This window comes from Quercus lobata, chromosome 11, assembly GCF_001633185.2.
Source record: "Quercus lobata isolate SW786 chromosome 11, ValleyOak3.0 Primary Assembly, whole genome shotgun sequence".
NCBI lineage: Eukaryota > Viridiplantae > Streptophyta > Magnoliopsida > Fagales > Fagaceae > Quercus > Quercus lobata.
The window spans coordinates 55,554,341-55,625,930 of record NC_044914.1 but is presented as its reverse complement, the minus strand read 5'-3'; the positions used below and the strand labels follow the sequence as shown (position 1 = coordinate 55,625,930).

The window sequence follows — 71,590 nt, the reverse complement described above, 5'->3', positions numbered from 1 at the left end:
CTAAAGTGACAAAATCTAGGTATATGAATATGTTACATTGAAAAAAAAATAAAGGTCCAGAGCATTTATGGGGTCCGAAGCTAGTATATAAACATGTCTATAGGCATCAAAATTTTGTACCCTTTAGTTGGATCTATTCAATTAAGATTCTGTTTAATATTATAATCACTAAAAGATTATTCCGATTATCAACCAAGAATTGAATTCTTGCTACCAACCAATTAAAAGATTATTCTTGTTCGATCTTATTGCTTTTAAATGTCATTAAAAAAACCTAAGAGTATTAGTCTGCAAATTAATATTTTTATACAATCACAAAGATGGAGGAATACCAAACAGGCCATAAGCGTGCTTTTGGAGACATCTTGGTTAAGAAAGAGAAAAAAGAGTTGTTACAACTGCTTGACTAAATTCGAATTTCCTAATCAAGTGTTGAGATTAGGAAAGTGAGTAATTTATGAAAAGTGGAAAAAACTACTGCCCCTCACTAAATGGGTAATTATTGGGTACTCCCAGAGTACCATAAATACGTACGCCCTCCTCTCACATAACTATGGGTCCCACTAATTAAATTTATGATAGAACCCACAATTCATATAAGAGGGAGAAGTACGCATTTATAATACTCCGGAGTATTCAATAATTTTCCTCACTAAACCTCTAAAATGTTGGTTTGGTAAAGGACTTTTGTTTTAACTTTGAAATACTTGTACCGAACAAAAGACCATATAAAACTTCACTTTTTCTTGGGATTGGATTCGGAAGGAGGTGTCAAAACCACGACATGGGAATTAGGGATAGGGAGTAGGTGCCAATCACACTACAAACTTGTTGGCGTTGATTGATAAAATGTAGATGACAATGAATGTACTATGTAATTGATGTCATATCATCAACATATTAAATAAATATCTTAATTACTTTTTTTGTTTTGTATTTTAAAAGTTAACACATAATTTATATAGTTTATGCACAAGAATTTGTAATACTCATAACATCACTCATGTTCATTTCACCATCTCAAACAAACAAGTAATTTACACCCATTTCCTAAACATATCCACTTTTAGATGGAAATATGTATCCCTCGAATGTTGTCAAAGGTAACTAAGGCAAAAGTAACTAGTTTTTTATTTTATTTTATTTATTTATTTTTTTTCAATCAAATAATACTATTGAACTATAAGACTCTTAATAAGTCATAATTTAAGCACAGTCCAAGTCCAAGAAAACATCTAACTAAGCTTGAACATCATTCTTTTTGTTTAGTTTCTTATCAAACAGGGACCAGAAATAGAGGTACATTAGATGAATGATTATGTACAATGACACATTAATAATATATAATACTGGATTACTTTTATAAATTATTACCATATTATATAAAGGGTAAATTACATATTTGATCCCTATCTTTTACATCATATTTCAATTTGGTCCCTAACTTTTCAATCTCGTGTTAATTTAGTCCCTACTGTTATATCTTGGATGAAAATTGATGACATGAAAAACGGCCAAAATAAAATTTTAGTTTATTCTCACATCAATGGAAGCTAATTTTTTATTTTGGCCATTAGACATGTCATCAATTTTTATTCAAAAGATAACAATAAGGACTAAATTGACACGGTACTAAAAGGTTAAGGACCAAATTGACACAATTGAAGGATTAGGGATCAAATTGAAATATAGTGTATAAGATAGGGACCAAAAACGTAGTTTACCCTTATATAAATTACATGGTCAAGGGTGAGGTCTGCATAACCCAACAGAATAGATGTATACAAGATACCATGCGGATTCATTAGCTAGATTCATGCAAACTTAATTTTATATTTGCAGTGAGATCCTTCAACTTATATATCTTACTAACAAATAAGTTATTAATGGAGTTTAATTATCTTAGTTTGGTTGGGAACAAGCAGATAAACTATAAAACTAGATTTGATCTGATGTGGATTCAATATTTCTTTTCCTTTCAAGTTGCAGGGTTTTTAGCTCGATAGACTTCACTAGGATGAGCCACGTGGTGGCAAATGTGTACTCCTTATAGACTTATAGTTAGTTAGATGGTCGCATTTTAAAATGAATGAACAAATTTTTAATTTTGGGTTAGGAATTCTCTTACCCTTACAGCAAATAGGAGGATTAGAAAATAAAAATTAAATCTTTTGTTCCATCCTTAATGATAGGCTTCATACTCCAACAATTGTAATATGTAATGTGTTTGAAAATTTATCATTAAAAATCTTGGTCAATTTATAAGAGGGGTGAAGAAAGTCGTGTGGTAAATTGTGATTGTTAAAGCATAAAGCGGAACACTTAAAGTAGACAAATGATTTTTATTTAGGGTAAACTACATATTTGGTCCCTAATCTTTACATCATATTTCAATTTAGTCACTAACCTTTCAATTGTGTCAATTTGATCCCTAACCTTTCAATGTCGTGTCAATTTAGTTCATGATGTTATATCTTAGTTGAAATATAGTGTATAAGATAGGGACCAATTATGTGGTTTACTCTTTTATTTATTATATCTAAAGGAGAGAGACCAAACTATGGAAGTTTGCTCTTGAATTAGATGCTTTGTAAGATGCTTTGTAACTAATTATTTCATCTACATGAAAGAAATGTACCAATGAACATAGTCTAACAAACATATTTCAATAGGCTAACCAACAAGTCAAGGTTCCTCTAAATTAATTGAAATGTTTACTCCTTACCTAGCAAGGTATGATGGATGGGTGCATTTAAATGTCCCAAGAAAAAAGGTTCCCATATGTTGCACATAGCATTCATAGACATAAATTAAATCATTGTCAGAGAAAGAGCTTGGAAGCTAAATATATGACTAAGAACAGTATAAATTTATTGGAATGATGATTACAAATCAGTGAAACATCCAAAGTCTAGATCTCAATTATTTTGGACCAATTGTTATTAAATATATATATATATATATATATATATATATATATATAAATGTCGGAAGCAAATGGATATGCCTCAAGACCAGATTCTTTTCAAGAAGATCACATGGACTAATTAAATCTAGGATAAAAACCAGGAAAAGTCTGATTGCAGTAAACTTGATATAAAATATGCAAATGGAGAAGATCCTTTGACTTTCTTTCCAAACAAGATCTGATTTAGAACTTTCATGTCAGAATCAGATCAGAATGACCTCCAATCCTGTTGTTCTGTCCCCTAAAGCGTACTCTAAGAAGTTATGTACTAAAGAAGAGCTAAAATTAAAGCATGTTCATCACAATATGTCTCTACTGTATGGTCAATGAGGCCATTATATTAAGCTTGTGAACCTCATATATATGAGTTGTTAAGATGGAAGCTTCTGACGCATGTTGGTCTGTTGGTGCTTCATAAACCAGGCAAGATTTCTATGATACAGGATGCTATTGGCAATTTGATTGGAAATACTTTTTGTCAATTCAACAGCTACCATTCAAGTTGCCTGTGATATCAAGGGATTTATTTTTTTTCATACAACAGGTGGGGAAAAGGGTGATTAGAACCCAGGTTCTCCCCATTGAAGAATCGGAAAATGCTAATGAACTACAAGTCTACAAGGCTCTTGGCCTATGATATCAAGGGATGCTATAGAGTAATGATGGAATTTTAGTTGGAAAACCAGTTTACATGAAGAAAAGTATAAGATACAAAGCATCATTTTTACTTGGGGATCATCTCTTTAGCTAAAGTAAATTGAAATCAGTTTCAGAATTCAATTTCTAGTTAGAGAGAACTGTTGGAAATAGGCTTTCAGTCCCTTAGTGATGCAGGATTAAGTCTTAAATATAGGTAGTGCTATTTTAGGATAATTAGCATCATATAAACATCTTATGTATTAAATGTCACAGTTGGTTCAACTAATACCATAAGTGCATGCTTATGTGCACAGCAGCTTACCCAAGATTAGAGATATATTAGAGGGATGATCCTCTCAAAGCATGCAATGCCTTTGAACAGATCAACTGTAATTGTTAACTATATTTAAGGATATTAGAAAGTTCTAAAGATACTTTTGAAGCTTAAAGAAATTAAACTAATATAAATGATCCACCTAATTGGTACAGATACAAGTAACAAATATTAAGCCTGCTCTTTAAAGGAGGATAGTTGGTATAAATTAGAGACAACTTGTGGAAACAGACTATCAACATTCTCTGAACCAAAGAGAATGATGGGTTTAATGATTAGAGAAGGAAGAAAAGAATTTATTTTATATCAAGAGAGAAACTAAAAGTTGAATGAATGACATTCCTTGCCAATATCAGCGTTATAACTTTCTTTTTTCCTTTTTTACTGAACACACTGAGGATCTGACCAAAACTTCCCACACAATGGCTATTAAGAATCAAATTATGAATTTATGAGATAGATTCTTTCAAAGCATAGACTAATTAAAGTAGTTTGTAAAATAGTAGTGCTAGTGCAAAACGTATGACCTGATGATGGGTGACTTGACTTCTTCACCACATTTGATTCGGTTTTTGATGGGAAAAATTCATATAAAGTAGACAAGGCACTATAAAAGTCATGTTGCTGAGTTCATTGAAAATGATTTACTTAGATCGTCAAGGTCATCCTGATTTTCTCTTTAATATAAAACTCTATAATAAGTTCATAACTGTTTCTTGAATTCTAAAGTTATGTATGGTGGGGAAAGTCAGTTGAATATATGGGGGTACCACTAAAGTGTTAAAAGTAGCACATAATCCTATGTTCTTAATAGCTCATTATAACACTCATAAGAGATTTGTGGAACGGTTCAGTGTTTTCTACACAAGTGGCATAGAAAAAAAATATAATCAGTGAGGAGGGCATAAAGGATTTGGTCTTAGCCATGTATTTATAATTTGTAATATTAAATTGGAACAGAAGTTGCATAAAATGAAACAGACCTATCCTCACCTGGACACCATTTTATGCCAATATTATTCTCTACCCTTATCCCTTTATCTGAATAAAAAATCTTTTGTGGGTCTGAGGTCGTTGCCTTTTGAAGTGGTTTACTTACATATAGCTGATGTGACATTTCGTTACTTACTAAGATAAGATCAATGTTGATTTACCAGTGTCTGCTAAAACTTGTTTTAAATAGAAAATTTTCAAATTCACTTTTGTTCTGGGATAAGTATTCACTGAAGAGATCCAAAGAGTGTGTTATTCACAAATATGCAGTGCGTGGTAACTCTGCCCCTGCCATGTGGATAACAAAATTGAAAGATTTATTGACAAATTTTGTCACTTCAATGTCACTTGTTCATCCATTGTTAGTTAGGTCAATCTGTAGGTAAATTAAATTACACTAGTGTAACCCACCATCTCTTGATTTTAATTGTACTGAGATGGTTGACAAAGAATTGCTAAAAATATTTTGCAGTTGCAACAAGAACCGCTGAAAAATATGAACAGCCTATTTTAACAGATGATGCTTGCAAGTTCCATTCCCAAGGCTATAAAACCTCAGAGGTTCTCCTTAATTGTGACAAATAACTCTACCTCAAAGTTCTCTAGTTATGATGGTGGCCAAATACTCTTCAATAAAGATTTAATGTGTATTCATCAAAAAAAAAAATTGTGTGTAAAGGGACTAGGAAGTAAAGAAAGCACTGATTCTGTTTTTCAAAAACAAAAAGACAATGCTAGATTCTGATTTTCTGTTTTATTGTTGTTATCTAAATTTTAGTTTGAACCAGTAAACAATTCGGTTGGATTAATCAAGCAGCATTGGTTCAACATTTTAGTATCACAAATCTATACCTGATGTTTCAAATTGCAGTCTAATCAGCAACTCTCACTACAAAACATTTGCTTCTATTTTCCCCCCATGAAGTTAAGGCCTCGCTTCTAAACTCATCAAACAGTTGCACTACATTCACATGGCTTTTTGCTCAATATCCAGGAGATGGGCCTGATAGTATCATGACAATATCAGACATAAGGGACCTAACTAGTGATCAAATCCATTTACATGACTGACTCAAGATCCATGAGATGGATCATATATATAGCTGCTTATTACTGTTACAGTGTTACGCTACTGGACCTGACAACTAAACCAAACAAATGTTAGACTACATTACATATAGCTTGTAACTCAAAATCCATGAGATGGATACCACAATCCAATGTCAATAGGGACCCACTAGTCACTACTTAGTGGACTAGATCTGTAAAGTTATAGCTCTAATTCCAAAAGATGGATCCAAAAGTAGTAGTTGGAACTCAAAATACAACAAATGAACTGAGAGCCAAGTATCATATTCAATCAGGCCTTGACTGCTGAACCATTCAAATGCTAAACCACTTTCCAATAGTTGCAAATCCAAAATCCACACCAAATGGAACATTCACATAATGGTGTTAGTTAAGATGAATAAGGACCATGTTGATCAGAGTAATAATATGTTGTGTAGTTCTGAACAATCCCCATGAGAAAGGGCACCAAAACCTATTTCTAAATAATGACAAATCATTGCCATTTCAGTACGTGATAATAAGACCTGTCAAGCCATTTTGCAAAAAAAAAAAAAAAGGAAAGATACATCCGTCCGTACACACAAGAATGTATGAATTAATACATCAAACACCATTGGTCTCTGCATACCCAATCAAAGCACATGAAAAACAAAGAAACCTCGATTTAACAACCTTTGTAAATTTATTACTAATGAGAAGTAAGTGTTTTTCCATGTTGTCTATCAAACACAAACTGTTTGTCTCCTAATTGTGGAGACAACAAAGTACAACTTTTCCATCAAAGTCACATATCAATTGTTACAAAATATACCACGATAGAATATACTAAAAAAAAAAAAAACTAAACCTAGTAAAATATACCATCAGTTAAGCAGAAAGAGAAACCCAATTGCTAAAAGAAAAAAGAATCTAGCTTTATATTTATCTAAAACTTCTTTCATAGTCCCAACCTTAAATCCAAAGTCAATCCTGAAGTAGCAGTATAAGAAGATGAAGACCCATCTTCCATCGGTGCAGGCATATTCAAGTCCAAACCACAAGTAGTAACCCCTTCTTCACCTTTCTCCCAATGACACCTCTTATGTCCACCCAAAGCTTGACCACTTGAAAAAACCCTCAAACAAATGCTACACTTGTGCCCACCCAAAACCATTAACATCTTCTCCTCCTCCAAAGCAGCCCCAATGTCCCTTTCATTATCACCATGCCCAACAACACTCTGGTCTTGAATATTATCAAACTCATCACCATCACTAGCACTACTCCTCGTTATTGCAAAACAACCCTTCACATTCTTATGACTAGCCCTGTGGCCTCCTAATGCCTGGTGCGACCCAAACACTTTCTTGCAACTCGAACACTCGAACCGGCACCCCATCCCCGGCGGGCCCACCATCTCCACCGCCGCCACAGATTCCCTAAAAAACCCATCAAACTCCGCTTCAATTATACTTCTCTCACTAGCCCTATCAACCCCACTGGCCAGCATTAACAAACACGCAGCAATCTCATGATCCTCTTCACTCACCGCGGGTGCCATAACCGCCACCGGCTGCCCCGAAGGCGAGCCGGGTCGCCGGAGATTTGGCGGGGGGTTAATACCCCGCCATTGCCGTTCCGGGTGGCAACGCATGTGTCCGAACAACGCCTTCCACGACCAGAACTTCTTCCCGCACTCGCTACACGGCCGAGTGATCTTCGGCGCACCCGGGTCCGGCTTCTTGCTGTACTTCGGCTTCCCCACACCAGTGCTCGAACCCGTCGACGTGTCATCAATTCTGATCAGCTTTGTACGCTTCTTTCTGGGTTTCTGCCGGGGCTTCTCGGGGACCACAGCAACGTCGAGAGACGGAGGAGAAGGCGAGAACCGGAGACCGGAGTCAGTAGTAGTAGTAATGGTGGTCATCATATCAGAGCAGTTTCTGAGAAGAAAAGGAGAAGAGAAAAAAAAGTGAGAAATTGGAGGTGGGTTTGTATTTGTAAGATCGACAGTTACTAGGGTTTGTGAGAGACAGAGACAGAGAGAGAGTTTTGAGTATGGGCGGTTATTTTCAGTTGGGAAGTGACGAGGGGTGGTTATATATTGTGTGAGTGTGAAATTACTAGGATATCCCTGTTGTTTAAGGTTTGTGAGGGGTGAAATGGTAATTTTGTGAATGGATATACTTGGGGCCGAAGGAATATATGTACGGAAGAGTTGAAGAGTTGAAACGTGGTCACTACTCTCACTACTACAACTACTGGTGTGTACTACTACTAATCACAGTGGTTTTCGGGGATTAACTAACTGTTTTCCCTTTGTTTATGCTTAATTGCCTTAATTATAAACACTTTCAGCTTAATGAGGCCCTAGTTGGGTGGCTAAGATGAAGTAATTTCACTGAATTTGTGATACCCACTAGAGTCATGAACTACTAGCTTTGTGCATCCACTAATTAGCTCTCTTGTTTGTTACTCTTTATTTTTTGTTTTGGGAAAGAAGAAAGATAGCTAGATTTCTTGTTTATTACTTGAGCAACATTTTAATTGAACCAAAAAAAAAAAAAAAAAAACCCATTTAGGTGTTAAACATTTCACTTGTAACTAGCTTGCGCATCCACTAATTAGCTCTCTTGTATATTACTCGTTTTTTTTTTTTTTTTTTTTTGGTTGGGAAATAAGAAAGATAGCTAGGTCTCTTGTTTATTACTTGAGCAACATTTTAATTGCAAAAAAAAATACCCATTTAGGTGTTAAACATGACATTTGGTGAGAGCATTCACATCAAATGTGCTAAAATATAACTAAAATGTTATTTTAACACTCCAAAACACTAAAACTAAAACTCTACCATGCCAAAAATGTCAAACTAATAATTTTTTAACACTTAGTTACAGTAAACTACTAGTTAGATGGTAAACACAAAAAAGTTATTTAAATGATAGTTAGAGAGAGAGACTGGTTGTAAAATAAAAAATAAAAAAGAATATTTAAATAAAGTGGTAAAAGAATAGAGTATTTGATATTAAGTGTATTGTAAAATGATATGTTAAAATAGATAAAGTAACTTTTTTGTCTTACTAAAAGTTAATGTGAATGTTTTAGTTAAGCTTTTGAGCACAAAATATTATTATATGAATTATAAGCAGAATGTAAATGATTTAATATGATTGGTAGCATTAGAATTGGGGGATGTAAAAAAAAAAAAAACCTATTTTGTATTTTTAAACACTACTTTATCTATTTTACCAACTTATTTTACAACTCACCCTACATCACAGTTTTTATTTTTACATATAACTCAATAAAATAATATAAATTACCTAATAAAATAATATAAAGTACTATTCTTTTTTTTTTTTTTCCTCTCACTCACTTTTTCTCTTCACACACAATCACAAGATTAAACTAATATATGCAACCTTACCATTCATAGGTTGCAAATTTTTTTAAGTTTACAAATCCGAATAAAGTTGGTTCTGGGTGGCTTGAGTTATAAAATAGCAACTGAGGGTGTTTACACTATATTAGAGTCACAACACAACTTGCAAATTACAATCTAGTGCATCCACTATATTATACTATTTATTAATTATTACTTAATTATTACTAGTGTACTACTACTAGTCATTAGTTTTCGGGGATTAACTAACTGCTCCCTTTTTTTACGCTTAATTGCCTTAATTATATTTAGTGTGTTGGTATTAAACACTTTCAGCTTGGTGAGGCCCTAGTTAGGTGGCTAAGATGAAGTAATTTCACTGAATTTGTGATACCCACTAGAGTCACAAACTACTAGCTTTGTGCTTCCACTAATTAGCTCTCTTGTTTGTTACTCCTTTTTTTTTTTTTTTTTTTTTTTTTTGGGAAAGAAAAAAGATAGCTTGGTCTCTTGTGTTATATACTTATATTACTTGACCAAAAAAAGAAAAATCCATTTAGGTGTTAAACATGATATTTTGGTGAGAGTATTCATATCAAAAGTGCTAAAATGCTATTTCAGCATCCACAGCACTAAAATTTCACTATATCAAATGTGTCAAACCTATAATTTTTAACACCTAGTTATAGTAAACTGTCATCTAACAATTGACAATTTATTGTGAAGTGTTAAAATAAATAAAGTAACTTTTTGAGTAGTTAAATTTTTTAGCACATTTGATGTGAATGTTTTTGTTATGCTTTTGAGCACAAAATATTATTATATGTGTAAGGACACGATTCGTAACGAACCGTAGCAGTGTTGGGTTCGCACGTAGAAAGGTCCAAACAACATCATTTGTAGAGCGTGGGTTTGGAAGGTTAGGCCTTAGTCACCAGGTGGTGGGTTTTTCGTGGTGTTCATACATGGTTAAGTTTTCTTCACCTCTGGAATCTTTCTCCTGGAGGTGGGCTGGGAGGCTCTGGTTTTTGGCCATTTTTCCCAGCCTCCTCCTTGGTGCACCTACCTTTTTATTATATAGTCCGTCTTGGTTGATCTTGGCCCTCCACTTGTAGGTCAGGCAGGAGCTTATTTCTGTATCCATCCCATCTACCGTCCCGTCTTACTTTCTATTAGTTGCATGGATCGAAGTTTACACCGCCCAAACGTCTTTTCTCATTAATCAGCTCTGAGTACTGGCAGGTGCATTTACTGAAGAGGGGACGCATTTTTCTTGGTCCAATTTCACACCCTGCTTCCCTATGGGCCCCATTCAGTTCACATCCCCTTGAGGGGGCTGTTTAGGGATTGCCTCCACCATGATGTTGGTCTTCTCATTGAAGCTCTGGAGTGCCGAGGACAGGGTAGTTTCTCAGCCGTTCCCCTTGCTACCCCGGCCATTGATCATTCGTCCTCGGCAAAATACCTCCTCGGCACGGGCCCTGGGCCCAAATAGAGTTTGGGCCGGATTGCAGACCTCCCGGACCCACAATAGCCCCTCAAAATCCTGCTATCCATCTCCTCGGACGGATAGGAGGGTTTTGATGACATCAGAGATCTGCCACTGCCTATCAATCCTTGTCATCTATCGATTCCCGAGGTTTTTCACCTGCCCAAGGCACGTTCCTAGAGCCGTTGGAAGGCGAAACGTGGCCTCATTAAATAGGGGCGGCTTTATGCTTCCCACGTTCTACGGTATGATAGAAATCGAATGGTGGTGATCTTTTGGTCTTTTTGGGTGGGAAAAGGCGTGCAGTTACCCTAGAAAGTATAAAAGATTTTTTGGAGATGGATCCGTCTCTTCAATTCTGTACTTAAGAGTTTTTGTGCGTGTATCCTGGGTTCATCTGAACTTCCACCCAAATTCAAGTCTATCTCCAGCACATAAAGCCTATCCGAAGTGTAATTCTTCTTTTATGTAAGTTCCCTACCTCCATTAACTCGTGCTTTTTCTTTTCTGAGTTTATTTCTCTTTGGCTCCCTTTCTTTCCCGTCGCGGGTTAGGTTTGTTTTAGCAAATGACAAAGATGACTAAATTGAGATTGAGGAAGTTAGTCGATACTGAAGAGGCAATGAATAAGTTCATCATTGATTATAGGATTCCCCCCAACGTAAGTCTGGAGCACTGTAAGATGAGGGAATGGCACTATAAGAGGGGAACGGGCGCGGTAGTAATTCCCGTCCTCGCCTTTGTTGAGGGAGGCATGAGAATCCCTATGGGGCCAGTGACGAGGGGTTATCTCAGACATTTCCGTCTAGCCCCCACCCAATGTGCCGGCAACGTTTTTAGGATTCTGGGGTGCGTGGACGCCTTGAATGAGAAAATGGGGTTAAGACTGACCCATCATGAAGTGAACTGGTGCTATAACCTCCAAAAATTGAAAGGGAAAACCTACTACATGAGGTCGAGGGACGAAAGGGTTCGGTTGATCCAGTGCCTCCCTGACTCCAACAAGGGACTGAACAAGGATTTCCTTATCGTCTCTGGGGAATGGCACGATGGCGATCCGTGCCCCGTAGTAGGAGGAGAACCAGGTAGGGTACTGGGAATGGAAGGGGGATAACCCTTTACGCCATTCTAATCTAACGTTGTTCGATAGCTAACCATGCATATATGTTTGTTGTTTTCTTTTTTTTTTTGTAGATGAACACGCTTACACACGGCATTTTCACTTAGTCAATCGGGCGGACTTGGAGACCGTTTTACAAGCGGCGGTTTTTGTGAATGACAGAGATGGCCAAGTCCGAGCAGCTCACAAAATACTAGGGTACCCTCCTGTTCAGAAGTCATTTGGGGACGCAAGGTACGTGATCAGTGTCTGCCGTCCTTGGCTTCCAAAAATTGCCGTAGTTGAGACGGGATTTTTAATCTCCCAAGAGCCAACTATCCCCGAGAACATCCCACAGGTGGGCCCCTCCTCGTCTCACCCAGCAGCAGAGGACGAAGACGAGCCAGATCAGCCTGAGGAAGGTTTTGGGGTATTTGACCTAGTCTGTCAATCTGAGGACCCTCCTGGTGACATAGGTGACCCAGCCTTGTCCGAGGCGGAATTGTCGTCAATAGGCACCTCTTCTCAAGCCGAGATGGGAGTTAAGAGAGTACCCTTAACCCCTCTTCTCCAACTCCTCGAGGGCCTACCAGGGAAGGATACACAGGAAACACTACAACCCGATGCTCCTCCTCCACCACCTCGGCACCTTACAATCCAGACCAGGTCATCCTCCACCAAGTCCCAGCCACAATCCACCCGCCTCGAACTTCCCACTTCCTCCCAACCAGCTCGGCCTCCTCGACCTGAAGGTGCTGATTCCAAGAGAAAGAGGAGCCCCAAGGGCAAGGACGTTGTGGACGAGGGAAAATCCCAACTTCCCAAGGAGAAGGATGAGACTCCACGCACGAAACAACTGAAGATCGGACACCAAGATAAGGGCAAAGGAACCGAAGTCCAAACTTCTCAAGGCAAGGGAAAGGGAATTGATTCCCAGTCCCTACCGAGTGCCTGGCTTCCTGCCCCAATGCTTCACGGGGGTCCACTATTGGAGACGGCCTCTCTGAGGGACCTTGGGGACGGCGAGGGTGGCTACGTGGCGGATGCATTAGGGAGAACCATGTTACTCCCTAATGACATGGATGAGCTGAGGAGAATGAGGATGCAGGAGGTTTTTCTTAGTACCAAGAGATACTTGGGCATGGTAAGACTTCTTGAAACCTAACACTTTATTAACTCTTGTCACCGGTTTGTCACTCACTACACGCTCATCTTTCTTGACAGGCTCTCCAGGCAACCTATAGGGTGGAGGAAGAAGTGCATGACAGGAGTAAGGCGGCCGAGAACGAACGCAAGAAGCGCATAACGGCCTCAAAGACTCTCGAAACTTCTGAAAATGAACTTGCCAAAGTCAAGGATGACTTAACAATAACTACCCGCGAGAGGGATAACGTCTCGGCGGGCCTTGCCAGTGCCCAAAAATAGGCCAAGGACCAAAAAAAGCGTGCACTTGAAGCCGAGGACCAGTTACGAATAGCCAAAGACCTGATCGAGGATTTAAACAAATAGCTGGCCGCGGCTGTGCATGAAAAGGGAGTGGCAGAATATGCCCGAGATGAGGCCCAAAGGGTAAAGCAGGAGGCCGAGTTTGCCAGGAATGAGGCAGAGGCTGCCAAGAATACGGCCGAAGATGACGGTTACAACATGGGAGTAGTTGAGACCCAGGCCACCCTTAAGGCGCAGATTCCTGGAGTGTGTAGGTTTTATTGCTCCCAGGTTTGGGAAGAAGCATTGAAGCAAGTTGGGGTGGATGCTTCGTCTGATTTGTGGAAGGCGGAGAGCATATTCTACCCGGCGGCCATCAGTGAGGCCACTTCTACCAGTTCCGCGGCTACGTGTGATCAACCCGAGGAAGAGATCACCCCATCGGAAGACTTACAGGCCAGCGGCTCCTCTAGCAAGGCGCCCAAAGATGGAGAACTCCAGGATGTGATAATGACATCCCAGCATACGGGTCATGAGGCACCTAAAGAGGTTACTGAGCCCGTGGTTGGCATTCAGGTGTCTAGTACAGAGGAGCCAGCCACACTTGCACAGCCGCCACAGGCCATTCCCCTTGCTGTGGCCCCTCGGAGTACCAGTGCTGGCCCTGCTCAACCTTCCCCAGAAGGGACCATCCTCCCGGGCATTGAAGCTGATCCTGTTCCTTCCTCCCAGGACGTGACCGACAAAAATGCAGAAAAGTAGAGATCTGGGCTAGGCTTTTGTATTCATTTCTATTTCAACGATTAACTTGTTTCCTTTTATTTCAAAAACTTCCTAATTTATTGATGATTTGCAAGCACTTGTACATGTATATATGAAATCTTGTTTATCTTTTTTCCTTCTGGTTACATCGTTAACTGCCCTCGCTGATACGCAATATTTGTTTATGAATTATGCGCTGTTTCATTTTATCATGTACGAATATCTATGCATGCAATACATTTATCATCATGTTCCCCAAACCCTAACTTATTTGCACCTGCAGAGGCTTTAGACTCATTTCTAACCCTCGTTTAACGAAGATATATGCACCATTTTAGACATCACGCATAGTAGCTAAGTCTTGCTTGGTGCCCAATCTTCTTATCCAAGTAGTTGGTTTTCCTTTGGCGCTGGACCTTGGCTTTAGGGGAGTTAGCTCCCCGGCCAAGCCCCTAGAATTATCCGTGCGATTAACGCTACCAAGCGTAGCCCCTAGTCAAGAAGCATAGCCCCTAGCGGAACTTTACTCTAAAACTCTACAACCAGTTTTCAGAGATGACAAGGGAACTCTCTCGACCCACCGCCTATGCCAACACACAAGCCTTTCCCACAGACGGTGCCAATTGTAAGGACACAATTCGTAACGAACCGTAGCAGTGTTGGGTTCGCACGTAGAAAGGCCCAAACAACATCATTTGTAGAGCGTGGGCTTGGAAGGCTAGGCCTTAGTCACCAGGTGGTGGGTTTTTCGTGGTGTTCATACATGGTTAAGTTTTCTTCAGCTCTGAAATCTTTCTCCTGGAGGTGGGCTGGGAGGCTCTGGTTTTTGGCCATTTTTCCCAGCCTCCTCCTTGGTGCACCTACCTTTTTATTATATAGTCCGTCTTGGTTGATCCTGGCCCTCCACTTGTAGGTCAGGCAGGAGCTTATTTCTGTATCCATCCCATCTACCGTCCCGTCTTACTTTCTATTAGTTGCATGGATCGAAGTTTACACCGCCCAAACGTCTTTTCTCATTAATCAGCTCTGGGTACTAGCAGGTGCATTTACTGAAGAGGGGACGCATTTTCCTTGGTCCAATTTCACACCCTGCTTCCCTGTGGGCCCCATTCCGTTCACATCCCCTTGAGGGGGCTGTTTAGGGATTGCCTCCACCATGATGTTGGTCTTCCCATTGAAGCTCTGGAGTGCCGAGGACAGGGTAGTTTCTTAGCCGTTCCCCTTGCTACCCCGGCCATTGATCATTCGTCCTCGGCAAGATACCTCCTCGGCACGGGCCCTAGGCCCAGATAGAGTTTGGGCCGAATTGCAGACCTCCCGGACCCACAATATGAATTATAAGTAGAATGTATATAAACTAATATGACTGGCATCCATTAGAATCAAAACAACCACTTGCAAATCACAATCTAGCGTATCCACTATTAATCTATTTGTTTATTACTTAGTACTCTTTTGAGAGAGTTTATTTAAATAAATTTATTGAGCTTAATAAATAAATCCGAAAAAGTGTTGTATAACAATATTTAAGAAAAATGAAATTTCAAGAAGTTATACATAAATCAAATAAGTTAAATAAATGGGGAAAAAAAGATGTAACAAACAAGACCTTCGAGCAAGGTTTTATTTCATAGGATTTCATTGATGTAAATATGAATCATGACTTTTGAGTAGAATTTGTAGTGTTTTTGTGTTAGAAGCTAGAACCTCATTCTCTCTCACTTTTGAGTGTGTATTTGGTTTTTTTTTTTTTTTTTATAAATATGGGTTAGAATAAAAAATTTATTTGGATCTTTTCTTTCAACCCCACAAATTTTAGTATGTATTTGACGCTAAGGGTTGAAGTGAACTATCTGAAAAGAAAATGAATTATGGGTGTGTGTTAACCTCAAAAAATAAATAATAAAGTTTAGGTGCTAAACATGACAGCAGTATCAGTTAAGCTTTTGAGCACAAAATTATACCGTATGAAGTATAAAATCAGAAAGTAAATGAATTCATGATTTCATTTCTGAGATGGGCTTTGGAAGATTCAAAGACCAATAAAAGGTGACAGAGTTGTTTGTGACAAGGAAGCTGACCGGCTAATTGGATTGTAATTTTAGAACTCACTGGGCACGAATTCTTCAGCCCAAACAAGTCCAATATATTTTGCGTGGACATAATAGTGAGGAAAAAACATACAACTAGCGTTTGCTATTTCTGGTACTAGAGGAATTATCCAAGACATCGGTCTATAAGAACCACACATCTGCAGACCCTAAATGTTATGACACATTGGTTGCACACAATTAGTGCATCTTGCAAAGAACTTTGTAATTCAATTGACCCTTTCCAATATTTCCAACACAGAAAAAGTTCAAATCTCCTCCCATGAAATTATATATATATATATATATATAAAATCTTGATACCCACAATAAATGTTTTCCCCCTCTTGAGACACCCAAAAAAAAAAAAAAAAGGTGATCTTTCCACCTACCTGTTTTTGCAGCCATAACACGTGCTGGCTAGAGCATCCACAACCGGTTTTTATATCTCATCTTATTTTACCATTCTAAAAAGTTACTTTATCAATTATACCATATCATTTTACAACACACCCAGCATCCCAACTTTTATTTTCCTATTCTACTCATCAAAATAATATTTCTACATAATAAAATACACTTTATCATTAAAATAATATTTTCCTATTCTCCTCTATCATTAAAATACATTTTTTTTGGATGGCATATCGCTACAATGCAATCTCACATATGAGATCGCACTGTAGTGCTATGCCAAAAAAATTTGGCCGGTCCCAGGTATAGCCATCCAATTGCTGGAGCAATTTGGGCCCAAATGCCAAATGAAATTTACAATTTGGCATTTGAGAAGCCCACTGCTGATGCTCTAACTCTCAAATTGCTTCTACATTGCCCTATTACCAAATGCAGATCACCTTGCAAACCTATCGTCCCAAGTTTGACCCCTCAATGTTTGATTAAAGCCTTAAATGACTTCATTTAGAAAATACAAAAAAAATGACATGCAAATTAGGGAAATAACAGAGAGTATGACTTCGAATAAAATAAAATAGAGGAAAAGAACTCACATGGCCGACCCAATCTAATCTGTCGAGGATCCATAGCCTATCCCAAATTTCGGAACTATAGCTTTGTTGTTGTTGTTCTAAGATAATACAAAAATACCAAAGAATAAGTGATATGGATAACTAGATACCACCCACACTCACATCAAAGAGGCAATGCATCACAATTAAAAGTATTTCCTTTTCATTTTTTGCTGCTGTCAATAGTTGATACAGAAACAATGTGATATTGCCAACAGCATTTCACTACTAGATATGGAAAATTACAATGGCAATATTACAGTGGATAATATTGAAACAAGCAGGTGAATGACTACTGCAGAAAAGCCAGAAAAATAATAAAAGTTGGGACAGTTGTGTACAAGCTATCTTTTTGCCCAACACAACAATGAAATAAAGTAATAAACACTACTGAAGTTCATCCCATCCTGTCACTTCTCTAACCGGTCTTGAAATGTTGAGGGTGCTTTAAAATTCTTCATAGATTTTCCCAGGACATTCAAAGCAGCTACCCGCTGCAACTCTTTCGCTGTAATGATGTGGAAAACTAGTGAGAATAGAATATAAGGAACTCCTGTCATCTCAGAATATTCATAGATCATTGACTTTCTTAGGGCACAATAGGTGAAATTAAATTGCCAGCTAATGGATGCTATATTGACATTAATATCTGCAACCACAACAATTGTATCTTCTGTTTCCACTTATAGAGGCATGACTAAACAGTATGATACATTGAATGCGCCTTGTTATGTGCATGAAGTCATAGGAATCTTAAATAAATGACTGCTTTCTCACCCTTTTTCAAGTTAGACACTTCATACCTTGTTAGACAGCGGCTCGTGTCCATGTTATTAGATTTCTAAAAACTGCATTTCTAGAAACATTTTGTCCATGTTTACCACTGAGAATTATAGGTCAGTAGCAGAAACATGATGATGTTTAAATAACTCGAGTAGATTCTAAAATATCAGTGGTTATAAAAGAAGTCAGACGATAATTCTGCAAATCAATAACTTTGGTAGCACCCTAAATGCCTTCATTTAACAAATCATCAGTATTGATTGAGGAAGCAGCAGGAGAATTTTCAAGGTATTTAAATGGGAATCAAAGCATGTCAAAGCTCACAAGTGTGAATCGTAAAGTTTCAAAATGAGAAGTTTTGTGAACAACTTACTAGAAGTGAAACAAGAGATCAGATACGAATCCAAAACAATAATCGGATTATCTATCCAAAAATAAAATTTGAATGCAAGACAATAAATCATCCAAAGATACCTTTTCCAATTTAGGAAGATTCTATTTAAGCTGTGTAAAGTAAAAGGCAGGAAAAGCCACAATTCATATTACCTTCCTCTAGTGAAAGCTGAATCGATCTCTTTTCCAAATCAACAGCATGTCTGCTGAGACTTTCGGCAGAGAGCATGCGAAGAGCTAACAGAATCACATAAATCAAACACCAAAAGGTTACCGTTAGAATTTTAAGTAGTGGCAAAATAATGCATGTTAAGTTTACTTATTTGACATAGAAGGGCTTACACTGGAGATAATTCTCTTGATCTGCTTCGTCCAATTTTCTTAATAACATCTGCAGTATATGAAATCGGTCTTCCCACTGTAGATTCTTCGATCCCTTTGGATTACTCAACAAAGGGCCAGCAGAAGCTACAGGATGATAATTGGATTCTGCTGGTGCTGGCCTTATACCAGGCTTTCCAAGAAGTTGAGGAACCGAAGGTTTTCCAGATGAGCTTATAGAAGTCTCCATTGGAAAAGGTGCAAATGCCGGAAAGCAAGAATCTTTTGGCTCCTTCACCTGGGAGTTGGGTTGGGTGGTCTCATCCTGGTGACCAAGTTGCCTTGACTGTGGGCAATCAGTAGTAACGCTTGTGCTATCACAAGTGCTACTCTTGCCTAATTCTGCTTCAGATTTTCTACGGACATAAACAAGATGCCCATTACTGCTTTGAGAATGGGGGTGAGGGGGACTCACAGGGTGTTCTGGTGAGGCTCTCTTGGCACCAGAAGCTTTAGTGGCATCACTAACTGGACTTTTATCCTTCAAAAGCGGAGAGTTTCCAATAGAGTTGGGCACCATAATTCTGTTATCATTCTGCAAATCTCTCAACACTGTCTTCTTTACAGAAACCGGCAGTTGCTTATCACGAGTAGGCAAATCATTTTCACTGTTTCCCATCCCATATTCACTGAATTTAGACTCTATTGTTTGTTGAACCATCTGAGTCAACTTAACTTCCAATGAAAAAAAATTAGGAATTCAGAATTACAGAATCAGACATTTACAAAACAACAGAAGATAACTTATATGAAATATAAGCCGCATAGCTTGGAAACCCGTACATCTCCTTGATATCGGTCCCAGTGTAAAATGAGTACCATTTAAAACAAATGCTACTATGACAAGGTTCGGCAGATAAAGATCTCACAACGTTGACAAGATAAAGTGTATATTCTTGCATTCTATTTAGGATCACAGATGACAGAACATTGACAAGATTCCATGTGCAAGAAACAAACATATGAATAGCCTCTAACAAAAGCTCAAATAAGAAGACACACTGACTGCATTAATGAAACCAACAAAAATGAAACACGCACGTATTTCCAAATAAATTGAAAACGAAAACAGGATATGCAAATAAGACACTAAATACTAAACAGCAAGTTACTGTCTTTGACATGAAATGTTTTGGGATAATTATTTTTTATTTTTTGGTAAATATGTTTAGAATAATTGTAAGAAATTGTACAATTAGATATACATAAGAAGATCATGTTTTTATTAAGAAAGCAAAAGAAAAAAAAAGAAAGATGAGAACACATGAAATGTACACCTCACACTCTAAATGTATAAGATGGTGGATTTTCACAAACCACAACTTAATGGATTCAGTCAACGTTGATAACCGACAAAAGTAGATAATGGCTGAATCAAGTTCAACCACCTACACTCACTAGGATAAACCATAGACCAATTAAGATTCTACATCATTTTGAGTTATTTGCACCATGAAAAAACTGGAAGAATAAACGGTAACTAAAAGAAGCAACCAGCAAATAACTTAATCAAACACTAATGGAAGCATATTAGTTGGTGAAAATTGAAGAATTGACACTGGTTATGGAGGATAAAAACTGGTAATCTAGTCAAAATTCAACGAAGATTAATTGGAGTTTCTTTTTAAAGTTATGAAAAATAACTAAATTCCATTTAGATTCAGCTTAGTATTGTTCCAAGATATTTCCTCAAGATTCTGACTACATCTAAGCAAACCCGCTCAAAGATAGGGGTACAAGTAGCCCTTATTTGTGAAAAAATGAGAGAGAGTCGCTTGAGATGGTTTGGTCATTTTCAAAGGAGAGCGATTAATGCACTAGTAAGAAAGAGTGACATGATCCAAGTTCAAGGAGTGAATTAAGGTAGATCAAGACCCAAATAAAATTAGTAGAAGTAATAAAAAAGGACTTATCAATTAAGGAAATAACAGATAATATGATTCCAAATAGAATAAAATGGAGGAAAAGAACACATGGCTGACCCTAACTAATTCGTTGAGGAACCATAGCCCTGTTGTTGTTGTTGTTGTTGTTGTTGTTTTGAGTACATCTAGTGCCATTAAGACAGTGTTATCATTTTGGCAGGGCTTATGAGCTAGTTATCATCACAAATTAAATCTTATGTTAAATTGGCATTGTGTACCTATTTTTAGAATACACAACATATATTAAAATCACTGTGCAAATTGTTTTCAAATAAAATAAAGGACAGAAAATAAATTATAAGCAATATTTAATTTCACAAAACTCATCTCTTATTAAATATAGGAATAGGAACAAGACAAACATGGCTTTTAAAACGAATGGGTTTAAGCATTTATTTCAGTTATTTGCACTCATAACACTGATAGAGATAAACCCTACACAATTACAGATTAAAATAAAGGTGGGTATTTCATCATTAGGAACTATTCAAAATAACCACAACATGACTTCATCCTAAAACCTTCTAGTCCTTTGCCATCATTCTGTCCTCTTTCTCTTCACATCATAACCCCACACCACCCCCCCCCCCCCCCAAAAAAAAAAAAAAAAAAACCTACGCTTATTTTCTTACCAAATTAAGATTTGTTTATGACATATAGTGGCAGCTGTGGTCATTCACTTGCAAGGACAGCTATTTAAGAACGTTTGCATGGTAACAGCTCAAAGCTGTGCTGTATAATAGTATAGAAGTCTTATTTTGATAATACTCAAAAGAATTCCTCAAGACGCTTCTTTCCTATGTGGGCAATGTAACATTTTGGAGTTTTAATTTAAACACGATACGAATTTCTCCAATACATATCCACAAGAAAATCCAGTTATGGCAATACTACCAATATACTTCTAGTTCTCAATTAACCAGTGCATCAACTTGATTTCACAAAGAATAGTCAAATAACTTTCCCTCTTCACACATCTATGACTTTCTTCAAAAAAAAAAAAAAAAATAGAAAGGACTGAATAAATCTTTGACCCTGAGTTATTCCTCACAGTCAGCTCAAGATAATTGCACCTATAAATAATTAAGAATTTCTACACAAAATTAAGGTATTGGTAATTACAATTAAGGAAACACATTAACTGGCATAGGCTAAGCATGCACTGACCAATATTGTATCGTTATTTTTTATTTTTCCCGGTGTGAACGTTATGTTCTACATAATAGTGAAAATGCAACACAAACATTTTATTACTCATATCCACAAAATCAATAGCATGAAAGTACTGTAGCACCTACCAATTGAAACCGTTAAACCCTCCAGTCCACCAATGCATACAATTTTCAAGGAAGCACCAATTGAATGACCAATAAATAAGCCCTATAATTTGCTTCATTCATGCATAATTCAGTTTCTTCTTCATCTTTCAGCAAACTCAAGACAACAATGCAGAAACACTTTTCAACACTTGATTAACCACAAAATTTCCAATTTTGCAACATGGGTTCTACCAAAACCACAAAATAAACAATACCCATTAAAGTAAATTTGAAAAACAAAGTTTCCCACATAGAGATTCACAAGCAATCAAGATTTGAAACCTTTCTCCACCAAAAGCACCCAAATATGCATACAACAAAATGAAACAAACAATTCAACGAAGTGAACCTTTAGCAAGAAACAAAGACTAAGGTTCAACTAGTTCACGAATCAAAGCAGAGAGGGAATAGCATTGTTACCTTAGCTCATTGCAAGCGCTGTGTGTGAGAGAGAGAGAGAGAAACGGGTTTCAAAGCTAAAAGCTTTCGCTCTAATTATATGGGAATTTATAATTTTGCCCCTGGTTTTATACATTTAGCAAATTTGTGATGATCCTAAATTTCTTTAATATTATAAATTGGCCCCCAATTTTTAGGTTACATACATTTTAGTCCTGAACTTCTACAAGCATGACAAACTTGGCCCATGAAAATTTTATACTAGTCATGACCGGTTGAGGAGATGTTATTATACTAAATTTGGGTAAATTATACCTTTTGTCCTTGATTTTGGTCTCTCAAATTTAAAATTCAAAAATGAAATAATTTAGTTCTTCTATTTATTTTTCTATTTACATGAATTAATAGGATGCTAAGACTACCCAGTTTTTAGATACCAAATTTGGACCAATTACAATTTTTTAGGGAACGAAATCGACCAATTCCATATTTAAGATACCAAAATTGTAAATAGCCCCACAAATGAAGGGATAATTTTTTTTTTCTTTTGAAATTTCAAGGTGCAAATGTGATTTTTTTTTAATTTGAATACTAAAATTAAACTTATCCCAAATTTCAAGAGTCAGCACTAGAAGTTATCCTACAAAATTCTTAAGCATTATGTGATTTAAGTTCTAAGTGCAAATCTTCTAATCAATAAATAAAGTGTTTATAGAAATTTAATCTAGTATGTATAAGATAAAAGATGGAAACCACGTGTATTATACTAAAACTTGAAAGGTATGATCATTAACTGCCATATAATATTTGTAGTGATTAGATGTTTTTAATTTGTGTTTGAACTCTCTACTTCTTCAATTGGAATTCCCTCAATATTCTCCCATGCATACAATTACAATTAAAATAATAGAATTTAAAAAATAAAAAATAAAAAGCAACACATTTTGTTGTTTTGTTCGAATCTATGCAGGTCTTTCAACTTCAAATATGGCAGTATGAAATGCCAAATATGGAAAGATGAGTTTGGACTCTCTCTCTCTCTCTCTCTCTCTCTCTCTCTCTATCCATAATTTTCAATTGTAGTGGATGAAATCCTAAACTCACCTTTGAAAGTTGTGGACTAGAAAATTTGATATCCATCCATGTTTATTATTATTATTTGTATTACTTTCCAAATTCCTCCATTGCTAATTTGTCACGGGAGAGTCCCAAATTCATAAAGTTCTAAAAAAAAAAAAAATATATATATATATATATATATATAGCATTAGGAAGATCCTCAAACAAAACAAAATAAAGTCATTCATTTGAGAACACCCTCTCTTGGCAAAAGCATTAGCACACTTGTTGGATTCTCTAATCTCTAAAGATATTGACTTGGCAGCTATGGAAAGCTGGTTGATATTCCTGCAATATGTATATTACTCTAAATCAGTATATTAGGTGAGTGCTTTTTTTTTTTTAAGCAAAACAAGCTCTTGTGCATCCAATTTCACCAAAAAGATGGGGTAATTGCTAGTTCTCTAGCTTGTCCAAGGCCATCTCTTAAGGCCCAAATTTAGGCAAGCATGCTAGTTGCTCTGCCAATGGACCTTGAAAAACCCTTTACACAATTGTCATTGTTATCACGAATAATCCCCCCACTACTGGCAAGGCCTTGGTTTTCCACAGAAGATCCCTCAGTATTTAATTTGAACCAACCCGTTAGGTGACTTATGCCACTTAACATGGATTGTTGATCTTAGCAAGAGGGGCAAGAGAGGTTGATAAAATGACAGACATTTCCACATTCTTACTTGAACAATGCTAATGGAGCCGAGGGTTTAGTGTGTTTCGTTGCTGAATACAATTTAATTGTAAGATCTGATACCCTGAGGCCTTAGCCTAGGTGGCATAGACCCGTCTTGATCCCTCATTAGGCTTAACACTAGTAAGGAAAATTTCATCTTGCTATCACCTATATATAAGTGATTAGGAATTGACAATTTAGAAGCACTAATTGAATTAGACCAAGACAATTTGAGTCCCTTAACACCTTCGGAAAGACAAGTACTGACTTTGCATGCCAGACTAATCTTGGGTTGAAATCAAGACACATAGAAGGACAAGGTTTCATAAAATTAGGAAAATCATAAGGATCCTGTCATCCTGACCAGGAAGATTTGACCTAATACACCATATCCATGAAGAAAACATCCTTATTTCTTGGAAATATCTACTTATAAGTAGAGCCAATTATGGTCTCATTAGGGCAAAACATTCCAAATTGGCAAAAATGTGCTAAGCACAACAGGATAAGGCCAATCAAATGAGACTAACTAAATTTTAGTTCACCTATTCTTAGACAAGTGTCATTTTGAAATTGGTGTTCCAATCAAGCTAGAATCTGTCTCCTGCCTCAATTATCATGCTTCACTCATCTGTTTTAACCTAATATTCTCAGTCATTCCGCACAATCCTCTTACCCTCCTCAACAAACACTTTTCTCGTGATAATCGTAAATTTACACCAAAGCAAGACATAAGGTAGACTTAAAATTCCATTGATTGGATTAATAATGATTTCCTATTAGGAGCTAAAATTCTCCATCGGTGTTTTCCACTAAATACCCCCCATCATCTCTTATCTTTTTCCCCTCCCCCTTGTTTCCAAGTGAAATTTTCAACATATTTAAACAGAAAACCTATGCAGAACCGATTGATTGATGGATTTCTATGAGATAATTGACCCTTTATGGGACATCAAGCAGAGAAAAAATTTAACCTTTATGGGACATAGAAAGAGACAGCAATCTCTTTGCAACAACTGTTTCCTTTTTCCTAGTTCAATCATCAATGTAAACACAGGTGGGTTTTGTGATCATTACACAAATAAAATCCAAAAGATTTCAGATATGATAAGAATAGTATCATTAAAAAAAAAAAAAAATTGAAAATATGTATGTACATGAGAGAAAGGGCACCAAAATAATCGGGTAATGCTCGTGATTATACCCACAAGCTGAAAGCTCTATCACAGCGTGTCCTTGCTTATTAACACGCCCAAAATGAAATGTTCGTCTGTGCACATTGTATGCCTTTAAAAGACACTGGTACAAATTTAACTATTCTTACATGTCCAAATGAGAATTCCCCGAGTAAATATAAAAATGTAAACCCTAAGGAAGTTATTGCCCAGGATTCCCCAGAAGTCGCTCTACTGCAGCATGGACATTCCCAGACGTAGCACGCAGTGCCCTGATATTCTCTTGAGTATCAAAGAAACCCATTTCTTGAAGCTGTGAAAGCTGAGTTGCATACAGTTCTTCCGGAGGTACTACAAAAACAAATGACATATTTAGTGGCAACCTAACAGCTAGATTAAGTGAAAATGATATCAATTAAGAATTCTAACCATCGGGGTTATTTGGAACACTCAAGCTGCCAGCTCCAAGACCACCAAACATGTTCATCATCAACTCCAATGCAGCAGCATTAGGTGCTCCTGTAATGAACAAACATCAAATCTAATGAATCTAATTGAAAGGGAATGTAAGACAAAAGAATAATCATAATGAATATTCATTTCTAAAATCGTAGTCTTATGAACTACCTGTATTCCCACCAGTCTGAGCTTGATCCCTGCAAGCGAGCAGCAAATGATTAAGGGTCAACAAATTGGATTTATAAATGCTGGCCAACAAAATGCAAATGAATCTATATGAAGAACACAAGTTAAAAACCATTTGGTGTATTTCTCTTTCACAGATGATATGTTTGACAAGACAAGGAGAAATTGGCACTATAATCCATAATTTAAATAAAGTAACAATTCATCAAAATTGAGGGAAAATGAATATTTTACACCAAGTATTTTAAACAATGGTGTGTTTGACAAGCCATGGAGAAATTGAATCAGTCCATAGTGATGAAAATAGAGTTGTGGCAATATGATCAATATAAAATGGCCATATATCCAAAATTTGTCTTTCACAAGAATAATTCAAAAAATAATACTCATTTAGAGGCTTATTATCAAGGGGCATAAACTAGTTGCCATGTATATTGATTCATTCAATTTCTAGCAAGCAATTACAACCTAGGAAACAACTCTGACAACTCATCAGGTAATTGCACCGGCACACAAACTAGATGATCTTATTACAACCTAGCAGCAAGCAAACTAATGGCACCAATCCCAAATCCTAATCAAGTAAGACACATCCACACTTACTGGGTTGATTGCCGTTGATTGAGCTGAGACAGAACTGACTGCTGTAAAGCTAGCATTTGCTGCAAGAGGAAACAGAGAAAGGAGCCAAAGAAACATCAAGCATGTGTGAATCACAATTAAATTTCTTGGTAAAAATGTTACAAGCATGATCACTAAATTCAATCAACCACAATATTCTCACTGGCCAAATCATGTTATAAAAGTAAAATGTAAGAATTTTTCCCACCTTGACAAGACTTGAAACTCAATGTCAATATCAACTAGTTCAAACGAACATGCACTCAAGCATGTAAGTCACTTTCTCCACACACAAATTGAGACCATGTGTACAAAGTCATACCTGCATTGTCTCAGGGTTAGTTAACTGACGAAGAAGATCTGGATTTTGCATCATTTCTCTTAATTGAGGATTTGTATCAACCATGCCACGCAGTTGAGGGTTGAGACTGAGAATCTAAAAAAGAGAGATTATTTAACCCATGAAAGATCCCAACTCACAAAAAATAATTTATTGAGCTAAAGGTAATTTTCCCAGTCGTAGTACCTGATTCATATATTGGGGATTGGAGAGCAAGCTTTGCATCATCTGTGATACAGCTGGATTTTGCATAAATTGATTGAGTAGGGTAGAATCTGGGATACCATTAAACATCTGTTCCATCTCAGGGAGACCAAGCCCTCCAAGACCAGCAATACCAGGTGCCCTTGCATCCCCAGCAGGATTTGGCCTTGTAGTTGTTGTCTGAGTACCTCCTAACATTTTGTATAAAAAGACATGAGAAATATAATTAGCAGCATTTAAAATTAACAAATTCTAATAAAATCACAAGAGGCTAATCTATATATCCAGACTAATACCAACTACAGTAAAACTGAAGATAGTTAAGAAATGCATGAGAGTTATTCAGGGAATTATGTCTTCTTTACACATTATTACATGTGTGTGTGTGTGTGTGTGTGTGTGTGTGTGTGTGTGTGTGTGTGTGTGAGTGGATACCAAAGCTGGACCATAAGTGCTTTGAAAAAGTTAAGAAGGGCAAAACTTACCACCAGTATTGTTCCAAGGGTTTGGAAGTGGGTTTGTATTTGGAGAAGTAAGTCCTGTAGTGGTTTCAGAACCAGTAGTTGAAGGATTATTTGACCCGTCCCTCACTTGTGTCCCACCTTGGTTCCCCAACAGTGCTGCAAATGGGTTTGAACCCAAATCATTTCCAGCGTTTCCACCCATTGTTGTAGCATTCAGAAATGGTTCCTGAACATTTTCATACATGCGTCTAAGCATGTTAAATCCCTCAGGGGAAGCTTCAATGTTGCTCATTGCCCTGTCTGTGTTTCGCATCATCTCACGCATGAGCTCGGGGTTCCTTGCAGCTTCTATAGTCTGTCGGAGAATACCAGGGTCATTAAGCACATGAGCAAGCTCTGGATTCCGGTCAATGATATCACGCATCTGAGGATTGCTCATAATCAAGCTGCGCATTAATTCAGGGTTGTTCATTAGGCTCTGAATGGCAGGCATGCTCATAATTTCCCTCATCATATTTGGGTTCTGAGTCAGTTGTTGCTGCACTTGTTCAAATTCTGGCAGCCCAGCTCCAAATAAGCCAGGTGCTCCTCCACTTCCTAGAGCATTGAGACCAAATAAAGATGCACCAAGACCAGCATTTCCCAAGCCCCCGCCTTCGTTTGAACCAACACCCCGTGTAACACCCGGCGTATTGTTCAGACTTTCTGAATTACCAGTGGCAGCAGCAGTAGTAGCAGTGGCAGTACCAGCAGGTGTTGACGCAGCTGAAGCAAAACCACGAACCATGTGAACAGTGTGTTCTGCCTGCAAACCTTCAATAAAGAAAGTATCCCAAAAAGAAAAAAAAGAATCAATCTCTGATGAAGAAATACCCCTATAAAGCATATTGCAAACTGTTCTAATAATTCCCTGTATACTACAAATAAGACTCCAATAGATTACAATGGAATAACCAATTCATTTGATCATGAAAACCACATAAAAAAAAAAATATATATATATATATATATGGTACAACCACAAACAATAGTCACTTCACCTCTCATTCTGCCACCATAAGAAAATTGGTACCATCTGACTTCAACATGACATGAGTGTTAAGTTTCCTCACCAGAACAATGCTATTTCTATGACTCAATTATCTAGGCAAAAAAAAAATATATATATATATATATATATATATATTTTGATGACATAGGAGAAGTTCACTCAGATTAGTTGCACACCATCAGAACATGCCAGACAATCTGCTACCCTTCCCTATGGTAGAACACAATTGATTGCATCGAATTAAAACCACAGTTTAATAAACTTCAAAAGGTCCAAGGGTTTCCCAAAGACATGTATAATCCCTCCCCCACCCCCACCCCCCAAAAAAAAGCAGCAAAAATCCCAACAAACTCACTTTCCTATCATCAAAGACATTCAACAGACAAACCAATAACTAAAATTCAACACCCATCTCCAATACAGAATCTGAATCAATTACAAGAACATGAGCAACCAAGGGTCAGTCCCAAAAATTGGGGTCGGCTATGGATACTCAACAAACTAATCAGGAACAGCCACATAAGTTCATTTCTGCCATTCTATTCTATCCGAAATCATAATCTCCATTACCTCCTTAATTGATTGCATTCATTATCCAAAAAATAATCAATCGCATGCACTATCAAAAATAAATAAATCTAATAATCAAATGAAATTCAAAATTCACACACAGACAAATTAAAGGACCAAATTTGAAACCCAAAAAAAAAAAAAAAAAAAAAAAAAAAATGGCAATTGCATCTAATATAACTAAACCCATATCAAGGAATTGAGTCAAAGTACCATAGCTTTGCATTCACTATCAAAAACATTAAAAATTACAATCAAATTAAATTAAAAATTTTCATTTTTCACGACAAATTAAGTTCATATATTTCACCATATAAACGTTAGTATCAAAAAAAATTTTTAAAAAAAAAATCACAAATTGCATCGAATAATAACAAAACCCAAATATTAGTATAACAAAAAGGGCGCAACTTTGAGAGAGAGAGAGAGAGAGAGAGTACCATAGCTTTCTAGGGTTTGGTCATCCTTCAAGATGCGACCTTTGTAAATCAACCTCTGCTGATCAGCTGGTACATCGCAATTCTGAGCCAAAGCAGCCTTGAATGCACTAATCGAAGAATCGAGGCTCGTCCTCACCGTGAATTTCGTACCATTCGAGCACCTGATATTGATTACAACCTCTTCTCTTCGCTCTTCTTCACCACCAACACCAACACTCACTCTCGCCTCGCTCGAATCGCCCTCGGCACCCATAATTTCTCGATCGAAAATTCGAATCGAAATCGGAAAAAAAAAATCGAAAACCCTAACCCTAAAAATCAAAAACCAAATTGAAAATTGAAAATTTCCCCCAAATCGTTGTTAACTTGTGCCTCTATCTCTATGTCAAAGCTATGCGGGTCTCGCGTTTTTGGTGTTTCGTGTTTTGCGTTTTATGTTTTCACTTGTGCCTCTATGCCAAAGTATTATTATTAGAATCAATTTTTTTATATTTTTTATATATGAGATAATTTTTTTCTATTTTTGAACAAAATTTATAAAAATAAAAATTTAAAATAAATCACCAAAAATAAAGATCGGAGAAGATTTGGGAATGAATGGATGGAGAGGGAGGAGAAATTATTAGGTCGGTTGATGTGGTCTTTTTTACCTCTTAATCAATAAAATACTATTATTTACATAAATATGACATCATATAATAATTTTAATTTTTAATTTTTTATATTGATTAAAAATTTTAAATATATATATATATATATATATTTACATAAATAACATTATTTTATTGGATAGATAACATCATTTTATTGGTTAGAAAAAATCATATTTATAATTGTAAATAATAATTTTTTTTTTTTTTTAAGAAAGGTAAATAATAATTTCTTGGTAAAGAGAGTGAGAGAGATTTTAATACTATTAAATTGATTATATTATTATATGGGTTTGTGTGCCCAATGGGAAAGAGATGGGTTGAGATTCTGTACGGTTTGGTTGGCATATCCTGTTCTATGGGCAAATCAGATTGATCGGACGGTGGAGAACTTTCGTCATGTATGTCATGATTGAGCAGCGTTTGATGATAGAATTTTTTTTTTTTGGATAGAAAGGACGATATGATTTGAGTATGAGTTGAGCATCTACATTAGATGTGGTAAATGTGCCAAATGTCAAATATTTGGCACATTTACCACATCAAACACTAAAAAACCTCATTTATCAGATGTTTCAAATCTTATAAATTATGCAACACTGAACAGTAACTTCTTATATTTGTCACCGTATAGACGAAATGTGGTATAAATTTATTATTTTTTTATTCGATTTTTCTCTCTCCTCTCACTTTTTTAATTGATTTTTTCTCTCCCCAACCGTTTCCTCTCCTCACAATCTGTCTCTCTCCCAAACTGATGTTCTTTCCTCAAATCAAACCCAAAAATCTTCTTTCTTCAAATCCAAAAATCAAACCCAAAAATCCTTAAATCCAATTCCCAGTTTAAAACAAAACCCAGAAATGGAATCATCACAAACCCAAAAAGAACAAAGGAATCGGCGATGGAGGCGAGGTAGAGCTTGGTGCCAGAGACGGCGAAGCCATGAAGATCGGCGTGCGAGCAATAAGCGAGGTTCGTGAGGGCGAGGTCTGTCGCTGGAGTGTTTGTCACGATTATGGGATTGGAATCGACGTGGGCATCGACGTTGAGGTGAGATCGGAATCGTGGGTTGCCGGTGCTAATGGGTTTTGGTTGCCGGTGCAAGTGGATTCATGGCTTTGGGTTGGCGGTGCTAGTAGTTTCGTGGGTTTGGGTTGCCCGTCTAGTGGGTTTTGGTTGTGTTTTCTGGGTTTGAGTTGCTGTGTTTTCTGGGTTTGATTAATGGGTTTTCTGTGTTTTCTGGATTTTAATGGGTTTTGTGGTGGGCGGTGGTTATGGTGGTGGTTTTGTTTTCAGTTTTTTGTTTTGCAATGGATTGTGGCTGCCACGATGGTGGTGGTGGTGGCGGTGGCGACGGCGGCAGTGTTGTGGTTGTTAATTACTGTGTTAGATATATTATTTTATTGTGTTGTTTATATTATTTTAATGTGTAGTAAATATTATTTTAATGTATAGAATTGAATGATAAAACATCTGATAAATGGGATGTTGTAAAATAATGTGGTAAAATAATAAACTAGGTCTTTAGTGTGGCAAAATGGCATAAATTATACCACAGCTGCTGTGGATGCTCTTATATTGGTACAAACTTTAGCAACAATTAGGAATTTGCTGCATGTGACTTTAATATAGACTATGTTTTTTTCTACCACCCCTAATCACTCGCGTGGTAAATGTGGTAACTATTTTTGAGCAAATGTGGTAACTAAGTGTCACTTTTATTTATAAGTAAATGTTTTTTTATAAGCATTCATAAGTAAATGTTAACGGACACTAGTGCGCATTAAGGATGATTTATTATGGGGTTCATTTAATAAGTATTTTTTTTTTTTTTGAGAATCATTTAATAAAAAATTTGAATGAATTGATGAGGGGAATGAAAATATTATTGAAGTGACAAATGAAATTCAAAAAATCAACTTTGTTGGCTCTAGACCTTATAAAACTAGTAAACAATTTGACATAAAGCAAAATGATTTGATATAAAGTTATTTTTTAATGAGCACCTTATTGTGCTTGTCAACACGAACTTTATATATATAAACTACGTGACAAATTGTGATTGGTTGCATGTCACTTTTATTTATATAATAATAAATTATTATATTTTCTCCCATTACTCACAATCAACCATGTGGAAAAATTGTGGCAAATGTAATTAAGTTTGTGGCATTAGATTTGTTGTACAAGTATTGTTGGATCGGATAGTGGAGAGACAATATTAATTGGTGGATCAAAGGGTAAGATATTGTTAAATAATAAAGTATATTTGATCAGGCGGACTAAAATAAATAAAGACTTGGATTGGGTCCAATACAACTAAACATTGTACCCAATTCTCACTCAATAGGTAATATACGCTTGACAACTGCTTTTAACGGAGATATGGCTTTTTAAAAAAAAATATAATATTGCTCATTAAAATTTGGATCGAGTTTTATTTGAGTTACTAAAATTTGGAGTTTTCTTTTTTAGAACAAAAAAATTATAAACTTTGCAAATTAGTCATTTTATAGTCTTATCATAAGATTTCAAAATGACTATATTATTTTTATAATTCTTTGAGCACTAAAAATAAATGTATCAAATTTTAAGGATTACGGGATTCAAGTGATAGCCCAATAAGATTTTTTTTAATATATAAATATTAACAAAAGAAATAGTGTAAGAACTAAGAATTTGATGGCCCAAGTCCACTTAGAACAGTAGTGCCTTATCCTACAAACCAAGCTCAAACAATAAAAAGTTACTACGCAAAGGGTGGGAAGACAGTTCTAGTATAATTCTTATCCAAGTTCTGGTCTAAGGCCGAGGAACCCAAAGTAACAAAGAAAAACAATTCACTGAATAATTGAGAATAGAGCTCTCCTCAGTCAGGTCCAAGGTTGAGTTCTTATATATGATTGATACAAGTTTTATACTAGGCAATGTACTGTTCACTTTCTTGTTTTTCTAATTCTTCCCAAAATCATCCCCCCTTACTGGGAGGTTTTCTCCCCCTTATATATATATCCCCATTCCTTGGATCCTAGCCTTCCACTTGTATGCCTCAGGACTTTTCTCAGGATACTTGTCCCATCAGAGTTCTATTGAAGGTGGTAGAAGGGGTTGCTAGTTGTGAAACTACTACTTAAGAGTCATTTCCTCATTAATGCAGCTGATAAGGTTGTTGCAGAGCATTTAATGCGAAGGGGGAAGGTATACCCTTTCAAGAAGCTTCCTCCCACTGTCTTGACCCATTCCGCAGGTTCTATCCCTTCTAATCGGGTTCTCATTAAGGTTATTGATTTCGTACTGTACCGGCTAGCAATCTGGTACACTCGACCCCCCTATTTCGTACCGGAAAAAATACCGGCCGTACTGGCATCGTACCGGCCGTACCGGCGAAATCCGGCTGTATAGGCCGGTAATTGGATACCGGACTGAAACATGAAATATACCTTCTTCTTCTTCTTTTTTTTTTTAGTTGATGTTAAAGTTTAAAACCATGAATTATTTGTTCTTAATTGAAGTAATGTTTTATGGTAAACATGAATTTTTGAAGTATTGTTTTATGGTAAATAGAGATTTTGTGTGTATATGTGTGTGTGTGTGTGTGTATATATACATATATTAAATATATAAAATAGCGGTAACCTCACATATCCATCCCTTCTCGGATTGATGAAGTCCTCGGGTTGAATATGCTTTTACGGGTGGGATCATGTATGATACTTTGCATTCAATCCTCTTCGGTCCTCGGACACCCTACAAATAGCATATTATTAATAATAATTTTTGTTGTAGTATTCAATGTCTATGGTTTGAAAAAATAATATATTTTTCAATTTGCTTGAAAGAGAATATAATAAATAAGGGTGAAACTAGTTTTATAATTTTTTTTTTTGTTGTTGGTTGAGAAAAACTAGTTTAAAAATTACCTATCAAAAAAAAAAAAAAAAAAACTAGTTTAAAAACTAGGAGACTGATTTAGAAAAAAAAAAATATTTATATATAGTTACATATATTATATGATGATTATATGCGTAATTAATGAATATTGGCAGGATCATCTATATGTTTCATTGTTTTGCTAAAAAATGTATTTAAAATATTAAGGAAATTGTGAACATATCAATAGGTTTGGGGACCAATATATTTCCACGCCGTGGAAATGGATGAACGATTGTACAATTCAAATAAAATCTTCAGTGATTAGGCTGAATAAACATGTGATTGGTCAACAGACAAAAATGACAGGCTATTATTTGGCCAAGGTACGTACCTATTGAAATTGGATGCCCTACATGTTTTTATAGAAAAGGGTCAAACATGTGGTTTTTACAAGACCACGATTTGTATTCTTTTTCTTTTTCTTTCTTGATAAGTAAAGTCCAAACTCACCTTAAAACTAAAAATCTTTATACAAAGATTTGTTCACTTGTAACATAGTCAGATCTAAACTATGTACAGACTACAGAGACAAAAATTTACTATTCTTAAAAAGGTTTGAAGACAAGGCATAAAATCACAAAAAAGAAAGCACAAACTGAAATTCGATATATGCTCCCCATATTGATGTAGCTAGGTGCCAATCAACAGGAACTTGTTGAAATTTCAAGGGAGGTGTTCACACTTGCTCATGTGATTCAAAAGGGAATTTGCTTTTCTTTGAGCTCTATTGGTTCCATTTCTTGCAATCTCTACCAAATGCTCATATACACCATACTGAAGTGCAGCCAAAACCAAAGAAGAATTATTCAACCCCAACTCTAGCAAAACAGATGTAGCACATTCCTTGTTCTTGGGTGTACCATGTCTAATGATTTCAACAAGTGTTTCAACAAAAGATAGCTTTCCAATCTCATTTTGGCCCTCCGGATGTGATGCAAGGAGTAACAAGATTGAGAGGGCTTCATCAATCATGCCCAAGTTCTTATCCTCAAGCACTTGGAGCAATGGGGGTATGATACCTGCCTGAATGGCCCTGGACTTGTTAGCTTGGTTTAAAGACAGATTAAATAGTGCAGTAGCAGCATCCTTTTTACCTCTGATCGTTCCATGTTGCAAAAGTTCTACCAAGGGAGGGATTCCATTCAATGTGCCCACCAATACTTTGTTGTCATCAAGTGTGCACAAGCTAAATAAGGCTGCAGCAGAATTTTCTCTTGCCTCATCTGTTCCATTCTGCAGAATTTGGATTATAGCAGGAACAGCTCCTTCTCTTGCTATGAGTCTTTTATTTGCTTCATCAATCGACAAGTTCAAAAGAGCTGTCACGGTGTGTTCTTGAACCTTGGAATTCGGGTGGTAAAGGAGCTGAACCAAAGAAGGGATTCCACCACTATTGGCAATCAAAATTCTGTTGTCAGGGCTCTCTTTGGAGAGCATACGGATCTTCAAAACGGCATCTCTTTGCACATCCAACTGACAAGATGATAGATTTTCAACCAGGAAAGAGATTTCCTTTATGAGCTCAGTAGAAGAGCCATCAGGGCCAATGTAAGGATCTTTCTTGGGCAGCTCAAGATTATTCTTCTCACACCATTGCCGAATAAGGTTCTTGAGAGCAACATTTGGTGCTAGTGACGAATGAAGCAAAATTTGTCCAGTCTTTGGACAGGTCCTCTGATTAGAATCCAGCCATTTCTGTATGCTTTCTCTTTCATATGTCTTCAAAACAGAAGGAAAACTGTCTCAGCTCCAGAGCATGCATGATTGGCATCTAGCTCTACATTTAGTTTTTCTCAAATGTATAACAAAAACTGGTTCCAGAGTGTATTCATATATGGTAATGTTGTACTATTAAGAAAACACTTTTAACACTTTTTAAGTGATAAAAATTGCAATACCTAAAACTATAGTTTGCTATCTAGCAATTTTGTCTACTCTTGATGAAACATGTCAAGAACTCATATCCAAGAACTACTACTTTTCAGTGATCCGTTTTACATATGATATATTAAACTACATATCAGAAATTAAAATAGCTAGTACCGCAGCATTACTTTGTGATTAATAATGATTGCCACTTTTAAGTATTGTTATGCATGTAATTGAAATGGATATCATCAAGGTAAGATTACCTGTCCAGTAGACACAATAACTGGATCCGTCATGATCTCTAGAGTAATTGGGCAGAGGAATTCATGAGGGACTAATGAGGACTGACACCTCTGAAGAATTTTAGATGAAACAGGACCATCAAGTGCAGTTGTCTCTTCGAGCCCTGAAATTTGTTTTATTTTCCCCAAAAGATCTACGACTTGCTGGATGTTCTCAGCATTGTGCCCAGCTCTCTTTTTAACTAGTTTTTGAACAGCCAATGTCTCCTGATTCAAGTCTGTAAAAGTTCGTAGTTCCAACTTGATAGCTAGTCTTTCTAGTATTGCTCTGTCTGCATTCGTGTCATTCATATTAGAGAATACAACCATCATGTCCATTGCTAGCTCCATGTCTATTGTATCTGTTCTTTTCTTTGCTCTTTTAAGTTGCATACGCATTAGCTCAACCTAGAGCACATAAATAATGCAAAATTTGTTAGAAATCAACATTAACTCTGTTGTCTTTAGAAACTTCTAGAAATTTCTAGAGTTCCACTCAATTTGCTTCTCTCCAGAATTCTCTAGAAACTTCTAGAACTTCTCACACAATCTCTCTCTTTCTAGAAGTTTCTCTCTAATTCTAGAAATTTCTCACTTGCTCTTTTTCCAGAATTCTCTCCAAGATAGTTCTTATATTTTCTCTAGAAGCTTCCTTGCACTAGTGAATTTTAGCCACATGTTTATAGAATAGTTAGAAGGTTGGAGAATGGCATTCATTTAATGCCAATAAAAAGGAAGATGTTAGAAGCTTCAAGTTGGCTTCCTAACCAACACACACCTATTATAAATAGATGTGGTGGTATGTGAAGTAGAGTGTGAGACTAGTGAGAAACTAGTGTGCGCTACTAGTGGGAGACTAGTGTGAGATTAGAGAGATTAGTGAGATGTGTGAGAGACTTATGAAGCGTGTGAAGTGAAGAAATAAGTAAGAGCTATTGTATAGTGTCAATACATAGGTGTCTAGAGAGTTGGTGTGTGTGCCTTGTAAAAGTATTAGTGCTTGTAAAGTATTGTAATTCAAATAGTCAAATTTTAAATAAAAGCTCTCTTGTTCAGTTATTTATTCAATAATCTAGTGTCAGAACTTCCGCTAACTCAACAAAATTGAGGAATGGTTTTGAAATTATTAAGCAACAACAACCACAAAACCTTAGTACCAAAACTTTGGGGTTGGCTATAGATCCTCAACAAATTAGTTAGGGTCCGTTACATGTTTTTTGTTTCCTCTATTCTATTCTATTCGATGTCATACTCTTTGTTACTTCCTTAATTGACAGTTATTTTTTTATCACTTCTACTGATATTATTTCTACTTTTCCTCTACTAAAATTATTAAGCAACCAACTGAGAAAGGTTTTACCCTAAGGTTGGTCTAATGGTTCCGCATGCCTTTTGTGACCCATGAGGTCCTCTCCTAGTCAACACCTTGGGGTCGCCGAAAGGATTTTTCCCAGTACCTACCCAATATGTGTAAGACAGGAGGACTGGAAACACACACCAAAAAAAAAAAAAAACTGAAAAAGGTTTTTCAATTGTTTCTGCTACAAGGAAACTATAGACGACTTTTCTCCAAGAACTTTCACGTGATTCAAGTTCAACCACCAAATATTCATTCACATGTAAAACAAATCCTATATGTATATTCTAAAGCATATACACGTTTTTTATTATTATCAGAGATTCAGAGACAAATGAGTCTCGATCTTTTCATGGTAGACTGGTAGTTAGTGTAATCTTCACACAGACACACCAACAAACACATTCAGACAATATTTAGTTCGTCAAATTTAAACAGAATACTCTACAATAATCCCACAAAACTTTTTATTCTTTTTAAGAATTATATTCTAAATGGTATCCTATTCCTATCTAATTAAGTAGCAGGATCTCAACCAAACTGGCACTTAATCATTAGGTTGATTCAAACAAAATGATTTATTGATCAACCAAGTCTTGAAAGAAAAATTCTTAGTACTACATTATCTATACGCTATAAGAAGCAAACATGAATTATATTTATAGTACTTATTATCTAGTGAATTTAAGTCAATGGGATCATCCTTAAACTTTATAGCTTCCTACTCAGTAGATCACTATCATAAGTAAAGATACTTAATTAAAGTGAGTACCTCAACTCCTAACTTAGTTTAAGGCAAGCAGATATGAGATATATTGTGATAGATTTTTTTTTTTTTTTTTTTTTTTGAGAGAGAAAAGATAGGACTGTTATAGATCATTAATAAGAGCTAAAGATGGCCACATTGTGGACAACTGACAATATACTTCTAATCAAGAAGTATATCTCACCTCACCAGCAATAATGAAGACCCTAAAATACATGTGGGAAAGAACCAAAAAAAACTAGAAATGATGGGAAATGAGAGGAATTACTTGCTCTTTCACTTCGACTGAGATCCCGAGCTCATCGTAAGGCATACCATCCAAAGCCTGATGTAATTTGTCATAAACACCAAGAAATCTGCTCATAACTGCCTCACTTTCCAATGCCTAATTAAGATTCATCAATACAGCCAAAGTTAAATTAAACTCAGATAAAAACACAACCCACTTGACAAATCGGAAAAGACAAAAAGACAGACAAAGACAGACAGATAGAGAGAGAGAGAGAGAGCAAACTGACCAGATAAATCTTGCTTCCATAGTTGCAATGCTTCAGCAATTTCATTGCCGATACAAGTGCTTTCCTCAAATTATCCAAACAATTCAAAGCCTCACCGGAAACCGATGTACCAAGCTCCCTTAACTCCTCTAAAAAAGGCACCAACAGCTTCAACCTCCTTACCAAACTCAAGCAGTCCTTCCTCTGTGTTTTCCTGTAACCACTATACAATCCAACGCTCTCAATCACCTCCATCAATTCCTTAACCACATCACTTTCATCACCACCACTAGATGATACAGAAACAAGAACATTATTCCCTCCCTCCATCACCATCCGGCTGTCCATTTTTCTCAAATTCTCTCACTACCAACCAGATAACGAGCTCTAGTTCTTATTCTTAAAAAGGGGTATTAGCAAATATCTTTGATTTTCCCGGAAAGATTGTGACTTTCCCAAGAAAAGCAAAAAAAAAAAATTGGTGGGGGCAATTTCAAAAGGCCACTGGGTGTCATTTTCTCAGCTCGGTTGTATAATTAGGAGTTTTATATATATTTTTTGGATAATAAGTTTGGCGGGTATTGTGGTTACCAAAAATAGAATAGTGTTTGAAAAACAGTTAGTATGTTTTACATAGGGACGGTTTCACGCGGTTTTCCTCAAACTTTGTTTGACAAATCTTAACGCGTCTTCACGTGCTGCACTTCTTCATTGTTCTACGTTTGCGTTGTACTACAAGGTCCCACCCCCACCCCCTCTTGCTTTTGTTTTTGTTTTTCTTTATTTTGGTTTAATTTTTTTTTCTTAAGCTTCCTAGTCTCTTCTTGGTTCTTCCTTTGATTTTTTTGGGGTTATGGGTCCCTTTTTCTTATCTTTCTTCCACTTTTATAGGTTTTTGTATCAATTTCGGGACAAGAAATCTAGGGTGGAGCCTCTGTTTTCATCGATTCAAAGTTATGCTATATTGGTTGTTAAAGTCTTGCAAATGGAGCTTGGGATTAGATTGAGAAAAATTATCTTATGTTTGATCCGTCTTATGTGTTAAGACTCATATGTAATGAGACTACGAAAAGGTCACATAAGATATTTTTTCCTCGAGATTATTGATTGGCAAAGAATTTTAACACTTAACAGTATAAAATATTAAAACATCCTTTGATAGATAAAAATCCGTTAATTAAAATCTTTCTTTTTTCAATTAAATAAGAAGTGGGTTTCCATTAAAAAAGTAATAAGTGGAATTATAAAAAGATTATAGACTCTTTATTCTCTTTCTCATTAAAATAATAATAACTCCGTGTCCCATCAAAAAATAATAATAATAACTCCGTGAAACAATGATAAAAGTGCAAAAGATTTACAATGATTAGTTGATTACCATATATCTCGCAGCCACACCTCAATAAAAGGGTAAAGATAATTTGCATCTTATTAAGTCAGCAACAAAACAAACTGCCGGTATGAAACACTTTGTTTTTTTTTTTTTTTTTTGAAACTCGGTATGAAACACTTAATCATATGCAAGAGTAGTTATATCATGTAACCACTATATACGTGTTGTGAGATTTTCACATCTATAACCGACATGTTTGAGAAAGGATAGCATTCACAGTAATAGGTGTATAATTAAAAAAATGTGTAAAAATTACATATTTTTTGTCCAAAAATTAACCACATCAAGTTTAAATTTACTAATTCGCTACAGTAATCATGTAAATTTACACTGATATTATTCATTTGGTGGGTGGTTGTTGTTGCGTGTGAACAAAAAGAAACAATTAAAAACATTTTAAAAAATTGATATCTTAATTAAATGAAGTGTAAAATAAATAATCTGAATTGAGATCTTTTTAAAAGTAAGTATATCACATAAATTTTTTTGTACGAACTAATGTAAATGCTTGCATGACATAATTTTTTCATATGCACCGTCCAAGGGGCTGGCCTTCAACTTGACCTTGACTCAGAGGCAAGGCAAGCATAAAGCATTACATATGTAATTGAAGTCTTTGTTGGGCCAGCAATGAAAGAAGAAAAAAACAAACAGATTAATGACTTACAACTCAAATGAATTTGTTTACTAGGTCGAGTCCATAATGTCCATTCGGTGCGCAATGCATGAATCCACCGAACTCCATCAGCTTCCTATTATCTTCCACCACTTCATTACCTTTTTGACTAGCAAAAACAAAGAGTGAAGGAAGGGTTTTATTTTATTTTATAGTATCTTTTTACTAATATATTGTTGAATCTATGAGCTACATGATGATACTTGTCCATTTCTTGATATAGATGGGATTCAATCCCAATAAAATCTTACTAATTAAGTTAGCTAACTTATCCAAAAAAAAGAAGAAAAGGGTTTACTAACATCCACAAGATATGTTTTATAATTAATTAATGTAGTTTTCACATTTATAATTAAAAAAAATGAAAAAAAAATTTTGGGCTAAGCTCAATTAGGAAGACCAAGTAATAATAATAATAATAATATTATTATTTGAAGAAGGACCAACTAATAAGGGGACGGTTTCTATCGATTTTTCCGAAAAAAAAAAAATAAAGAATAAAGGGACGGCATGCCAACAAACCAGACAAGCCATTAAATTAGTGTCTTATACTCTTATTATTTAGTGTTAATATTAGAATTACAAAATGCTTTACTTCTTCTTGACAGCGGCCTTTTGATTTTATTTGACAAAAATATTCCCTTTTCTTTTTCTGCAAGACAAAAAAAATATGAATGATCTCTCCCAAAGTTCCATCAGAAAATAATGACAAGGGTGGCAAGTTGCTATAATGTGGGAGAGGCTTGAAAGAATAGGAAAAGGGTTAATCCATCCCTAGATTAACATTACTTTTTTTTTAGTACGCGACTTGAGTAACATCTCACATGCATACACACATCACAACTTTATCATCTTTCACAATCTTTTTCATAATTTTCTAAAATTACAAATTATAGTTTTATCCGTTTAACAATTTTAACATTTTTTTATTAAACTTTTATAAATTTTTATGTCATTGAAGTATCACCAACCACATCATATTGAAGACCTTTTAATAACGGCTTTAGCAATGAGTAAAATTTAGTTGTACTTTCTTTTCAAATATTTATACATTAACATTTGTGATTTCAGTTTCAAAATAATTATTCTTTATTATCAAATCAATATATTAACGGATTAATTCTTCTTCTTTCTTTTTTTGGGTCGGATTAGATTCAAATTGCTTATTTGACAAACTTTTATTAATTGAACTAATTAAATTCCATTGTAACTAAGTTTTTTTGCAAAAAATAAATAAGTAACATAATTATGAGTTTTGTCAAGTTCTTCTTTGACAATGGAAATACTGTACAGTTGTACCATGTGACAACCAAAGAACCTTCAAGGAACGCTCACCTTTTCTCAGTGCAGTAGAGCGTACCAGCATGGCCTTGATGGGCTTTAATTTCAAGCCCAACCCCACATTGTCGAATCGAATATTCTTTTACTTTTCTTTATTTTCTGGGCCATAGAAATATTCGAAACAAAGCAACGTTACCGTTACGCACAAAACAATTGCGACCCTTCATTGTTATTAGATCCAACGGCCAGTTTATAGTAGCCGTTATTTTCAAAAAAGAAGTGTCATGTGTGTTTGTGGAAAATCTCGAATTTCGCTTTTCATCTATTTCATACGCACACACTGACACCCTTCAATTGTTGGGTTTAGTCTCTCTCTTGTGAAAAATTAAGGAACTTTCTTCTTGAAGGTTGGTGGGCTTGTTTTATTTTGTAAAGAAAATTTATGGTATTTTGGATTTGTTGCTCTTCATTTTTCTTGTTCTTGATAATTTAGATGATGGGGTTTTAGTGGGTTTTTAATTGGCTTTAGTTCTCTTTTGTGGGTTAATCTTGAAGGTGAGTAAAATGGATGAATCAAAGGAGAACTATCCAAGCCTCATTAGCCACTCAAGTTTTCAAGAAGGTAAAAATTGAAGTTGAAGTTGAAGGTTTCTTGTAATTCTTGTTGTTAGTCTTCTTTGTAGTTTTGACCAATCAATTAATTTAACAAAATTTATCTTGAAGTGTATGGCTAGAAGCTTGGAATTTAAAATTTATCATCTCCCATCTTTTTTCTTTTTTCTTTTTCTTTTTTTTTTTTTTTTTCTTTCAAATTTTAAAGAAGGTGCAGGAATGGAGGGTTCCAAGTTCATGAAGGAAATGGGATATAATCATCGAGGGGCTTTAAGTAACATCAATCAGAATATTGTTGGAGCTAGCTTGAACTCTTATATGACAAACAAAGCAGAATTCAAAGGGTAAAATCTTCTTACTCTTTTTAAACCTTTTTGCCTATCATTAGGTTCTATTTCTATTAAATCTTTCTAATTGATTTTAATTATATAATATGTTCAGGAAAGATGTGATGTATGACAAAACAAATACAAGGTTAGAATTTAGAACTAACAGTTTCATTGGATATGCTTTCTACATTGTGAAATATTTCTCATAATACTGAATGTTATTTTTTGATGTTTGTTTAGGAAGTTTGCAGCACAAATGGTCCAGCACTGCCATGGAGAAATATCTGTATAAGATGATGTTTTAATTAACTTTATTTCTCTTTACTTATAAAAAAAATATTTTGAATTGGTATTTAATAGATTGATTGTCCTATTAGGAAGCTGAGAAAGTAACCTCATTGGCTCCAAACCCAACTAGCTTGGAAGATTGTACAATAATAGATGTGGAGGAGTATGATGATGCTAGTGATGGTCAAGTTCCGATGTTTGTGAAGCACACTGAAGCCATGCTAGATGAAATTGATCGAATGGTAGGTGTATATAGTAATTCTCATATATTTTTTGTTGAAATGGATTGAAGGTATATTTTTGGCCAAGCAGCATCATTACAACTTTACATTGAATGACTGTAGGAAGAGATTGAGATGGAAGATGTGGAGGAACCAGTTATTGATATCGACAGTAGTGATCTGAAAGATCCACTTGCGGTTGTTGAGTACATAGATGATATAACTGCTTACTACAGGGAAACTGAGGCAAGTTTATTTGCTATCGAAACACACAAATTGTACAAGTGTTGATTGATGTTCAAATAGTTTACACTTTACAATGTTCAATTCTTTTGGCTAATTGTTCAAATTATTTGATTATACTAGTAGTATTACTACAACATATAGGGTCTTCTGAATTAATGATCAATGATTAATCATAGACTTAGATATCAATGATACAAGTTTTGTTTCTGCAAAAGAAGTGCACTCTTCTTGAGGGTTGGAAATAGAAGAGATTGTACGATGTACACCATGATGTGATTGAGAGGTATGAGGTTGTAAATATGTTAGAACCAACATTAGGTGGACAGCATTTTCTGCATCAAGTCCTAAATTGAAATCTTTCAACCAAACAACAGAACTTGAGAAAGGTCCTATTTTGATTATTTGCGGGTCATTAAATGATGTAAAATCTTTTGAGCATTTGCTTAATAATGAAGATTTTGTGGACATTAAAAAGTATGAATATGAAAGCACCTACTTGTTTTATGGGATGACTTAAACCCATGAATCTGTTGTAGGCTTGTAGCTTTACTTACTCCCTCACATTCAAATATTGAGGTATACTGTATACTTTGCTATAAAGTGGATCCATTTATTTTGTTGAAGTTCCCTTTATTTGTTGTCATCATGCCAATCACTTGTGTTTTGCAAAGACGTGCATTCTTGAGGTTTGGCAACTTGTGAGAGTTATTATATGCCATAAGAATGTAGCTAATTGGTTAGATCATCCATAGTTGATTCTCTAAACAATCATGCAGAATTCTAGCTGTGTTTCTCCAAATTACATGGCTCATCAATTCGACATCAACAAGAAAATGAGGGCTATCCTTATTGACTGGCTTATCGAGGTAAATGATTCTAAACTGATTTGCTTCTGTGAAGGGAGATATTGAGGATGTATTTTGGTCATCATGTAGAAATAAAAAAATTTACATTTGATCTGCATAGCACTTGAAAGCCTTTGCATAACCGTTTATAATGAGCAAAATCTCCGTGTTTTGGAGTCCATATTCATGTTCTTTTCAGACAGAAATATCAATTTCACCATTCTTTCAGAAAGGAATTACTTTTTATTGATTAAGGCAGTTGTAGGGACATCCGAGTGACGCTGAAAATTTGTACCTGAAATTTGACAAATGAAATTGGTTGTATTAACAGGTTCACTGCAAATTTGAGCTTATGGACGAGACCCTATTCCTCACTGTCAACCTTATAGACAGGTTCTTAGAGCATCAAACAGTTCTCAGAAAGAAGCTTCAATTGGTTGGGCTGACAGCCATGCTATTAGCTTGCAAATATGAGGAAGTTTCTGTCCCTATTGTGGAGGATCTTGTTATGATATCAGACAAGGCCTATACAAGAGAAGAAGTTCTTGATATGGTAATATCCGTAATTGGTTCTCGCTAGTTTCCTTTCCTCCCTTTCACTATTAAATTAAATTTAATGATTTCCCTTGCTTATAGGAGAGATTTATGGTGAACACATTACAATTTAAGTTGTCTGTGCCTACTCCATATGTGTTTATGAGGAGATTCCTTAAGGCAGCTCAATCTGACAAAAAGGTCAATAATCCAATGTCATAGAATCATCTTGATTTTAAATTAGATTTTTTTTTGGGTCAAAATCGATACTTATAAGTCAGATTTCCACCTATGAAACTGAATCAGCTCGAGCTCCTATCCTTCTTTATCATTGAGCTATGCCTAGTGGAGTACGAAATGCTCAAGTTCCCACCGTCTTTGCTAGCTGCTGCAGCAGTTTACACAGCTCAATGTAGTCTTTACTGCTTTAAGCAATGGAGCAGAACTATTGAGTGGCATACTAACTACTCAGAAGATCAGCTTCTGTGAGTTGTTTTTGCTAGCTTTTTTGTCTTGAACTTTCTTAGTTTGGGACACATTATTTGTGGAAATTCAATCTAATCCATTTGCTTAACAATGAAATGATGTTCATATGTGCTAATAGAGAATGCTCCAAATTGATGGTTACTTGCCATCAGAAGGCTGGAACTGGGAAACTCACTGGAGCATATAGAAAGTACAGTACTTGGAAGTTTGGATATGCAGCAAAAGCTGAACCAGCTCGGTTTCTTCTGGATCTTTGACAGAATGAAAGGATAACTGAACCAGCTAGGTTAGTATTTGTGTTTTCTGTGTGTGCAACTGAGCAACAGAAGTTGCCTTAAGAAGTCAAGCATGTTGTTTCTTCTGTTGCCAGCTTCTATGTTCCATGTCTCAGAACTGTTGTTTAGTTAGAAAATTATGTTACTTTCCGGATAATGTTCTGTAAATGGGTGATGCTTCAATGTAAATAGTTGATGCTAAAGTCTGGTTTGAATGGGTGATGCTTCAATGTAAATAGTTGATGCTAAAGTCTGGTTTGAATGGGTTTTTTTTTTTTTAATGTAAATGATTGATTTCTAGATCTATTTCATTGTGGTATTTTATCTTCACACTCGATGCTAATGTTTAGTATGTACACGCATGAAAACCACTTAAAAAAAGGAAACATACCCTATGCACAAATGTCAAAAAATTAAATCAGTAAAAACAAGAATATCTAGAATATAGTTGCCACCATTTACATCAAGTGGAAATTGCCATAGTTACCACAACAAATAAGTAAGTCAAACACCATTTACACCAGTAAAACAATTTAGCTTACACCTGGTTGTAAAACAGACATAATATGCCATAGTTACCACAACCAATAAGTAGAGTCACATTGCCTCCCTTTTGTTCCATATTCCGCAATTTCTCACTTAAAGTCATAATTGAAGCTCAAATGTCTCCTTGTCTTTGATGCCTCTGTAGGTCCAAGTGAAGCAAGTGGTTGTTGTGTTTCAGTCTATTAATTTTCACCTCAAAATATTGTTTTCCTGTTTGGTTAATGGGACTGAAAAATGATCTTGGTTTTGCATGTAATGACTATGAGCTGGCCTGCATCGATGAATATTTTTCAAAAGTTGTTTTTCTCCTCTTATAAACTCTTCATTTGCAAACCCCACACAAGAAAAGTTTGAATTTATATTTATAAAAGTTCACCTTATCCATACACACACGCACACAAAAATGAAACAAAACATAAAACAATCCAATCTTAAATTGAAGAAAAGAACACTCACTGCTAAACTACTGCTGGATCAGCAGTTCAAAAATACTAGTTAAAAAGATAGATAATCTAAAATGTGTAAATCCACGCACATGTATTCATGTAGCCCACAAGTTATTTTAGGCAGCTTGTATTGAAAAAATAAAACTTCGATTTATTTCAGTAACACACATTAAACAGCAAGAACATCAACCACAACATCAAATTGTAGACAACCATCAAGCATATATTGAAAAAAATATATCTTCATCCTATTTTAATAATACACATTAATGATTAAACAGCAAGAATATCAACCACAGCATCAAATTCTAGGCGGTTCTTAATATCATCATTACTGAATCCGACAGGCATTAAACCTTATAATCCCTCTTTTAAACAGCTAAAGTTTAGTCAATTTTTGATAGTATCCAGTTCACGGTGTAGGACCATCAGAGGATAGCTACCTTAGGCAAGCCAAACAAAATCTCAGCCAGCTTCTCCTTGCTTCCTGTTAAAAAATCATCCCCTCTCAAGGAGATCCACTAGCATAGATATCTACTGGCTAGCCCCTAAAAGCTTTGATCTGATAAATATGCTCGACCAGTCTATCAGAAGCTTCAATCTGCCACCTCCACAACTTCAGCAATGCCTGCTCAAATGTGTGGGGAAGGGTATGAAAACCCACCGGGGATGGTAGACCTGAGAAACCAACAATTAATTTCAACCGGTTGAATAGTGAAATTTCAGGACCAACTTCTCTCACTGCACATGACAAGAACTTCCCTGGCCTCCTCCTTAATACTTTTTCTTGCCATGATTATGGGAAAGTCTAAAAATCAAGGAAATTTCACCTTCAAAAGCAATAGAAGTGCTGTTACAAAACTTCCAAGCAATGATGCTTATATGCAGACAACTATAAGCCTGTTGGATGCTTTCTTCACCATGACGGTGGATACACATTTGTAAATTGTTTGAAATATAGCAAGGAACGGCAAGAGCCTTGTAATTCAAAGACATGGCCTAGTTTCATTTATGAGGTGAACCAAAATTCAAATTCTTCCTCTCTCATATATCTATAATTTCAAATATATGTTTTTAATTTTATTGCAACCAAATTATCTTGACATATACTTTGTCATATCACATTATTCAAGTAACAAGAATGCTCAATAATTCATTTTTCAATTCATTTATAGGCAACTAGATAAAAGTTTGATTTTTTTTTTCTTCTTGAAACCATTGTATTTTTTGAGAAAAAAAAAAAAAAAAATCAATGGCGTGATCACGTGATTTTTTTAAAAATAAAAAATCAATTTTATTTTTTAATACTTTTGATTAATTAAATGTCAGTTATTGTGCAGCGTTAAACCGTTTTTACTTCATGTCAAAAAATTCGAGTTCAGGTGGGATCAGTGAACCCCAACCCTTTTTGCCACATCGAATCAAGGGTGCCCCCAAAGTAGAACAACACTCTACCACGTAATGGAAAATAAGGTGAACAAATATTAATCTATAAAGTATAAACAGTTTGATACAGTACTTATAAAAAAAATAAACCCCCTGCGATCGCACTAACTAACCACTAAATAAAGATAGCTTCTAATTCACTTCAATTTATCCTTACATCATTTGATTGTTCAAAAAGCTTTTAACACAAAAATATTTTCGCATAGGTAGATTATAATAGAATTGTCAACATAAACCGAAAGATTCGTGTCAATCATAATAATGAAAGCTGGTTTATTTAGAACTATTATGGATATCCATAATGATTCCCGACCTGCCTTCTCCTCAGCCTCATGCTGATATCCAAATGCTATTGGCTCGTAATATTTAAACCATCTAATAATAATATTAATAATTGAAGATAACATTCAAATTATCATGCAAGATAGAGAAAGAGATAATGTGGATAAAGTTTATAATAAAGAATTTATGGTAAGGCCAAATGCCATATATATATTATATATATAAAACCGAAGTTTCTGAAACTCTCACAATTTTTCTTGTCAGTACAATATTTAAATAAAATTATTTTTTTAGTCCAAACTTAACCAAGAGTGAAACTTTATTTCTCTAATAAGTCCAACTTAAACTCAAACTCGTCATTATCATTTTTTTTTAAAATAAAAACCAAAGTCTCTGAATCTCTTACAATTTTCTGCATCAGCATAATATTTAAATAAAATTATCATTTTATTTAAATAAAATTATTTTTTTAGTCTAAATTTAACCAGGAGTGAAATTCTATTTCTCTAATAAGTCCAATTTAAATTCAAACTCATCATTATCATTTTTTAAAAATAAAATTATTTTTATTTAATCAAAACTTAATAAGGAGTGAAACTCTATCTCTCTAACAAGTCCAACTTAAACTCAAACTCAAACGTTGATAATCTATATAAAAAAATTATGATAGGACTAAAAAAGAAAAAAGAAAATGACTCATGTTGATAATCGTGGCAGATAAAGCATCTCTATTTTTTTTTTGGAGAAAAATCAAATATGCAACCTATGTCTTCCAGACTAGAGAACGATAAATTTTTATTTGGTATGTTATATATAAATTTGTTGAATTTGGTTTGGCTCTGAAGTAGAATTTGGGGATTCTATAAATTTTAAAGTTTTAAGTCTTGGGGTTTTTGGTATTTGCGTCTTAGTAGGTTGATCTTAATTCTTCACCTTAAATGCTTCTTAAGTTCATGTGATTTTTTGTTTTCTTATTAAAAGCTATATTTTTGGTTGATTAATTATTTGTTTAGATTAATTTCAATTAATTTTTTTTTCAAAATGTTTATTTACACATTTTTGGATTTCTTTTCTTCAGAGGCAATAGTTTTTCTGTGTATCGTACGGGGTAGCGACTAGTATATATATAAAATCAAAATCTTTGAAACTCTCACAATATTCCATGCCAGCACAATATTTAAATAAAATTATCTTTATTTAGTCCAAACTTAATAAGGAGTGAAACTCTATCTCTCTAACAAGTCTAACTTAAACTCAAACTCATCATTATCATTTTTTTAAACAAAATTATTATTTTTAATCCAAACTTAACAATCAAAATAATAATAATCCCTTAAATTAAAATTTGATAGGTTTTTAAAAGAAAAATTAGAAAGGGATAATGATAAGTTAATGAATAATAATTATGGGGGTAAAAGTCCATCAGTCAACGGTGGGCCTTGGCACCCATGCGGGGCCCAACCATGACAAGAAGTGAAGACATGGCCAGAGGACTTCCAGCCCAACCCTGTTGGGTCGGGCCGGGCCTGCTTAAGAGGCGTCCGAGGAGGAATGTCTCCTCGGACGCATCAAATAGGAACCCAACGCGCGCCCTTCACATAGTGGGAGATCATCCCAGACCGTAGGAAATGCTGGATGCGCAGGGGGGCAACCACAACTGCCGCATTAAATGTAAGGAAGCTACTTTTCCAGCCGCATTAATGTGGAGAGGACAGGAGAACAGTATTATCTTGGCCAGTGCAACTCACAAAAAAGGAAGGTGATGTCCTATGGGACAGGCACTCAAGTAGAGGCCTAGATGATCAACAAGTGTAGGGCCATCATCATCCGAAGGACGCTATATAAGAGAAGAAAACCCCCATGACCAGGGGATCGGGAGCCAGAGAGAGCAAAAAGTAAGGAAAAGAGAGAGAAAAAGAGAGAAGTTCTATAAGAAAAGTTCAAGTTGTTGTTTCATGAACGGCTATCCCAGGAAGCTTAATAAAACGTTCCCACGTTTACATGGTTGCATGGCTTACTGACAATTACGTGCACTCTGTCTTGACCTAGTTCTTCGACCCACTCTCTATAAATTCATTGTTGAGGGTCTTTTGGGCCAGAGTAGCCTGCTCACTGGGCCTGGGCCCCAAAATCCGCCCTTACAATAATCATAACCTAAAAAATTAAACTAGGCAAAAAAAAGAAAAAATAATTTTGTAGGGAAAAAGTGATGAATAATTTCATTCCAAATTACATAGATTCGATAAATTTCAAATTAAAATGTTACAAAAAATGATAACCTTGGGAGATTTAAAAAATATAGTGGTTGAGAATTTGAAAAATATAGTTGCTAGAAATGAATAGATGAAAAAAATTTACTAAAAAAAAAAATTACGTAGTACTTGATTTCTTGAAAATAAAGTACCATACAAAAATAAAAATAAAAATAAAAGATAAAGATAAATCACTCCACAGTCCACATTCTAAAATATAGAGTCTAAATACAAATACTATCTTAAATATTTATAATCCACTTAATAATATAAAATTTACAAAAGAAAAAAAAAAGTGAAAAAAAATTACCCAGTACTTGATTTCTTAAAAGTAAAGCACCATACAAAAAGAAAAAAAAATAAAGTAAAATCACCCCACAGTTCATAATCTAAATATTAATTACTATTTTAAATATTATAATTCACCTAATAATATAAAATTTACAAATGAAAAAAAATGAAAAAAAAAAATTTTACTTAGTACTTGATTTTTTGAAAATAAAGTACCGTACAAAAACCAAAATGTTTAAAATTAATGAATATATTTTTTTTTTTAATATGGACAATTTTCATTTTCTACCTAATGGAGTAATATTCTTACAAGACTTTTTAAAAAGTTCAAAAAAAAAAGACTATCAATAATATTTAAATTATATAGGTAAGAATTATAGTATGCATTTTAATGTATATATTTTAAATATATTCATGTATATACATGTGGTTACAAGCTAATTATATGTGTAGTCAATTTTTAAATAATTGTACTCACCCAATATAAAATAATGCAATACTTGTATGTATTTGCTAAGTATTGGTCAAAGTTAAGATCTTTTTTTTTTTAAGAAAGTCTAAGATTTTTTTGCAAGCATGATGCATATGTCGTCTGAATATTTCACCAGATTAGTAATTTGCACGTACAAAATTTTCAATGTAATATCAATGAAAGCATAATTTTTTAAAAGTCAAATGCAATACATCTCTTGGCATAATACACTTAAATTTAAGAATGAAAATATTAGCAATTTCAACTAGCTATATAGATTGTAAAAAACAATTTAATTTTTTTACAGATTAATTACACAAGTAATTTCAAAAGTACTATTGACCTACCAACTTTCAAACTAATGATTGAAAATATGAGTAATTTTGACTTGATAGGAAATTTAATTATTCATGAAAATGACTTTTACTAGACTCCACGTAATAACTCAAGTTTAAGATGAATAAATAATATTATTATTCTTTCCTAAAATATTTACAATTGAAAACGACGCCGGTTCTATAGACTATAATTGGCAATTGCCACCATTTTTCACTTCACTGATTCACTCGCGAACGAGTTGATCTGAGTCACAGAGAGCGCAGAGCTTGTGGAAGTACAAATCAAAAAAATGGAGAACACGGCGATGCTGAAGGACTGGTTCGAGCGAGTCGACTCGGAGAAAACCGGAACCATAACAGCTCCTCAGCTCAAGGTTCTTCTTCTTCTTCTTCTTCAACTCCTTTTTTGTCTATTTCAATTTCCAAAAATCCCTCTTTCTTCTCTATCTTTTGCCCTAAAAAAAAAAAAACGACGACTTTTGACCTTTTTCCCAATTCGATCAGAGCGCTCTCTCCGTCGGAAACCTCGAATTCTCTCTCTCCGTCGTCCAGCAAATGATCAGGTCTCTCTACTCTATACGTATCCTATACGTATTTTTACATATATCTATACACATTCGTATATACTGTATCAACTGATGATGTGTGTATTGTACGGTACATGTTGCAGGATGTACGATTTTGACAGAAATGGCACTATGAGCTTCGATGGTAACTGTTTTTTCAAATTCGTTATTTTGGTTTAGTTTGATTGTTTGGGTGCTTAGAAAACTTGTTCACGATTTTGTTAAATTTGTTTTCTTTCGTCAGAATTCGTTGCACTCAACAAGTTCCTTCTTAAGGTCAGAAATTCCTATATATGTTTATAATTCAGAGATTAAAATTTTTTTTTTGGGTGAAATTATATGATTTTTACTTAAAATTATGTTCACTTGTTATTTTAGTACGAGTTATTAAGGTGACACATAAAGTGGTAAGTTGTGAGTGGTAGAGGGGGTGATGCTGGGCGAGTTGTGGCACAACAGTTGAGTTAGCAAGCTCATTTGGGTCCCACTTATATCACTTTATCAGCTATAAATAGAATTATTGAGTTATTGTTTATTGGGCAAAACTTAGAGTTTTGTCCTTGTTTATTAACCTTGCTGCTATAATAGAGTTCTTCAAAAATTGTAAGCCTACCAAGTTAGTCCTTCTGTAACCTTGCTTTTATAACAGAGCGCCATTTGGCTTTATCAAATTTTGCCACATAAGCAAGCATTATAAATGCTAAGGTTACAAAATGACAAACCTGGTGTGTTTACAATTTTTGAGTAAAAAAAAAAAAAAATTTCAAATTTCAGGACTAAAATAGAACTTTACCCAAAAATGTTAGGGACTTAATGCACATTTAAAAAAAAATTATAAATTTGTTTGTTTCCAAGTGGTGGTGTGGTCATTGTTTTTGAACAATCCTGATATGATGATATATTGAGTTGTTAGGGATAGATTGTTAGAGGTGAATTTAGCTGGTGCTATAGACTGATTATGTTGGTAGTTTTGCCTTTCAATGAGATGTAGGAGCAGTTGTTTTATTTTGACTTGTTTTTCATAGTGGTGGTACCTCTTTGTTTTTGAAAACTATTGTTATGATGAAATATCGGGTTGTCAGGGAACTGTGTGAGGTACATTTAGCTGGTGCTAGAGACCAATTTCTGCCAAGTTTTGGCTGAAGGGTTAAACGTGTGCATTTTATGTATCTCTGTGTAAATGTCATCGCAGGCCATATTATGTCACATTTCTGATATGTAGATTCTGGGTACCCAATTTCTTTCTTCTTCCTTGATGAATCACCTTAGAAGAGTAGAAGAATCAATTGTATCATTAAGTTTTATTATCTCTTATTCTTTTACATTTTTCTACTTCCGATTTCTTTGCAGGTTCAACAAGCTTTCTCTGACCGAGAAAGGTGATTTGTTTTTTTTTTTTTTTTTTTTTTGACACGCTATTCTGTTATATACTCTAAGCCTCCGATGTATTTACATGTTCATAAATTCACATGATGTGATTGTTAAGTGATGTAACTGAGTATTTTATTTGCCTTAATTATCTTTTCATGTTTTGTCATCATTACAGGGGTCGTGGCTATATTGTTCCGGATGACGTATATGAGGTAGTTTTCTGTAGATATATGAAAATCCAGAATGTTTGGATGAATAAATGAGGTTTCCTTTATCTGACAATACTATTGATGAGAAACCATGTGATTACCCTAAGTATCTTTTTTTTTTTCCTCAACTTCTGAGTGATGGTTACAGTCGTTGGTGAAGATTGGTTTCTCATTGGACTCTCCTGCTTTTTACACAGTTTGCGAGGTAGAGCTTATATTTTTGACAAATAAGACTAGAAACTTTTTTTTTTTTTTTTTTTTTTGGGTTTTTTGATAAGTGCTAGAAACTTTTATTATGAAAATTATGTTTAGAATTCTTTAATCTCCAGGGCTGATTTTCTCCGTTACTAATTTTCTCCTAATTGCTCTAGCAAATGTTTAGGAAGGCTTATGTTTTCAGTTACATAAAGTTTTGAATAATAACACCTAGGGATTTGGAATGATAAAGTTATAAAATACACGTCTGTGGGGCATTAGTCATTGCACAACAGACTTGTGCATGTGGTTCACATTCAAACTGGTGGGCACCTTCTTTTAGTGCTTCATGTGGCATATCTTTTTCTAAAAGCTTTTAAAGTTCAGAAAATCACAATTTAGTAGTTTAATTGGTGATAGTTCAATAATTATTTTCTTGACCTGTTTGGCGTCTCTTTATATAGTAGCCTTTTAAGTTCAGCTAATCATGTTTCAGAAGCTTAATTGGTCGTAATTCAATAAAAATTTTCTTGACCTGTATATTAAGCTTTTATTCAATGAAGAAGATAGGACTAGGGAGGTACTCAAAATTTTTTTTAAGGCATATAATAACTTGTAGCTAAAGTTGTGTTTTCTAATAATGCGTGTTTTTTTTTTTTTTTCCTGTTATTTTGACTTGTTGAATTTACATGTGACTACCTCTTTGAGGCTTTTTAAATTTTTGCTGATCATGCAATTAAGTAATTAATGCTCCACTTTTTGTTTCTCTGCATTATAGACTTTCTGCTGTTATGCAATCTTAATATTGAGGTATTCAGTTGGTTTTATCAAGTTGAAAATACTTATACGATTTTCCATGGTTGCTCAGAGCTTTGATCAAAAGAAGAATGGGAGATTTCGGCTGGATGACTTCATATCTCTTTGTATATTTTTACAGTCTGCTCGGTAAATGTCCCTTATACTCGCAAAAAGTGCATGTTTAATGTTGTACCTTTTTGATTTAGTGAAATGTGGGCGACAGTACAAGTTTAGGGCATGGTGGACTGGTGGGTATGCATGGTGCCCATGGGCTGGTTTTGGACTTATATTTGATGGATCTCATTAAGTCATTATAGTCTTCTAGGTTTGATTATGCCAAATGGTCTGCCCTAGCACATGTAAACTCCTACTCCATATGACACATTACGTGAATTGAGACTACTTAAATCTGGAATAAATAAGTTATATTCATTAAACTATATATACTATTCAAATATTATTGTGCTACTATGAATTCCTAATCTTGTTTGTTGCAGGAATTTATTCAGTTCATTTGATACAGCAAAGCAAGGCAGGGTGACTCTTGATCTCAACCAGTTTGTCTTTTGCAGTGAGTACACTGATTCCCCTACAAGAGAAATTTAAATGTACCCTAATTCATTATGATGGTTAACTTTTACTTCATTGTGACCTTTCATGACCCCTTTAGTCTTTACAGACTGATTATGATTAAGCTCTTTGAGAGAATAAACCAAAGAGAATTTCATCCCATAAAAAAAGTCTCTGTTATAAACTTCATACCTGGATATATCAGTGATCTTCACTGTAAAAGCCTTCAAATTTTCTTTGTATCACCTGCATCTTGTGGTGAGGGGGAGGGTTGTTTGGGACTCTACAATCTCATTGATCCCATCCTAGATTTGCTTGATTTTGAAACTCTCCATAACTGTTAAAAGAGTGCAAAACATTGCTTTAAAGTGTGCTAGTTTTGTGATATATGCATTGTCAAGTAAAATATTTGAACACGTTGCATTATTTTCTTGTTCAGCTGCAAATTGTAGAATATGAAATCAACTCCAGAATACCAGGCAAAGGTGACTAGCAGATGTGGTACATTGCCTCCGTACATTTGTCTGATGTTTATACTATATTCGATTTTTCTGGCTCTGTAGTTCTTTTAATACAATTGTTGATACTGAAAATTGCTTATTTGAAATGATGATGCCAAGCAAGATGTGCTTTAGTAATGGCCAATGTGTCTCAGCTCAAGTCTTGGTTTGTTTTTTTGCGTTGTATGATTTATATTCCTTTAGTTAGTAATCTTACTATCAAAGTATCACCCATTTGGATAGGAACCATACGATTAAAAATACGAGTCTTGATAATGAACAAATGAGGAATGATATGGATGAGCTTATATCATGAACCTAAGGCCACCTCAGTGTATCCTTTGACTTCAACAAATAGATAGCTTTGTCTTGGCACTCCAAATTTCAATGACAGGGAATTCAGATTGTTTCAAGCTAGTCACCCCATGATTGATGCAAGACATTTAAAGACCAAAATGTGCAAGATAATTTGGATTTCTTCTCTATCTTCTCGGTTGGTACCTAAGTAGCTTGAGCATTTAACCTCGTTTTTGTCAATTGTCTTTAGTCCAAGATCCAAATATATGCTAGCTGTAAGTGGTCTCTCGCCTACTTTTGCCACACATTAAAAGTAGTACCAGTCCAAGATCCAATACCACCCTGAATAGTTGTATCTTGTAAAACAATCGCTCATTCATCCTATACTTCTCTAAAGATGACAGTAAAAAGTCGCCAAGTGAGACGCAAGGAAAGTCCATTTGTTGACTTAGATTATCTAAAAGAGCCCAAGTATGTCGTCTTTGATGTGTCTCGGGGTGACCAGAAACACCAGTTAATCTCCATTTGAATCCATATCTACTTAGTAAAAATTGCATTAATTAATATGGTTGAGGGAGAAGCTTTGCACCTTCAAGTTGCATTCTTGACGCCACATTAAAGCTAATCCACCACTATTCTCAGTAAAAATTGCATTAATATGGTTATGGCCTATTCTTCTAGTCAGTAATCATACTACCACCAATTAGGATTGGAACTACGTGATGAAAAACACGAGTCTTGATAATGAAAAAAATGAGGAATGATATGGTTTGAGTTTGTATCATGAACGTAAGGCCACCTAGTGTAACATTTGTCTTCAACAAATAGCTTTGTGTTGGCACTCTAATTTTCAATGAGAAGGAATTTAGAATGTCTCAAGCTAGTCACCCCATAATCAATGCAAATGTGACATTAAAGAACCAATGCAAAACAGAATTTGAATTTTTTTGCTATCTTCCAGGTCAATAATCAAAGTGTGAACTCTCTATTCTCCATAAGATCTTTCATAATCTGTGATTTACTAAAAATGCATACACGGGAAAACCCAGCAAATTGGGCCCAAGCAGTAGGACATGGGGCAAAATGGCCCGTTACCATTAATTTTGGAAATAATTTGCCCAGAAACACTGTTTCCGAACAATATAGCAATGTACCACTTTTTCTGGTACTCGAGCTTGGTGAGCTCGAGTACCATATTTTTTTAATCCACCGTGGCTTGCTGACATGGAAAGTTTAATTAAATTTTTTTTTAAAAAAAAATGGCCATTTAGTACTCGAGCTTGGTGGGCTCGAGTACTGTTCATGGTACCCGAGTCCATCAAGCTCGGGTTCCATTCTGTACTGGCAGCTTATGGACTGAACTCCTTAAAAATTGGCCGGCCAGTACAGAAAGGTACCCGAGCTTGATGGACTCGGGTACCACTCTCTAAATTTCAAATATCAAAACTTCCTCAACAAATATCAAAACTTCTTCCCTCACTACAAACTGAAAAACCCAGCTGATAAACTTCATTCCCACAGCTACTCTCTCAGTCACTCTCTCAATCTGCCTCTCACTCTCTCAATCTCCCAGCTGGTAGAAAATGTTATTGCGAAAAAAGGCAAGCATGGAAAGGTGAAAGCTTTAACGAAAAAGAATGATATCACAAGTGTTGGTCTAGTCAGTAAGAAAATCAAAATATCGGGAGATAAAGTCAAGGTTTTTAAGGAGAAGAAATCTGCAAGAGAGAGTTTTGTTTGTGGGGCATGTGGTCAGCTTGGACATATGAGGACAAACAAGAACTGCCCTAAGTATGGAGAAGATCTAGAAGCACACGTTGAAATTGCTGATCCAGAAAAGGCACCTGTAAAAATAAAACCTATGGATCCTTCTAGTCAGACCCAGCAGAAAACCAGACCAAACGGCCATTGTTTTCATTAATCAAAATATCAACTATCTCCTCAAGGAGTACAATAGGTTGCTTATAAAGGATTACTAAACCCTAGTTCTAATTGGCTAGGAAACCCTAATTGCCTTATTACAAAAATACCCTTAATGGCTAGGAAACCCTAATTGCCTTATTACAAAAATAACCTTACTTCTAAATTAAAATACTAAAAGCCCAATAAACTACTAGGACCTAAAACATAAAAATACAATTGACTTGCAAACATAAATAATATTAAATAATAATTCTCTTTCATCTCCCGCATCAATGCCACCCTCACATTCTCACATAGCTGCAGCTAGGAATTTTTTCACATGGGTCTTAAATAAAATAAGTAAATAAATACATGGATTTGATAATATTCAGCTTAAAAGAAAAACAAAAAGGTGTTTGTTAACTATACTACAACCAATTTCCATACTCATCAAACCAAGCACTATTGAATATCAATGAAAAAAAAATCCAATTTTCCTTCGTGGAAAGTTGCAGTCATGAGGTTAATAAGGAACCTTTTGTAGATATGCCCTTTTAACTTCATCACAATAATTTGGATGGCATTCTAAAATTTTAGCCTATAGCCCAAGATATACAAGAAGATTTTCCAAGTCAACTTTAAGATGGATGGTTTTACTTTGAACAATTTCGTTCAGTTAATGTGACTACTACTTTCTTGGGCAAGTAGCATTTGTTTTGATATTGGTTTTCTCTTGAGAAATTTATCCATAAATAATTCAAAAATAGCAACTTCAACACTTTTAAGAATTTAATTTCAATTTTTTAAATTAACAACCCAACATAAACTTTGCACTAAACTAATAAAAAATGTAACTAAACCTGCCAATACTTAAATGAGTTTTATCTTTTAGGACCACTTTTAGAATTGCAATAGGATCTAATCTTTTTTCAGAGGTTCTCACAATTGACCCCACAAAATAATAATAATAATTCAGTGGGTGCAATTGGCCCCACTCAAAAATATGTGTCTCCGCCACTACTTTCTCACAATCCTAGTGTTGCCACAAATCCAACTTAACATCCTCATTGTTACTACTCCTTTCATGGACATATTCAAAGAGGGAGTGGGTCCCTAAAATTTCAACATCTTTAGATCCAGTAAAACTCGAACTAAAACCGCATACTTTTGGCCAGTATTGTATGTTATAAATACTGCAGCTCTATCTAACATAATAACATAATGAATTTGTTCTAAATTGAATCTTTTCTCAAAAACTATGATAATGCATCACTGACAAAATGCATCAAAACACCCATGGTACACAGACTACCACCAATATGTATATATATATATATATATATATATATATATTGTATTACCTGAGTGCAGTAAAAAACACGTCCTCTCTTGCGACCTCGAGTCCTTGGAGGTGATTTGAAAGCTAGTGATTCCTGTACGACTTGATTTAATATGGAAGTGCTAAGCCTTCTTGACCTCTCCTTTTCAACTGTACTAGCAGCAACAATGATCCTGCACTTAGCATAAATGCGATTACTGTATAGCCTAGGACTCACTATGCTAAGATGCTCAGGTATCATATACAGTGTATGGAAAGGTATCTATAACTTCCCCACCAGGACCTACCCCCCAACCTAGAGTAGCTAGGTGGGGAAGTAAAATTAATCCTAAAGAATTTTCTTAGAGACAATTAGAAGTGCAGAGGAAGGATAGAATTTGGTAAAGAATGCAACTGGACTGTAGTTATGAAACAAAAGATATTCTTTTATGGTTCAGTTGAACATACTTATCAACATTATGACCAGCTATTGCAGTTGAATAAACAATAGGTGCCCAATCAAGAACACGAACTTTCTCCCTAACATCTTGCTCATAGTATGTCGCAATCTGCTGATTTTTATTTGGTATGGTATCCCATTTGTTAACGACTATCAGGCACCATTATTCACACACTTATTCACATATAAAGCATTCTAAGCCCCTTTGAAACTGATTACTACTTACTTTAATTGTTATGATTAAAGTAAGTAGTAATCAGTTTATTTGGTATGTCGCAATCTGCTCATCTTGCTCATAGTATGTCGCAATCTGCTGATTTTTATTTGGTATGGTATCCCATTTGTTAACGACTATCAGGCACCATTATTCACACACTTATTCACATATAAAGCATTCTAAGCCCCTTTGAAACTGATTACTACTTACTTTAATTGTTATGATTAACTTGATTAGTTTAAAAATTCTGTGAAAATTTGATATATTAATCTACTTGATTCCGTATGTTACTACTAAGTCACAGGCCAAAAGAGAAAAAACTCAAATTTGTTAGAGACACTCTTTTCCTGTTTTGGTCAATGGAACTGGTTTGCAATCAATGGCCAGGACTGCTAAAAGAAGCGAGGGTGCGATCCACCACATGCACACGCACTTGAAACTGTGGTAGACTCTGTTTATGATTTATATCAACGAGCCAGAAACTCTGTGGCAGGCTCTCTTTATTTGAAAAAATATTTCAAGAGGGATTTTTGAGAAGTTGGTGGTTGGAAAAGCAATCCTCAATTCCATATTTTCTCTTTTTTTTTTTCAATTCCAAAACATGGTAGCTTTTGCATATCTTCAGTCTTAGAGCATTCACATCACATTGTGGATAGTTTTACAAAATAGAAAAAGTGGCTCTTTTTACACATTTTGGCCTAAAAAAACACCACATCAGCTTGTCTAAAATTGTGCATTTATGCACAATTGCTACAGTAACTGTGCATATATGCACAGCTACTGTAGCTTTTGCATTTATTATTTTATAGTTTTTTCTCTCTCCTTCACCTCACTCTCTCATTTCAGCTTCTCACTCTCACCTCTCGCTCTTTTATCTCCGGTCCCTCAGTCCAGCCTCACCGACACAATCAGTCCAGCCTTACCAACACCGATCAGTCCAGACTCGCCGATCAGCCTCACTGATCAGCTTCTCAGTCTCACATCTCTGTTTTTTTTATCTCTGGTCCCTTAGTCCAGTCTCATCGACATGATCAGTCCAGCCTCACTGACTCCGATCAGTCCAGCCTCACCGATCAGCCTCACTGATTAGCCTCGCCAATCAATCCAGCCTCACCAATAAACACCAGACTTTGATCCTTTTTAAATTTTTTGTTTGATCAGTTTTGTTTGATGGGTATTGATCCGTGGGTATTGATCTGTGGGTTGATGGTGGCTGGGTTTTGATGATTTTGATGAGTATTGATCGGGTTGATGGGTATTGATCGGGTTGATGGAAGCTGGGGATTAATCATTGATGGTGGCTGGGTATTGATCGGGATGATGGTGGTTGGGTTTAGTAATATTTTATTTGAATAAACGTGTATAATAGACAAATTGATGTGGGTGTTTTGTAAAAATGAGAGTGTAAAATAGAAAAAGTAAGTTTTAGATGTGTAAAATGGAAAAATTTATGCACAAGCTGATGGGGATGCTCTTATGTTTGAATCTTAGGAATCCCCTATTCTGGTAATTTCATCTATTCCACATGCTTACAGCACTAAGGTCTACACTAATATCAAGGTTGTTGGATGGGATTACACATGATGGGGGATGTTAGTGTGTTTTAAGCTTGAAAGAGATGGCAGCCCACTTATTAGGGAGCTTACATAAAAAGACAGGAAACATGAAAAATATGGATTTTAGGGTGAGATGGGCAGGGGATGCGCACCCTCAAAACCTTTTTCTTTTTCCCAGAGAATACACACCCCACAACCTTAATTATGGACTAACCTTTTTTTTCCTGTGAGGTGTACTTATTCTAGTAATGATCTCCTTTTCAATAATAGAATCCTAAACTGAATTTATACATTAAGAGAATCATGAAGCACATGCAGGAAACACAATTCTTGTGTCACCCCAAAGACAATGCATAAGACCATAATTCACAGTAATTTAACATTTAACTTGGTCCACATAAACACAATTATGTGGTCCATCTTATCTTAATTTGGTCCGTACTAACAATGCCCCCCTTCTTTCTTTCTTTTTTTAGTGGAAATCGCCATTTTGTTAAATGATAGATTTGTAGTAGTATCTCTTTTCATTTACAATGAATGCTGGGGGTTTAATAATGTGGATTTGTTTGTCTATAACATAAGTTTACATTATTAGTGCAATTTAAAGCTATAAAAGTCTTCTATCACTTCTGTAAAAAAAAAAAAAAAAAAATAGCTATAAAAGTCCAAGATTTATACCTTCAGCCTTCAGTGCTTCCAATTTTTCATTCAAACACACTAAGTTCCAAAATCACCAACACAACCTCACAACACCCACACAATCAAACTAGCTAAGTTCTTCACAACACATTATTCACCAAAAACTAAAACCCAGATAAAAAAATTAGAACTTTTTTCAAAAAAATCAACATGCTAAGTTCTTCACAACACATTATGCACCAAAATTCAAAAAAGTATGAAATTTCTTGAAAATTTAAAACAAAAACCAAGACATGGAATTGCAGCGCCAAAACCAGTTGGATTAGTGAAAATTAAGAGAAAAAGAACTCAAATTTTTCGGAGAGAGAGAGCTTACAAAGAGCCATTGAAGGGGAAATGGCGAAGAAAGGGCGAAGAAGAAGATGAGGACGAAGACGACGTCGCACCACTGTCATCCAATGGAAAGTCCATTACCATCGCTCCTCCAACAACCACCACTTTCCCTTCTCCTATTCCCTCAGGCGCGACGGCGATGGAGACCACGATTCCACTCCCTACACGAAAGCGATCACAACGACGTTTTTAATTTCTGCCGCCGAGGGTCTGAGGGTGTGAGGGTTTGAACGTTTGGGGTTTGAACGTTTAGGTGTAAGTGAGAGTGAGAGTGAGACTGTGTTCTGGTAAGGGTGAGGGTGAAGAGAGACCTTAAATTCAGATGCCAATGTCAAGTGCCACGCTGGAACAGAAAAATAGGGTACTCGAGCTTACCAAGCTCGAGTACCACAAAAAGTGGTACTTTCCAATATATTTCCCAAACAGTGTTTCGGGCCTAAATATTTCAAAAATTAATGCTAATGGGCCATTTTGCCCGTAGGACATGTCTTTGACAAGATTAGAAATGAGAGAAGAAAAGAAAGGGGTCTCATAATACAATTATGATTCAAGGGTGCCCCCAAACATGGATCAAAGTTCTACCACATGGTAAAATAAGGTGAACAAATTTAATTTATAAACAATTCAATGTAGTACTCATAAAAAAATAAAACTACTATTCATTTGATACTAAATCTTTTCATTTCCATTTCTAAAAAAAAAACTTTCATTTTCTTATGAATCATATATAGATTAATCAAAATATATCTTATTTATGTAAAATTCTCTGTTCACATATAATACATATACAATTTAATCAAAATTTTACATGCAATTCTTATGTAATGAATTTTAAAAATTGTTACAATTTTTCCTGCATCCAAGGGTGGAGCCGCAGAGAGGGACTTTAGAGTTGTAGATTGATGATTATGAAAAATAATATCTTGTTTTTCAATTTTGCTTATAATTTTGTAATTATAAGGATCTGGTAACATGCTTTAATCATGATGTATATACCATTACGAAGTGAACTATTTATCTGCTAGAAGTGAACTATTCATCTATTAATAAGTCGTTTAATGACAGTTTCATCAATTACTTTATTGTGAAAGATCATATTGACTTGTTCCGTTGAGTGATGTTGGACAATGGATTTGAGTTAATGACTGTAAAACTTCATTTTATTGATTTAAATTTGCGTAAAAATTCAGAAACTATGGTCCTAATTGAATCAGAGAGACCCTAATTTATATTAGTGTCATAGAATTACTTTAGCTAGCACAGGGGAAAAGATTTTACATAATAAGTTAATAACATTGCAATGGAATTGTAATTTTCCTCCATCCAAGACAACTTTGAATATTTTCGATATTTTGCATAATTATATATATAGGGATAATTACACTTTACCCACCTGTGGTTTGCCTCTAATTCTATGTGTCTACCCGTGGTTTCAATTTTGACACTTTGCCCACCTATGATTCTCACCGTTACTGTGCCGTAACCCACCTCTCTACTTTCTGTTACTCTAACACAGAAAATGTAAAAAACAAAACCCCAAACAGATCAAAACACTCTCACTCAAATCTTGAACATGAAGAACATATAGAACATACCCAAAACTCAAAGACAAAGCCAAAGTCATTTTTCTTTCCCTCAGACTTTACTCTTTTCTCTTGTCCCACAACTTCTTTTTCAGATTTCCCTTCTCTCTACAATCCGACCCACTCTCTGGTGTTCATCAGTCGAATTGTTAGGTACCAAACCAAATTTCAAAGATATACATCCCGCCAATCACGACGTGAACAATATATATAACTTTCATCATTTGTTCAATCCAAAATCTACATGAAATGCGGGGCATACAATAATTGGAATGTGTAAACTACATTTGAAAGGAATTAATGAAAACAGAACTGATAATTAATTTTCTAAAGTTGAGTGCCACTAAGCCTAAAATCAATGGAAAAATATATGGATCAATCTGAACAGATATGAAAAAATGTGCGGCATTTTCCCTTCAATTTGGTGTGTACCACTGAATCATTGTGACTCAAAGACAAAGCCAAAGTCATTTTTCTTTCCCTCAGACTTTACTCTTTTCTCTTGTCCCAGAATTTCTTTCTCAGATTTCCCTTCTCTCTACAACCCGACCCACTCTCTCTCAGGGGTGTTCATCAGGGGTCTTCATCGTATTTACAGCTTCACATAATCATTACATTGTGACTTTCTCTTAATTCAGAGATAACTTTATGTTGGATATTTTTCCCATTTTGCTCAATGCAGCCAGCTGAAGAATAATTTGGCTTGAGTTGAGTCTAGTACCTTGGAGCATTTCGCTCTGCATCTGGTTCTGTGACCCCTTGACCACTTTTTTTGGCAGAAAAAGTTTTGTTTGCATTTGCATTTACATGTTAAAATTAATGGCCTAGTTTTCTATATAAGCATTTGACAAAAGTTTTGTTTTCATCTGCATCATCAACTTCTCACATCACATCTTTAACGTGTTTATGAAACATCTCTCAAGTGCGGGTGCGGGTGCGTTTCGGGACTCGGGTGCGGGTGCGGGACTCGGCAATTTTTGAAAAAGTAGGGTGCGGGTGCGGCGGGACTCGGCGATTAAAAAATTATTAAAAATATTTTTATTTATATTTTCTATATATTTTTACTATTAAAATATTCTTAAAAAACACATTAATATACTTGATTCACAAAACAAACAAAGAATAAGGCAAGAAACGCATCTGAGGTCAGAATTTCGGCCTCTCCGGCGATTTTCACGGCCGATTTCGACCTGTTTCGGCCATATTGGCTGTATCGGTCGTCGGCCGATATTGACCGATATGGCCGATACGGCCGATACGGACCGAGTCGGCCCGATTTGGGCCACGTCGGCGCCGATTTCAGCCGCGTCGGCCCGATTCGGGAGCTGCCACGTGGCGGGACGCGGCACGACGCGGCACGGACGCGCGGTCTGCGGCGTCCCTCCCGCGTCGCCGCGTCCCGCCACGTCGGACGCGGGTGCGCTGGGCTAGATGCCGCGTCCATGCATCCCAGCATCTCTGGTTGCTTCCCTGTTCAGTCTCTACTCTTCTCAGTCTGCACAACTTGCATAGTCGTATAGTTTTGTTTTTCTCTCATTAATTCCCTAGCTGGAACACCACTGCATTGGTTCACACAACTCTGTTACTTCTCCTTTCTCAGCATAGAATCTTTGTACTCAGCTACTCTCTCCTTGCCATGCTATACTTTCTCCCTTCTCTCTTTTCAAAGTTTTGTTTTCCATCCTTTCTTTTAACTTTTTACCCTCTGCTTCATCTGAACAGGGCAATTAATAAAGGCTCCACAACTACTCATTAATTAATACTCGTATCCACATAGTGCAACCCACTTCATCTGTATCCACTTAATTATATGATAACTTCTTTTTTATGGAATACCCACCAACCCACCAACCATTTATATGATACTTGATTTATTGCTTGGGGTTGCCACATATGAAACGAGAACTTAGAATTGAAGATTTTAAAATGGTCCAATTAATTCAACATTGAAGCTAAAATATGTAATGGGTTCCTTCAAACCTCAAAGCAATAGATACTTTTAAATAAAAGGCAAAACACCTGTTATTAATTATTAATGATCTCCCAAATATAGTTTGATTAAAAGCGTGGATCTTGATATGTGATATTGTTTAGTTGGGTTTGAAGTTTGAAATTTAAAATTGTTAACTCAACACCGAAACTAAAAAAAAAAAAAAAAAAATTCTATTTTCTCCATGAAATGAGGAAAGATCATGCTCCCCTTTGATAAATATACTAGATTTATACATGGAAATGTCACTAACAAGTTATTGAGGTGTTAACACACTTGGGACACCACCTGAAATCCATTAGCACAAAGAGGATCTTGTTCCCTATTCTTGTAGAATTTACATGTGACCACATTTTGAGTCTATTTAATTCTTACTGATTTTAAGTAATAGTGCTCCACTTTTTTTTTCCTGCATTATGGATGTTTTGCTGTTATGCAATCTTAATATGCTTTACTATGTTAGACTAATTCCTGGTATGAGTTGTTTATCTTGAGGGAAAAAACAAAAAAGGCCTTCCATGTTGCTGATTCCAATGGTTAGGTATTATCTAAATATTGAAGTATTCAGTTACTTAGAGCTTTGATTTAAAGAAGAATGAGAGATTTTGGTTGGATTACTTCTATCTCTCAAAATTTGAAGCCGTAAGGAAATTATGCATTTTATCACTTAATGTTAAGACATATGTGATTCAATGTTATAAACATATGTTAATATTTTATATAATTAGCTAATCCTTTGATAAAACGCATGTTGAGGACCAAAATTTCACAAGAAAGCCTATTTCATGAAAAGTAAGGAAAGACCATGGGCCTTAACAAAAGAAGGCCCAATTCATGAAGCTAAGAAGGACCATGAAGGCCCAAAATCCCAAAAATATGGAAAAAGAAATGAATAATAATAATAAAGAAAAAAGAAAAGAATCCTGGTCAGGCTAGAAGAGGATCCCGGTCAGGCCAGAGGATATGCAGCAAGAAGAAGAATCCCAGTCAGACTAGAGAATATACAGTAAGATTTATGTTCATATTTCCAACAAAAACCATTAAAAAATCCAGTAAAATCAGGTATTATCTTTGTAACCCATGGTCCAAGCCCGTGGGATCCCGAGTGGATAATAAGGGAGGAATGGTTTGGTCAGTAAGGGAGTGATTTCTAGTGAAAGGAGGATCCCGAGGGTTTCCATTGGTTTATATATTTGCTTGGAATGCATGAACCAATGGAAAACTTAGTTCTCCCATGTGCATGAAACCTCCCCACAATTTTCTCTCAATTGTCATTTTCAACAAAACTGTCACAGTACACTAAGCAGCCCACCCATTGTTTTGATTTTCCAAAAAGGAATCTTTCACTTATAGCTAAAGTCAATGCCCCTTTTGAGTTATAATTGTCTAAATAAGCTAAACCTTTGCCCAATGCACATTTTCAGGTTCCAGAGGACATGGTTTACCCAGCAGACCAGGGGTGTCCTCGCCCAAGGTACCAGGCTAGGTCTACTATAAAAGGAACACTAAGGCATAGTAGAAAATGGGGATTTTGGAGGGGGAGAAAAATGGGGATTTAGAGAGATAGTTCAGAAGTTCAAAAGATATATTCTTAGAGCTTTAATAGCCCAGCAAGGAAGAGAAAGAAAGAAACAAAATAAGAGAGCAAAGGTGAAGGAATTTGTCCCACATCCTTGAGATCATTCAAAATATCACTTAGCCTCCAAAGAAACATATGTCAAAAACATGCACACATCAGATTTTACTCTCTCCCACAAAATCCTCCTCACTTGACTATCTTGGAAGGCAATGCCCAAGCAAAGCTACTTGGACTTGAGTTTCAAATCTCACAAGTCTTGTGCAAAAGCACTAAGTCTATGAGAATTGGGGCCAGGATCCTCGTGGCTGGCTCATTCTTTTGAAATTTATTTACATATATGTATATATATTAGAATGTATATCCTAATCTAAGAAACTAACAATTATTTGAAGATATGTGTATTGTATAGTGTGTTCTTATGCAGGACCTACAGAAGTAAAGGGAAATGACAAAACTCTATTACATAATAAGCATGAAAAAAGATTATATAGTTCAGAGAATTAGCATTTTGGGTTCTTACATGCCTAGTACTCTTGGGAACTACGATAGTACGCCCGGGGTACCAAGTAAAGGAACTTTTTTTAAATGTTTACACAATAAAAGATAAGCCTCAAATACTCTATTTCAATCTCTTTCTCATTGTGAATATTATGAATAATTATATTACTTGTTTCATAAAAGTAAAGGGTCATTTTATGACACTAAAACACTTATAATGGTATTTTATTACTTAAGAGGAATCGCATTTTTGCCTTGAAGAGATTTATGTGACTTGCACACAACTTGGTTCGTAATTAGCTCCTATTTAGTTGCAGTGAACCAAGACCAGTCCATCAAACAACAAGAAAAGGGCCTAAAATCCTTGTTTCTACTTGGGCTTAGGTACTGTCCAAAAAAAGACCCTTACAATGCACTTTACTTGTAATTGGGTAGATCTAGGATGTGTTTAATACTTCAAGAAATAAGGTTTCAAGTTCAAGTGTTAAAGCTATGCAAGTCTATCCAAGAATCAAGTGAGAAAGTGTAGGGCTTTAAAACTCAACAGCTAGCATCTATTAAGGTTTAAAAAGCTATGAAGCCCGAAACTCGACAGCTAGCTTGATAGATACCCTATCTATGGAGGTTTATAAAATTCAGTTTTTCAGAGCTGTTTTTCATCCAATCCATGAGTATGTGTTTAGGTCTTCTTTTCTCACAACCCTAAACATACATAAGAATTATTTTAAGGACCGTCAAATATTACACAAGTTGCACAAGTGTAGAGTAAAGTCTTGTTTATGCAAATTGTGATCGGAGACAAAATTTGCCCTAGTTCATATTTTTCTTGAAGAAGCTGCTGTGTTTGTACACCTTAGGGTTTTGTGACCAAGAAGTTTCGTGATCTTCATCGTGTGATGAACTGATGAACTTTGCAACCAACATTCTTCTCAAGTTGGTGATTAAGTCGCATACTAGGATCCGCTCAATTGGTTAGTCATGTACTGGGAGCCGTGCATTGAAAATGAAAGATTGTCACTACAGAACAAGTCCAATTGGGTATTGGGGTAAGGGTTCAACTATAGGTTGGTATAAGGTACTCAGATTCCTTTACTTGTAACTGCTTGTTTTGATAATAGTGGATTCTCGGGAATGGTGACCTTAAAATCACCCTATGGGATTTTTACAATGTAGGTTTTCCCCATTCATAAACAAATTACTGTGTCAATTTAATTTCCGCTGCATATTTAGTTTAATTGGTGATTTGTTTGTGCTACCACGGATTTTGCATGTTAATTTGATTAATTAATAAACTTGGTTAATTAATCAATTAATTCATCACAAGGGGTCAATACATTGTTGGCCTATCAAGTGGTATCAGAGCAAGCACGCTCTGATTAAGGTTAATATTTGTTATGTGATCCATTGACCACTGTTTGTCATGGATAGAGAATAGTTTCTTATTATACCTCATTTATTTGATGGCACTAACTATGCATACTGGAAAGTACATATGAGAGTTTTCTTGCAGTCTTTAGATGAGAAAATGTGGTAAGCTGTGGAGATAGGTTGGACCAAACCTATGGAAGTGTCGACTGACTGGGATGATGCTAAGATCAAGGCGAAAAACTTCAAAAGGAGGGCATTGAATGCTCTATTCAATGTAGTCATGAATGAGGAATTCAAAAAGATATCATTTACTGAAACTATTAAGGAAGCATGGACTATTCTCCAGACAACCTATGAAGGAACTAAGGCTGTCAAGGATTCAAAACTTCAGAGGCTTACTACGAGCTTTGAAGAGATTAAGATGGAGGAGGATGAGTCGTTTGATGAGTTCTATACCAAGCTCAAAAACATAGTAGAATTAGATGGTTGCCACTTGAAGGGCAAGTTTGATGGACATATATTATCAGCAACTGCAAGGGATAGGAATGACAATATTTTCCCTGTTGCATTAGGTATAGTTGAGCAAGAAAACAAGGATTCTTGGGTGTGGTTTTTACAAACATTTGCAGATGATATTAAGAGGCCTGATGAGCTGAATTTAGTGTTCATTTCAGATAGGTAGGAGGTAATACAATTCACTTGCTTTTTGAGATTTCTGTTTGTTCTTAATCATTACATTTTTGCTTTTTGAAAGTTTTGTTTTTGTTCTTAGGTAGATGGTGTTCATTTTTGTTCTTTGGATGTTTTTTTATTGTATTTATGATAACCAGGGATTGATACCTACCATGGAGATGTTGTTCCCAATAGTTGAATATAGATTTTGTGTGAAGCATATTTACAACAACTTTAAGTTAAACTTCAAGGGTTTAGAATTAAAGGCTGCATTATGGAGGTGTGTTGCAGCAACAACAATTAAAGTGTTTGAGAAGAGAATGCAAGATATGAAGGACTTGGACAAAAAAGTATGGGAGTATCTAGCAGACATCTAACCAACCCAATGGACTAAGTCACATTTCACTTCAAGGGCCATCTCTGATTGTTATGTGAACAATCTTAGTGAGTCATTTAATTCTATGATACTAGAAGCTAGGGATAAGCCTATCATTGTCATGCTAGAATGGATTAGGGTTAGGTTGATGACTAGAATGTACAA

At 35.4% G+C, this 71,590-nt stretch overlaps 6 protein-coding genes across 7 annotated transcripts; 2 read left to right on the top strand and 4 right to left on the bottom strand.

The window, feature by feature from the left end:
• Positions 1–6,939: 6,939 nt before the first annotated feature.
• On the bottom strand, positions 6,940–7,911 carry LOC115967199 (zinc finger protein ZAT3-like). Its single transcript, XM_031086258.1, has one exon. The coding sequence runs from the start codon at positions 7,909–7,911 to the stop codon at positions 6,943–6,945; it is 969 nt and encodes a 322-aa protein (XP_030942118.1). The 3' UTR covers positions 6,940–6,942.
• Positions 7,912–17,392: 9,481 nt separating this feature from the next.
• Positions 17,393–22,116, bottom strand: LOC115967503. Its single transcript, XM_031086609.1, has 4 exons — positions 22,037–22,116; positions 18,775–19,488; positions 18,586–18,669; positions 17,393–17,764 (listed from the first exon to the last, which is right to left on the bottom strand). Exons 2-4 carry the CDS (start codon positions 19,472–19,474, stop codon positions 17,667–17,669), a joined length of 882 nt encoding a protein of 293 aa, XP_030942469.1. The 5' UTR covers positions 19,475–19,488; positions 22,037–22,116; the 3' UTR covers positions 17,393–17,666.
• Positions 22,117–25,423: 3,307 nt separating this feature from the next.
• LOC115968028 (ubiquitin domain-containing protein DSK2b-like) lies at positions 25,424–30,184 on the bottom strand. The gene is made up of 8 exons (XM_031087216.1): positions 29,756–30,184; positions 27,716–28,507; positions 27,213–27,421; positions 27,009–27,122; positions 26,669–26,727; positions 26,048–26,076; positions 25,850–25,939; positions 25,424–25,771 (listed from the first exon to the last, which is right to left on the bottom strand). Exons 1-8 carry the CDS (start codon positions 30,006–30,008, stop codon positions 25,623–25,625), a joined length of 1,695 nt encoding a protein of 564 aa, XP_030943076.1. The 5' UTR covers positions 30,009–30,184; the 3' UTR covers positions 25,424–25,622.
• Positions 30,185–34,978: 4,794 nt separating this feature from the next.
• On the bottom strand, positions 34,979–39,701 carry LOC115968026 (U-box domain-containing protein 15-like). Its single transcript, XM_031087215.1, has 4 exons — positions 39,131–39,701; positions 38,881–38,997; positions 36,472–36,897; positions 34,979–36,058 (listed from the first exon to the last, which is right to left on the bottom strand). Exons 1-4 carry the CDS (start codon positions 39,455–39,457, stop codon positions 35,003–35,005), a joined length of 1,926 nt encoding a protein of 641 aa, XP_030943075.1. The 5' UTR covers positions 39,458–39,701; the 3' UTR covers positions 34,979–35,002.
• Positions 39,702–42,684: 2,983 nt separating this feature from the next.
• LOC115968029 (G2/mitotic-specific cyclin-2-like) lies at positions 42,685–46,510 on the top strand. The gene is made up of 12 exons (XM_031087217.1): positions 42,685–42,866; positions 43,015–43,081; positions 43,280–43,415; positions 43,513–43,545; positions 43,641–43,686; positions 43,778–43,930; positions 44,033–44,155; positions 44,932–45,021; positions 45,332–45,553; positions 45,637–45,735; positions 45,841–46,019; positions 46,139–46,510. The coding sequence occupies exons 2-12, from the start codon at positions 43,024–43,026 to the stop codon at positions 46,275–46,277; spliced, it is 1,278 nt and encodes a 425-aa protein (XP_030943077.1). The 5' UTR covers positions 42,685–42,866; positions 43,015–43,023; the 3' UTR covers positions 46,278–46,510.
• Positions 46,511–52,602: 6,092 nt separating this feature from the next.
• On the top strand, positions 52,603–56,751 carry LOC115968326 (sorcin-like). Of its 2 annotated transcripts, none has more exons than XM_031087693.1 (10): positions 52,603–52,742; positions 52,873–52,931; positions 53,039–53,079; positions 53,179–53,210; positions 54,285–54,313; positions 54,481–54,517; positions 54,712–54,719; positions 55,578–55,654; positions 56,005–56,078; positions 56,517–56,751. In XM_031087693.1, exons 1-9 carry the CDS (start codon positions 52,659–52,661, stop codon positions 56,046–56,048), a joined length of 411 nt encoding a protein of 136 aa, XP_030943553.1. In that variant the 5' UTR covers positions 52,603–52,658; the 3' UTR covers positions 56,049–56,078; positions 56,517–56,751. The 2 variants fall into 2 exon arrangements, with proteins under 2 accessions (XP_030943553.1, XP_030943554.1); XM_031087694.1 differs by having other exon boundaries at positions 54,481–54,520; positions 54,663–54,719; positions 56,517–56,634.
• The last annotated feature ends 14,839 nt before the right edge of the window (positions 56,752–71,590 follow it).

Coding starts and splice junctions, on each gene's coding strand:
- LOC115968026 (XM_031087215.1), bottom strand. CDS start 39,457: ATGGACAGCCGGATGGTGATGGAGGGAGGGAATAATGTTCTTGTTTCT. Junction 36,898..38,880: donor CAGTCGAAGTGAAAGAGCAA/GTAATTCCTCTC, acceptor TATGTGCTCTAG/GTTGAGCTAATGCGTATGCA. Junction 36,059..36,471: donor TTATTGTGTCTACTGGACAG/GTAATCTTACCT, acceptor TCTGTTTTGAAG/ACATATGAAAGAGAAAGCAT.
- LOC115968029 (XM_031087217.1), top strand. CDS start 43,024: ATGGATGAATCAAAGGAGAACTATCCAAGCCTCATTAGCCACTCAAGT. Junction 43,931..44,032: donor TAGATGAAATTGATCGAATG/GTAGGTGTATAT, acceptor GAATGACTGTAG/GAAGAGATTGAGATGGAAGA. Junction 45,554..45,636: donor GAGAAGAAGTTCTTGATATG/GTAATATCCGTA, acceptor CCTTGCTTATAG/GAGAGATTTATGGTGAACAC.
- LOC115968028 (XM_031087216.1), bottom strand. CDS start 30,008: ATGGGTGCCGAGGGCGATTCGAGCGAGGCGAGAGTGAGTGTTGGTGTT. Junction 26,077..26,668: donor AATCAACGGCAATCAACCCA/GTAAGTGTGGAT, acceptor GCTCGCTTGCAG/GGATCAAGCTCAGACTGGTG. Junction 25,772..25,849: donor TGTTCCAAATAACCCCGATG/GTTAGAATTCTT, acceptor TTGTTTTTGTAG/TACCTCCGGAAGAACTGTAT.
- LOC115967503 (XM_031086609.1), bottom strand. CDS start 19,474: ATGGTTCAACAAACAATAGAGTCTAAATTCAGTGAATATGGGATGGGA. Junction 18,670..18,774: donor TCAAGAGAATTATCTCCAGT/GTAAGCCCTTCT, acceptor TGATTCTGTTAG/CTCTTCGCATGCTCTCTGCC. Junction 17,765..18,585: donor TCAGCTTTCACTAGAGGAAG/GTAATATGAATT, acceptor ACATCATTACAG/CGAAAGAGTTGCAGCGGGTA.
- LOC115967199 (XM_031086258.1), bottom strand. CDS start 7,911: ATGACCACCATTACTACTACTACTGACTCCGGTCTCCGGTTCTCGCCT.
- LOC115968326 (XM_031087694.1), top strand. CDS start 52,659: ATGGAGAACACGGCGATGCTGAAGGACTGGTTCGAGCGAGTCGACTCG. Junction 53,211..54,284: donor TCAACAAGTTCCTTCTTAAG/GTCAGAAATTCC, acceptor ATTTCTTTGCAG/GTTCAACAAGCTTTCTCTGA. Junction 55,655..56,004: donor ATATTTTTACAGTCTGCTCG/GTAAATGTCCCT, acceptor TGTTTGTTGCAG/GAATTTATTCAGTTCATTTG.